The sequence below is a fragment of the Geospiza fortis genome, unplaced genomic scaffold (assembly GCF_000277835.1).
Source record: "Geospiza fortis unplaced genomic scaffold, GeoFor_1.0 scaffold20, whole genome shotgun sequence".
NCBI lineage: Eukaryota > Metazoa > Chordata > Aves > Passeriformes > Thraupidae > Geospiza > Geospiza fortis.
Genome location: NW_005054374.1, coordinates 1,837,037 through 1,909,125, shown reverse-complemented (window position 1 = coordinate 1,909,125; position 72,089 = coordinate 1,837,037). Strand labels below are relative to the sequence as shown.

The following is a 72,089-nucleotide window of genomic DNA, read 5'->3' as shown; positions in this document are numbered from 1 at the left end:
TGTAAGACCTTATTATAAGAGTTACTAGGAAAAAATCAAATGCAGCATTGATTCTCCACAAAATGGTAATTGTGCCACTCTTCTGTTGTTTCTTATTTTGCCATTACTGCAGGAAAAATAACCAGCATGTTAAGAGTAACATGCACAGCTACCATGCAGAGATATATTGATGTTCAGTGTGCTTTAAAAATGCTCTTAGTCACATCAACTACTGCATGTCGGGGTCTCTTGCTGGTCAGAGTGACCCCGAGAAGAGTTGGAAAGTCTCTTTTCCCTGCCCGGTGCTTGAAGAAGGAGTCAGAGCTCTTCATTTCTTGGTCTCAAGGTTGTTTGTTGTTTCTTATCTATAAAATTCTTTCTCCTGTCCAGCTGAGGACCGCTCAGCAAGACAGACAAAGGCACTCTGCCTGCCCCCAGGGCAGTGTTATGTCTTTATACTAAAAACTACGTGTACAATGTTTACAATTACTTTCCAATACCTATCACCTGTGTTAGACAGTGAGCTTCTACTCTAAACTAATCTGTAAGTGACAACATCACAGCAGGAGATGGAGGCCAAGAAGAAGAAGGAGAAAGGCAGGACATGCCCAGATCCCTCCATCTTGGCCCCTGAACTTCCATTCTAAAAAACCCCAAAAATCTACTTTTTCACCTTGTGATAAATTCACTATCATTCTACTTAATTTGTCATGGCTTGCAGATCTTCATCTAAGGTTGGTAACTTGCTCCAGGGGTCATAATCAAACCCACAGGCATTTTGGGCTCTGTGCTAGGGTTTCTGAGACCCCTGGCAGGGGTCTTGGCTGCTCAGGACAGCCAGAGGATGTCCTGGGTCCTGACAACTGCACAGATGGACAAAGAAAAGGATGCAGATAAACAGAACATCCAGACTCCCTGGATGTGATCTTGGACATCCCTCCTTGGAGTTCAAAGCCATCTAAAATGACTTTTTAACTGAACTCTGTACAGAAATTTACAGTAATTACTTCTAGTTGGGTTGTCTGCATTGCAAAGGTCTGATCACTGTCAGCTCTTCTTACAAAAAGGTGAGAAGTAAAGGCTCCATGCACCTTGGCTGGGATGAATCCAGGGCTGAGGAGGCCAGCTGGAGGTGGTCCTGGACTGACAGCAGGGAAGGAGCTGTGGAGAAAACGCACAGCTCTGACAGATGCTCCAGTGCCCTTTTTTGTCACATTCATTTCAACAGATACTGAACCCCCGAGGATCCAGTGCCCGAGCGTGAAGGAGAAATCGGCGGAGCCCAACAAGCTGACGGTGCGCGTGTTCTGGGACACGCCCGAGGGGCGGGACACCGCCGACGGCATCCTCACCGAGTAGGTGAAAGGCTCTGCCCTGTGCTTTTCCTCCTCCTTACTCTTCTGTTAGCAGTTCAGCGGGCCAGGTACCCTTTTCCCTTCATTTTTCCAAGGTGCTTTTTTATGGCTGTCACATATCACTGTTCTATAAAGAATTGCATGTTTGGAGGTGTTTTGCAGAGCTTCTTTGTGGGTCTCATGATTAGCAAGTTTTCTTACACCAAGTAACATTTTGTATATAACAATGAAAACAGTAGGTAACAGAAGAGGTAAGCTTGACTGTCTTACAAAAAACAAGGTGTGTCACAAAATGATATCTGCAATCATTGTGTTTCTGTCTTAAGGTAGTGCTGGCTACTGATGTCCCAGGATCCAGCAGTTACCTTTAAAATAACATTTCTTGTTTGTAACCTTGATGGATTTAAACATTGGATTTAGACATTACAGTTCAAAAATTTTGTTGCTTTCTACGATTTCACAGCCCCATTTTCCAGAAGAACAGGGTGTACTTCTCATGGTACTACTGTCTCTGATTTTTCCATTTTTATCATGCAGGATTTAGGTCAATCTATCTGGATTACTATAATGGTGGGAGCATGGAAAATCTGTTTCTTTCAGTAAGCAAGTTACATAATTACATCAATGGACTGGTTAAGCTTAAAAGCTCAGAGTTGTTAAGCTTGAAGGTGTTTACAGTTTCATGTGAATACCAAAAAAACTAATAAAAGACAATGATATTGCCCTTCCATTGCTATAACTTAATAATTTCATAAAGAAGAATCCATTACATAGTTAAAAACCTGATTGTCATTAAGGTCTGATGTAACAATTTGGTGACAATTAACAACATCAAAAACTACACCTGGTAAAGTAAAAACTTGTAAAATGTCAGAATGAAGAAATTCCTAAGTCTTTTTGACAAAGGAATGTCGGATAGGCAAAAAAATGGGGAGTATCCCATGTAGACTTTGTCATACAAGTAACTGTTGTCAGCTCAAAAGAGCCAAGCTCTTGGTTCAGTGGAAGCTTTTCCATAAATCACATCTCTATTTTATAAAATATTGCTAAACTCTGCTGTTTTATAGAGTATGCAGTGCTTTTCTTAAATGCACAGTTTCAGGAGTACAAAAGCTTTTCTGTTACATGGAAACCTCTTGGGTTACATGCTCTCTGCTTCAATACTGAGATTATATTTTACACTTCTGAATTCTCCCACCTTGTTTGCAGGACAGGGGCAAATTCCAGGTGAAAATGCTGCTGTGGATGACCACACCCTTTTGCTGTGACACTGAATCTCACTTTCTGTACATATTAACAGTCACAAGTGACAATCACAGGAGCAGTTCAGAGCAGCTGGTTGGGAATACATCCCCACTGTAAGAGGCTGGATGCTTTCTTTTTTAATGTTGACTTTTTCTTATGTAAGGAGAAGGAAGCTTGAGCTCCTCTGGGCATTATGGGCTTGGCTACACTGGATTGTTTTATAGGAAGGGATCAGACCCTGCCCACTCCAACTCCCTTGTCTCACCAGCAGGGTGGGCTGCAGGTAGCAAATTTAAATACTCTGGTTGCTGCTGCCCAGCTTCTTCCTTTGCTGACTTTCAAATCTTCTGTCCTGCAGGCAGCCAGACAATCCTATCATGCCACAAACATCCCTCTTTCAGGCTTTTACAGCATTGTGAGCAAATAAATACTGGTGAATTTATGAACATCTGTCCTGTTTTATCTCTTGGTTTAGTGTTATTTTGAAAGGCCTGCCACCAGGGTCACATTTTCCAGAAGGCGACCACAAAATCCAATATACTGTGTATGACAGAGCTGAAAACAAAGGCACTTGCAAATTTCTTGTTAAAGTCAGAGGTAAGGATTTTTTACCTGTAAATACAGATACTGATTTGCACCTGGCTTAACAGGCAATTTGAAAATGTCCTCATTTATCTGCATATGTCTGTGTATATAAACTCTGTGATGATGCTGAAAGAGAACAGAGTCTTGCTGAAGACCCTGGGGGCCAGGTCTGCAGCGTTGCTGCACCTCCAGGAAGAGCTGCTTTGCTCAGTCCTGCCTCCAGCTCCACACCCCTTCCTTCCTGCCAGCTTCTCCTGCTACACAGCCTGTGAGCTGCTGAAATGAGGAGGTGAAGGCATTTTTTTCACATCTCTCAAGCAGGGCTGCCCTTTCACAGGTCCAGATGTTAACCTCTGGAGTTGAATATACAGAGGTGACCTATGGTTTTCGGTTTCAGCCCTTTGTGCTCCATGACATTTTGTCCCATGCGTACGCCTACACATCTGTTTCATTTCACATAAGAGTTGAGGGATGGGGGAGTTCAGGTTGATTGTTTGGGGTTTTTAAGTGCATGACTAATAACACAGAAAGCAAACAGAAAAATGTCTTTGGTACTGGTATTCCACTGACCTGTGGTGCCTCAGTAACAAATGGTGATTCGTGCTGTGTCCTTCATTTTGTTTTGTTTTTTCTCTTGCTCAAAGTCAGGCGCTGTGTGAAGTTAAATGCCCCAGATAATGGCTACATCAAGTGCTCAGGTGATGGAAATAACTATGGTGCTACCTGTGAGTTCTCCTGCATTGGTGGCTATGAGCTGCAAGGAAGCCCAGCTCGAGTCTGCCAGTACAATTTGGGGTGGTCAGGAGTGGAGCCAACCTGTGCACGTAAGTGAGTATTTCACCATTCTGCCAGAAGGAATCCAGCACAGGGATGCTTAGGGCAGTGAGAATTTGGGAAAGGGGTGTGGGGTAGAATACAGCTGCAGTGTCCCAGAGGTAGGAAGCTTAGGGCAATGAGAATTTGGGAAGGGGGTGTGGGGTGGAATACAGCTGCAGTGTCCCAGAGGTAGGAAACATAGCGTCATTTTTGTGTCCTCTGTCAGTTTGCACTTAACAGCTGAAGCTTTTGCCACCTTTGACTGCTCTTTCCTAGAGTTTGTTTTAGCTCAAAGCTTTCTACAAAATGTCACATTCTGGAGTCAATCCATTGTGCAAGCTAGAACAGTCTGCAGTAAAATTGTTAGCTTCAATGAGGCCAGCATTTCACTCATGTCTTCTTTATTATTGATTCTTGTTCTTGTGTTTCTGCTGTTGAACTCTGCCTCTAAGAAATTGACCTGTTTTCAGTGTGCTCCATAACTTTTGTTTTAATTTTATTCCAGCCATGAATATTAATGTGAATGTGAGGACTGCAGCTGCACTTCTGGATCAGTTTTATGAGAAGCGGAGACTGCTGATTATTTCAACTCCTACTGCTGCTAACTTCTTCTACAGGATGCAGCTGGGGATGCTGCAGGTAAAACACATTTAAGAGGAATGTGCAACTATTTTTTTCTTTAAAGAAAGACACAAGGACAAGCTTCACTGTTTTACATAAATCCAAAAACTTCAGCTTTTATATTGTAGCCATTGAAAGATCTGGGTCAAGCAGTCATGGTTCCAGATTAATCCTTTTCACAGGGGTTTGAGTTGAAATATCCCCCCAGTCTCTAACTCAGCTCCATTCTGGATTGTGCTGCCTCTGACCAGTCACTGAATCCCAGGCAGTTCTGGCCCTTCCATTCTCCCCAAATTAATTTAACTCATGCTCAATAAAAATTCCCTATCTCAGCTGCTAAAGAAGTTTAAAAAAACTCACAAACCCAACTCTCCAGCTCTTAAGCAGCTCATGCAGACCAGGCTTACAGAATTTGCAAGGAAGTCTGATTAGCTTCAGAAATAAAAAGTGCACCAGCAAACAAAGGACCAGAGATGCAGCACAGAAATCATCCAGAGTGCTGGAGGTAACACTGGGGTGCTTTGTTCCAAAAAACCCAAAACACCAGGTAATTTTCCTTCTTATGTGTTGTGTGATGCCTTTGTTCGCTTTTTGCTAGTCTTAGGGATAGATCTCCAAAATATATCTGTGTCCTCAGGGAACAGAAGGAAAGGAAGCAGTTCTGTATTCTTTCACAGCTACAAATGCTCCTATCTTGTTTTTTCTTCTCACAGACTGTAACAAAATGCAGTATAAATAATCATTGAGATGTGAATGTGATGATATTTTTTACTGCTGGCTTAAATTACACTTGTATTTAAGAAAGAAAAAGCCAACCCAAAAGAGCTCCTTTTCCCTATTAGATAAACTTGGCAAGAAAATTCAATATATTGATCAAACTGAATTTAATGGCTATAGTACATTTTCCACTTCTTGGCAGCAGGCAGATGAGTTGGCATGGAAGAAAACTTTCTACAGTCAACTTCTGTTTCACATAATTTGCTTTGATTGCCAAATTAGGTTATTGGTACAATGCTTAGTATCCTGGCATCTTCTCATATAACTACAGAGACAAGTTGATATTTCTCCTAGGTGATCTCTGTGTGTTGGTTTCCTTAGAATATCTGAGAATCTGTTACTTAACCTCCCATGGAGTCACAAAGCTCCAGTTCTTTGCTGTGAGAATTCGAGTATTTGCAAAACATGCTCTCAAATCAGTTTAAGACATTTAACTAATTTAAGAAGAGGGGACTTTGTGAACCCTTGCTGCACACTCAAAACATCCCCCTGTTCTCTCAGGGATAACCCTCTCTCTCCTCTGAACCCTTGCAGCCAGCACAGTGTGGGTTAGACCTGCGACACGTCACAGTGGTGGAGCTGGTGGGTGTCTTCCCAACACTGATAGGAAGAATAGGAGTGAAGCTGCTGCCCCCATCACTTGCCCTGCAGCTCAGGTAAAGGAAGCTCTCTCTGCTGTTGTATTTGCACCTTATCCTACAAGTTGTGTTGCCTTTGATCCCTGCATCTTACTCTCCAAATACCACGTGTTCTACTCTAATGTACACAGCTAGACACTGCAGAGTAGATATTGGAGCACACCGGGGGATTAATTTGCTGGCTGTATAATAGCTACAGCAATTTAAAACACAATAACAAACTTATTTATATTTTTAGTATGACTATGTTCATAGGCATGTAAGTTTGTATTTTTGGGTCTGCCACTGAAAACACTTCAGAGTCTGTGTGTATTTGTGTTGGAGTTGCTCCTTTGCAAGGACAGCCCCAAATGGCAGAGACAGCTCATCCTCTGCACCAGGGCTGGTGGTGGTTGTGGCCAGGCTAAAGGGGAAACTCTTTGAAGTCCCATATGTAGGAATGAGATGGACATTATTTCAAAGAGGAAATTATCTCAGCCTCCCCAGCCTGACTGCAGCATCAGCAGTTCTACTGAGGTGCCTAAACTGTTTTGACTTGGGTTTAGACTGGCAGAGGATTGGTTTTCACTTGAAAGGAAGACTTCAAATGCCAGCATTTCCTAAGGACTGGAAGAGGAAAAAAAGCCAAAAGTGAAGGCCTCATTGGCAGGAAAAGAAGGAGTTGTTTAGAAAAAAGTCAAGGAGCATTTTAAGCAACATGATCTAGATATGCCTGAGGAAAGGGACTAAGTTTTAATTGGAGACAATGAAAATTGCTAACACAGCAGAGAGGGGATTTTTAAAAAATATTTTAAAAAACTGTCCTCAATAAAACAAAAAGGAGAGCACAAAAGCACTCTTAAAAAAAAAAAATAAAGATACTTCTACTAAAGTTGAAGTGGTTTTCTTGTGGCTCTGTAGAAAATAATGAGCTCTCTTAACATCTCATTCCCTGATCTCTTGCAACCTTTAATGAAGCTATGCTTCAGAAATTGGTGTAGTATGACCTGCCCTGCACTCAGTGCAAGTTTTTTTCTTTGTTGTTGCTTAGTGTGTCAATCACACCTTTCTAGTTCTGCAAGGTGCTCCAATCAATATGAAATGTACTCTTAAGAATAAAAAAGAATAAAAGTGTTGTCCAGAATTGGCATTTCAGTAAGCTAATGAGCACCGGTGCCCCAGTTAAAACTTTGGAAAGCACAGAAATTTAGCATTTGGATTTTTAGAAGCATTTTTTCTTAGGTAATATATGGCACAAGATGAATGTAGTTTTCTTTCACTGTTGCTTCACTTTAATATTTATTTTAGTTTGAATTTAATGGCCAAGCTCCCTAATTGCAACAAGACTATGCCTAGAGCCCTCAAACCTTTTAGGAGGCTAGGGAATGCCAATTTTGGTGCTTCACAACTTTCCAAAAATCCCTCCAGATTCTTCTTCATGGCAGCTTTCTCTCATTCTCTCATGGCTGCCTGAATTTATTTACCCCACACTAATGATGTTGACTGACTGCATATCCAAGCACCTTCTAGTACATTGCTCCTTCAAGCAAAAGATGAAAAGAGCACCACAGATAAACTTCTGTTACTTATGTAGCTTTTGCTACTAGAGGAGCTTAAATGACCACTTCCACCACTTTGGAAGAAGGACTCCTCCATGATTAGCAGTGGCTTTTGTTCCTCTAAAATTAGAGTCACAGATGCTTGTTATTATTAGGTAGCAGTGAAAGCAGACTCCAATAATTTTGTCCTTCTTTTTCTTACTGTAATTTTTATACCAAGGAAAACCAAGAAGTGGAAGCCAATAAAGGGAATAGTCGTACTTGTAACTCAAGCTTCATCACAAGGGTTTCTTTAGGCAGTGTTCATACTTTTTTTGGCTAACCTTGTTTCACTCCTGTGACAGCAGTGGGTACTGGCAGAGAACAGAGCTGGGTGCAGTCACTTTGACACGTGCAGGATCCTGCTCTTTATCTGGCTCCTTATTAATGCTGAAACCAAACCTACACTCTGTGTAGCCCCTGTGACCATGCCCACCTTCCTCTGCTCAGACTGAAGAGCCTGGTGCTGCCCTTTAACAAAACCAGTTCCTTGCTTTGCAGGCTGCTGCTGAGGATCCCCCATTACAGTTTCAACATTGTGGTGATGGACAAGCATGGCATGGACAAGGAGCGCTACCCCTTCCCAGCAACACCAGCTGAGCTGTTTGCCCTTATTGACAAATTCCCCTTGAGAAAAGATGAGATGAAACTGCAAGCAGAAATTGGTCAGTCATGTCCCTAATTCAGCATTTCAGGGCCTGCCCCTGTTGGTGAATTTTTTTTTGGTCCACAGAATTCTCCCCTTGGTGCTACACAAAGCATGGCTTTTCTAATCACTGATGTGGTTTTCTGTGTGTATTGGTAAATCTGTCCAGCCATGCAGCTGCTCTGCATAGAAGGGTGCTCTTTTGTACTTTCAGTCATCTTTAGATCATAGAATGGCCTGGGTTGGAAGTGACTTTAAATATCATTGAGTTCCAGCCCTGCTGCCATGGACAGGGACATCTTGCACTAGATCAGGTTGCTCAGAGCCCCATCCAACCTGGCCTTGAACACTTCCAGGGATGGGGCAGCCACAGCTTCTCTGGGCAGCCTGTGCCAGTGCCTCACCACCTGCACAGTGAAGAATTTTCCCCTAATGTCTAATATGAACCTGTTCTCTTACAAGTTCAAGCCATTCCCCCTTGTCTGTCACTCAAGATTCTTGTAAAAAGTCCCTCTCCATCTTTCCTGTTGGCTCTGTTCAGGGACTGGAAGGCTACAATTAAATCACCCCTGAGCCTTCTCTTTTCCAGGCTGAACAATCCCATTTTCTCAGCCTTTCCTCACAGGAGAGGTGCTCTGTCCCTCTGATCACCTTGGTGGCCTTCTCTGGACTTGCTCTGACTGGTTGATGTCCTTCCTCCTGCTGGGGACCCCACAACTGGATGAATGTGGATGTAGAATTTACTACCTAATGGAATTTCTTGTACAGAGAGTAAAGAACTGAGGCACGTTTCTGGGAGTTTATTTTAGATTTTTCATTCAGTGTAAAATTGGGGTTTCTTTCTTACTGTTTATAATTCTTTTTATTAATAAAATATTGTTTTGCAAACAGATAGTTGTCTAAAATTCCTCTTGGGGGTTAAAGTTGGTCGATTGATACAGAATTTGGTTCAAAACATCTTTCTGCAAACCATTATAAAAGACATTAGCCTCACATTGAAAGTGTATGAGGAACCCACTGGTGCCTTTTAGTTCCACTAAAAAAAGTGTCAATCACAGACAAAAAGCATGAGCCAGAGGGAACACAAGCATTGATTTTCAGCAGCAGCAAGGAGAAAATTGGTGATGGCAGGAGCATGGAAGTCATTGCCACAGGGAATATGATGAAGGAGCGGCGATCGGTGTAGAGGATGGGCAGTAATTACTAAGGCCCATGTACTGCAATTCTTAATGGGAACATATGTTCTTACCTGCTGCTCTTCTGCTTCTGGCTTTTAATGTCCAACAGTCTGGGAGTAGCAGACTTTTTTCTCCCCCCTTCACCTTGGAGACAGACCAGGCTGTTGATTTGATGGCAGGGAAATATTACTCCAGGGAAACATCATCAAGGATTTGTCACTTCCAGAGCTGTGAAAATACTTGTTTGCAAGTCATCACTTTGAAATGAACAAAAAAATTTCCCTGTTTAATAAAAAAATATCAGGAGGCAATCAGAACAGGAAAAAAAATAATTTGTTTTATTACACCCCAGAGTCTCAACAATCCACTCAAAGAATAAACATCATGCATGAAGAGTACAAGTGTCAGAGGAGTGAAAACTGTGAGTTACAGTTTGGATGCCTGTTCACAGGGTATGATGCACAATTTGACTGTCTGAGCTAGCACCCAGCATCTGTGCTGTTCGTTCTTGCCCCTCAAGAGCAGTCTTTTCTCAGCCAAATGCTTGTTTGACTTTGACCATAAGGTAGAGTTTTAAATTTTACTGTGGTGTCAGCAGAAGAACAGTTTTAGCAGCATCTTTAAAGCAATCCTTACCAGAATTTGGTCTCTTGCATCCTCTGAAATGACAAAAAAACCCCAAAAACAAAAACAAAAAACTCTTTTAAAAAAGATTGGTCCTGCAACTGAACTAATGAGGAAGTGGATGTGAAGAGAGGTAAGTCAGCCTTGACACCAGCAAGCAAAAGCTAATTTGTGGGCTGAAGCATGACAGCACCAAGGAGGAGCTGTGTGGGGGTGTGCCATGGACAGGATGATCTGCTTCCCAGTGTTAGCAGAGTGTTGCTGAACACCCAAGAGCAGCTGTGAAAACATGGCTTGGCCCTGCAGTGCTGGTGCCAAAGGCCAAGGAGATCAGGATACACCCTGAACTCTGCAGGTGGGGGTGCCAGGATGAGCGACTGAGGGGCAGGGATTTGCCAGGATGAGCAGCTGAGGGGTAAAGAAGCCCTGTGCTTTCCAAGTGTTGCTGTTAGGAACAAGGGCCAGGGTCAGGACTGGTGACAGAAATCACAGAAATGCCATTTCTCTTCCAGACCTGACCAAACAAACAATAAAGTTAATGTTGAACCCACTGTAAAGGAGCAAGGAGGGTGAGAGGCTGTGGGGTGCTGGACACAGCTGCACCCCAAGCTGCCTTCCCTCTGTCAGTGGTTAAGGGAATCAGGGCTGGGCACACCAAGGACATGGATCTGTGGGAGGAGACCAGAGAGGAGCCTCAGGTGGCCCAAGGGCTGGAGCCCCTCTGCTGTGGAGCCAGGCTGAGAGCACTGGGGCTGGGCAGGCTGGGAAGAGAAGGCTCCAGGGAGACCTTGGAGCAGCCTGAAGGAGCTGCAAGAGAGATGGAGAGGGATTTTCAGAAGGGCATGCAGTGATAGGAAAGGCCTTAAGCTGAAGGAGGACAGATTTAGATTACATGGTAGGAAGAAATTCTGCGGGTGATGAGGGCCAGGAATCTGGAGGTTTTCGGGGCCAGGTTGGATGGGGCTCTCTGGAGCATGGAAGATTCCTTGCCCACAGCAGGGAGATTGGAACAAGATGATCTCAACCCAAATTCTGTGATTCTGTGCCTATGGAACAGAGGCAGCCCAAGGACACATTCATACACAGGCTGCTGTGGCCCCAGTTCTGGCTCAGGTTCTTTTGCAAGCACATGCTTAAGAGCATGAATCACAAGTGGACAGGTTTAGGGTTTTTTTTCCCCTCACTTTTCTCACTGAAAAAGGAGAGCAACTGATTTCCAATGCTTTAAAATCTATTACAAAAATAAAAATCTCAGATGGGTCTGATTTTTCTCCTGTATTGCTGCAATTCCAATCTGCTGCTGCTCCATGTTGATTTAGGTACAGAGTCAGTGCATCCAGTCATCTTTCCTGACTGCATGAACAGGAGCAGAGCTTTACAATTGCTACAATCAGGGAAGTGATTGCAATCACTAGGCTGTTAAGGAAATTGAATTAAGTGGAGGAGAGTGCATGAGTGATTGGATTACTAGTTACATTCTGCACAGAACATCTCTTAAAATCCTGTGATTAAGAAAAGCTGTTCTTGATTAGTAATACAAGGATTCTGGCATTTTCTGTTGTACATTTTTGTGGGGAACAGTGAAAAATACCATGTGCCATCTCTGTTTTGGGAGTCAAATCAGCCTGCATGTATGGTATGGAGGGAATTGGTAGAATGGCCTCTTGGGAGTGTTTGAACAAGGGATTTAGTAGTTCTGGCTTTAGTCAAGCATTTATATATGCAAATATATTCCAGTAACTCATCCTGTACACTTCTGGTCCCAGAAAAATAACACTGCATAAGCAAGGTTCAGTATCTACACCAGTGCACTTTTTTTTTAAAGGTTTCACAAAAAATTCTCCTCCCTCAAAGTTACAATGGCTGGAGTCTATTTCATATTCCCAACTCTTCTTGCCATAGCTCTAATCCTACCACTGCTGTCAAAATGCAAATCTGATTGAAAACAGGAATATTAGACCTGCCATAAACCTTACCCTTTCCATCCCACCTCCAGGCTGTTCATTGCAGGAGATGTGACATATCACAGTGTGTGGATACAGTCATGGGCTGGAGGTTCCTACCGCAATCTGGAAGTTCTGAGTATGAACCAGAAGACTTCAGTTATTTCAGATGAGAAAAGAATTACTGTTCCTGATGTGCAGCATCTTTTACAAACAAAACTATTGAGATAAATTGTGGGAGGCAGCAGTTTCTCAGCAAAAAAGCAATTTTGTAAATGGCCTGATTTTCCCCAGATTCTACCCAATAATCCACCTAATTAGATGAGAACAACCCCTGCTGTCACACACCTCCTCTACAGCTGCAGAAGAGAGGCAAATTTGAAGCTGCACATCCCCATTCTTGAAGTTCAAAGCCCTCTGGGACAGAAAGTGTTGTGTTCTAATGAAAACACCAATGATCCTTCACAGCTCTGCACTAAACGACCACAACATGGGACTTCATTACAGCTCAGTGCTTACATAAGAGCATGAGTCAGACTGCATCACATAATTAATGAAAATGCAGAGCCTAAAGAGTAACCTGGAGTGTATTTAAATACTCTAATGATCACGGCCCACTTTTTAAGTTGAGGTGGGGGAATAATAGAGCTCAGGCTGTGCAATCTCAGTGCTCAATCACTTCCAGCCACACACCACAGTCTCTGCTCCTGCTGTACATCCACATGAAGCAAAAAGTGCTTCACACCATCGGGAGGTGGCACAGCTCCTCTTGGCCATGCAGCTGCTGCCCATTTCTCTCTCCCCATTTGTGGCTGGAGGACATTTTTTATGGCAGCTTGGTGAAGGGAAGAGTGGCAAACCACCTGCAGGTGCTGGAAGGCAGAGAGCAGCAAGGCTGCCTGGTCTAGAGGAGCCAGTGAGGACATGGGCAGCTGAGGAGAGCACATATGTTTTTTTTTCTGGCCTCTTCCAAGCAGTGACCCAGCTGCTGCATGCTCTGTGAAACACAGAGGGAACAAATAGGAATGCCAGTGTCCATGCAGAATGTGCTAGTGCATATCTAGCTACCAACATGTCTCCCATTGCCACCCACACAGCCAGAAAGTAACCAAAACCTGAATTTCAATAAATAGCATGGCCCTGACTTCAGATTTACAAGGATAATTAGTCATCTATCACCTCCAAGAGAAAGGGAGGAAAAACTAATATTCAGTTGTACAGGAGTGACAGAGATGTCTTCCAGACCCTCAAGCAAGTCCTTGAGTACTGTCCTGAGCCAAGGTACAGAGAGCAAAGAAATGGCAGGAGGGCTTTTCCCTACCTGCAGCTGCCTTCCAGTTTTTGGGTGTCTGACCTGCCCATAAAGGCCAGAACCAGCACAGATGAGCTAGACAAGAGTGGTGTGAGGGCAAAAGACCCTGAACTCAAACCAAGAGACCACTGAGCCCTGCTGAGCTGGTCTCCCCTCAACCTGGGCACAGGAACTGAGCCAAGCTTTCAGACTGAGCAGAGGCAGCACAAGCCTGAGCCCAGGGTTTGCCTCCTTTCTCACTGGGAAGGCACAGCAAGACACAAAAGCCGAGGGGAATCACAAGAAGATGTAAGAGAGCCCTCAGCTCTGAGGTAAGTTGAAGGGAACACGACTCTGCTGAAAGCGTAAATTAAGGGGTCGATGCTTGTTGCTTGTTTTCTTATAATAATGATTAAAAATAAATCAGGAGCAGAAATTAGAGAAAAGAAGCATTTTGAACATACCTGAATTTTCAGGTGGGCAGGACCTTGAACTACGGAAGAGGCAGGAGATTCAGAGATGGAGGTGAGGACCTGTTGAACAGGTGGAGTTAATATACGTAGAAAATAATTTTATAGCAAGGAGGAAGAGAATGCTATATTTTCCTTTTCCTTAGAATTGCGTATTTTAAAGAAATCAGATTTAATGCTTATGAAATCAAAAATAGCTTAATTTCTACACTTGAGGTGCTTTTAAGACAAGAAAAGGAGAGACAGAGACACCATCAATGGAGTCTCACCTCCGAAAACATGCAAGGCCCCTTGCATTAGGCATCACAGATAAGAGATGTCTTTACCTCAGTGAGATACATAGAGGATACATAGTTTCCTGTTACTCATTTTAGGAGAGACAAAGACACAGCAGCATTTCAGCACTTTAATTTAGAAGACATAACAGAATTCTTGACAACAGCTGCAAATGTCTTACCAGCCATCTTTGTCCACAAAACAATGTACAATGCACAGTACAAAAATGTCCTCAGCAGAAAACATTGCTTTGTCTCAATTTGGGCAAAGCTTAACATACTGCAATACCATTTACTGCTACTACTGTTCATGTCCACCAGAATAATTAAACAAATTGCTAGCAACAGATTTTTAGCAGAACAAAGGCAGCACGAGGGATATGTGACATTCTCTAACTGCTGCAACAAATGACTATGCTTGGCTTTAGGCAAACCTCAACAATTAGAACTATTCTCAAAAATATACAGAGAGCTGTCAGGAGCAGTAGCACACAGCCATGTAAATGTTACTGCCACAAAGTAGGATTGTTGAAATAAATAATCTAAATAAAAGGTCAAGATGCAGCCAGGGTGAGTTTCAAAAACAACCTAAAAAGTCACCTCAAATGCAAGCTGAGATTCAGTTTCCAGTGTTAATATACACAGTATAATTAACACTGTAATATCACTTATTAAACAGGATTTGAAAACATGAAATCATCAGGGAGGAGATTCATGGGCACAGTGGTAAGGTTCTGTTAGCATGCTTCTCCTCAGCATCTCCTGCTGAGCAGTGGTAAAGGGCATCACTGCAAATAAACATCTGCATCCTGTTCTGGAATTCACCATCATTTCTCTAGGGTTCTCAAATGTTAACATTTCTGGGGTAGAAAAAAAAATAACTAATTAGTTGAAACACAAAAAGTTTACAAAGTGCATGGGTCAGCTCACAGAAGATACTTTTTTCTGTCATGGTGGCAAAGTGCTGAAAATCAGTACTGTGTGTTAGCAAAGAAAAATTTCAGTCTTAACTTCATATAGAAGAAAATAAGTGGGGCTCTCCCATCACTTGTGCACGCTGCCTCCTCCCAGATACTGGGGATCAGAGTCCAGGGAGAACCTTCTGGTCAGGCTGCTGAACTGAAGGGAGGGGTAAAGGGAAAATAAACCCTTGCAAAGATTCAGGTACAACTCTTATTATCTTGTGTGAGCCCACAAACCAGACAGCTGTGGAAACAGGGCTCTGATCTCTTCTCCAAAGGTGTAAGAAATCCATGCAGCTTTTCTCTTCATGGATGCTACAAAACAAACTGCAAACTTTACATTCCTGAAGCTGGGCAATGTGCAGAGCCATCAAGAAATCAAAATTACGCCAGACTAAAATGCAACCCTGCTGCTACTTCTCCTTATCAGTTAGGACCAGTGGATGCTCAAAGGCTGCTCTGCTGTTGTAGTTGAGTTGGTATTTTGCAGAATACAGCTTAGAATAATTGCATTTAGCAGAGTTTAACCAGTCAGGAAAAGAAAAATCAAAAATTAATATATAAAAATGCTTCATTCATGCTGCCTCAGCATAATCTGCACTGAAAGAGGCACAGAAGAAAAAGCTTCCAGTCTAATGTACCATGATCAAAACATGCTCACTATCCCAATGCTTTCTCTCTTAAACCATTACAGCTGGAAAAGGATGGAAATGTGACATCTGAAAGGCATCCAAGGGAAGCAGTGGCACTTGGATTAGCGCAGGAAAACGGCAGCAACAGCAGCCCCTGGTCTTTGCAGCTTTCCTCTTATCTCACTCAAGTGTAACATGGTGGAGGTAGAGGAGATAGGAAGGACATTTCAAACCTATTTCATCTGGTTTTGGAATCTCAACATGCAAGCAGGTTTAGAAGCCTGAAGTCCCCATTCAGCTGATGGAAAAAATCACCAGAGAGCAGGGCTGGATACCAAAATCTGCTGGCGGGGCTTGGAAAGCCCTCAGCATCAGCTCTTTTTGATAGTTATTGGCACTGTGTGTAGATGTGTTTACTGGCCCAACTTGACCTTTTACAGCTAAAGTTGCACTTTTATTCTTCTTAATGGGTTGAACTCTCAAAATGTAATCACAAACCTTGCTAGAAGAATATGTAGCAGAGTAAAATGTGTTTTGTAACACATTTTCTGCACCCACCACAGAGCAGATTTCTTCTCCACTGATGCAGCTTCAGTTGCTCAGGTCTGTGTAGAAAAAGACTTCAGAAACATCAGCTCTGCTGTATCTGTTTACTCAGGGCACGAGTTTATGAATCAGTGTTAAAATTGTGGCCATTTCCTCCCAAAAATTAGCTTTGAATAAACCATTCATGCACCTTCAATATTACAAATACAGATAGAAAAGGAAGGCTTTGGTCTAATTCCTGGCTTTCTGTCTTTTTTGTTCAGCCTGGTAACACACAGTGCATGATGACGCACAATTATGGGCAATTAATTCAAATATCCGGGAAACAAGAAATCACATCTGCAGTTAATCATCTTGTGCTTTTTCCAAACCATAAACCATCTTTACAGAAGGAGAGAACAAAGAGATGAGAGACATAATTAAATGTGACATTTTCCATAAATCAGATGATTCCTACAAATGGGCTGATAACATCAGAGAACAGCAAAACTTTCCAAATCGCTCTGGTGTTTATCTGATGCTCATCATCTCTCCGAGGCTCTGGTGAGTATGACAGGTTTTATAGTGACACCATGCTGCAGAACTGTCCCTGCTAACCCAGGAGGTCGTCCCACTCTTCTACCCCAAGCCCCAGCAATGGCAATCACCACCACCTTGGCTGGAATTCCTTCCCAGGTGAAACTGTTCCCTGCATAGGCTGAGCTGCAGCCTGCTCAGAGCCCAGCCTGTGACTTCAGGTGTGGGCTCAGAGTGACTTTTTGGCCCCTTGGAAGGAAAGGGCAGAGCTTAAAGCCCATGTGTGAGATGGGTGACACTTCCCAGATTCACAGCCATTCATCACAAACTCTATCTTATGATCAAAATGGGCAGAAGTTGAAGCAGTGAAATACAAATTTTTTTGTTTCAAAGCAAGATGTGATTTAGCCAAAACATTCATGCTTAGGAGATTAGGAAGTACCATTCAAAAATTAGGCAAAAGCTTGTGCTCCATGCAAAAGTAAATTAAATTTAAAATTATTTTATGTTTTTTTCAGTTTGGCAAATGAAAAAATGCCCATTCCGAGGTCCAACTTGGAGGAATTTTTTTGTTATTATTTTTGCCATCAAAATTAATCAAGGCAAACCATTCAACAGACCAGTGTTCCTCTACAACTTGAGCTGGAATTTTACCTTGAAGAACCATTTTCTTTACATTCAACAAGTTTATCTGTTTGAAAAAAACTTCTAGCAAAAAAAAAAACCAAAAACACAAGTTTGTGCCTACATGTCAATGTAATTATTATTCCCAAAATAAATTCAGGTTTGTAGTACAGAAAACAACTCAAAACAATTGTATTAAAGAGAGGTAGTTAATGTGTCAAAAGTTAGGTTTGGTCACTTTGGAAGATACTGATAAAAAATAATCTAATATTAAAGACAGACTATGGTGATAAGAACAAAGTCATAAAATGTTGTGTGCTTGATATTTGTGCTCTAATTTATGGGCTCACAGCACCTGCGGCATAGATTTGTAGAATGACAGAATCATTTAGGTTAGAAAAATTAAAAGTCAGCTAAAACCAAACTAGACTTCCCTCACTGCCCAATTTCAGCTGAACTTCAGACAAAAATAAAGAAAAGATAGAGAAGGAAAATGAAGTCAGTTTTCTTGAGTAACCACTGATGTTTGGTTCCCAATCTAAGATTCTGTAGGAGAATTTTCAGTTTCAAAGATGACTTCGTAATTTCTGAAAATGCTGAGTCTCCAACTGGGCAAGCAATACCTCCAGTGACTTTTAAAAGTCATATCAGAATTTTGAAATAACTTCTGCACAAAGAAACAAATAATTTTATTAAAACTACTGTTTTCAACATGAATAAATACTTTTTAAAAATCCAATAATATTATGATTTTAAAAGACTGACTGTAAACTTTCCTGCAGTTTCCAGCCACTCCAACAAGAAACAGCATAAAATATCTTAAAATGAGAAGAATTAATGTTACATTTTAAGGTTTTGAGTTCAGCTCTAAATACATGTACTTAATTGCACACTAGGACAACTACAGATGTCAAGATCTCCAGCTGTAGTTGCTTAGCTATCAGATTATATTCTGTTGTGCAATACAGATTTCTTGCAATAAACTTTTACGGGAAAAAAATTTAGGAATAGCTATAGGTGAATTTACTAGTGCAAATAGAAAGCTGTGTTCTAATTGTGGAAAGTTCAGAAGAAATGCTGTTCACCCAGTTTCCTGATCTTCCTTTGTCTTGCACCTTGAGGACCACAAAATTACGGTTGAACAATTGTCATGGTTAATAAGATTAATGACTGTATTGGCCAAGACTCACTCATCATCAAATCCACTGGGGGATGTTCAGGGGAAAAAATGTCCTACTTGGATTATAAATAATGTGCATGGGCCTGGGTGGGACCCCAGCCCATTCAGAGGAGATTTTACAATTATGCAAATCATTTTGGCATGTGCTTTAATCCCATTCTGTTCTATACAATCTGTTGAATCAAGTTTTAGCTAACTCTGTCCAAACCTGGCATGTGTCTCATCTCAGCAACACATCAGATGGGGACTGGCATGTGGACATATTCCCTCCATTCAATGACATCAGAAGGTCTTGGCTAGAGCTGTCAACTGAATGAAAACCAGCAGCATCATGCAGTTCTGGAAACTGAAGATTTGTTAAGATTTATTTTCATTAGAGGCTCTTTGAAGCAAGTCTGCCTTTTATACATGTGCATTAAAATACCCAGAGGATGCCAGGACACCAGCACTGCCCACCAGCCCACTGCTGCCTGGTTCTAGGGCAGTGCAACACTGCATTGGCCCTGCTTGGCTGGGTTTTGGTCCCAAGCCTGTCATGCTGCACCCCTGCACAGCCCAACGAGCAAACACCATGAACAAACACTGTTTGTTGTCCTTCATAACATTATGGCTTCTTAATTTACAAACACCAAAGCACAGACTCACTCTGAATCTGCTCGTTCTGTACCACTGCTGCCTATTGGGCCATCCCTGAGCCAGAAGGAGATTCATAAACCTGGCATCACTCACTAAATGACCAGTGAGGGGGTTTGCTCACTCTGAGCAGCCTCAGGCAGAATGCTCAGCAGCTGCACACCAGCCACCAGAGGGGACAGACAAAGCCAGAATGATCTCTGTGCAAGGTCCTGTTCTCACTGGCTTCAGGAGAAACAATTCACACAAGAAGCCTGGGTAAGGAATGTGTGCATGAAAGTGCAGAATGCATTAAAGTCTCACTCAGAGCCTTAATATCCAAGGCAAAGGGTGCAACCCTTCTCAGGTTCAACGGGCCAAGTGACAGGAGCCCGGACACCCCTGTAGCCAGGAGTAGCTGTGGCACCTCCCAGCAGTCAAAGCCCTTCAGAGTCTGCGTTTCCCCATGCTGGATCTCAGCATCAACACCCCTTCCACTGCAGCTCCTGGGCTGTCAATCATCTTCTGCCAGAGGTGCTGCTCTTCCCCTTGGGAGTCCATCCAGTCAACCTCCTTGCCATTGCTCACACCTGGCAATTGTAAAAACATGGGAATTTGCCATTTTAGGAAGCAGATGGATAACATCACTCCTCATTTACAACAGTGTGCAAGAGAAATGACAAGCACCTTACACTTCCACCTGCACAGGGAGTTGTACTGAAAACACACAGCTCCTGGAGAGCCCCAGTTTGTCATTGAACACCTTCAGGCACATGGGCAGAGGGTCATAAACCTCCCCACACTGCACCACAAACAACTTTTCCCAGCACAGGGGGAATGGATTCACACCTCTTCCAGCTCACACCATGGCCAGCAGAAAGGCTGCACAGAAGTAGCTGACTCCTTCTCACTGGGATGCTGAGGAATGCTTCCCAAAGTATTCACAGTTCTTTTAGATTGTGCAGAAATACAAATGGGCACATAATTTTTCTGTCTCATTCTGTGGAGGAAAGAACTAAATAATCTACAGATTACCTACATGTTGCCTTTTCTCCATTTTCAAATTGCAAAACTTCCTGTGTATTTTCAAAACACTCAGTGACATTTCTGTCCTTCATACACATGAACCAGGAAAGAGGAGAGCAGAATAACAAAAGCAACATGAGTCAGATGGGACCTTACCATTTCCAGTGCTCAAACGGACACCTCCCAAAAAAATATTACTGGAAAGTGACTCCTTGTCCCACACAGTCAGCTCCAGGCAGACATTCCTTATGTCCCCTGAATTCAAACCACTGAAGGCAAAGGTGTGATTCCACTGGGGGTTCACACTCCTTTTTACTATGGGAGTTTTGTGTTTTGTAGCTTTGCTGTCATCTGGGAGCAGGTACCTGGGAGTTAAAGGAAAATGAATATGGAAGTGGATTTTCACATTGTATTCATAATGTATAACAATCATGTAGAGGCTCAAATGGGATCAGGACCCCATCTTCCCACTGGTATTATGTTAAGCATCTACCTCAAGTACTTATTTTGCATCTTTGACTCAAGAAGGAAATAAGGTAGAGTATTTTACATTTCTTAAAACAGTAGTAAGTCCTCTTCAAGATGATCTTTGTCTTTATAAGTAGACTGCATCAGCAGTAGTTTGCAGAGGTGTCATATTTAACAATACAAATAAAGAAAAAGTGATTTGTACAGTTTCCTTCATAGTTCCTCCAGCCTGTCAGGTAACTTGGTGTTTTTAAGGTATATATAGTGTTGGAAGGGGGAGATGGTATTTCTTTCTATAGCAATTTGTGTGCATCAATTTCTTTTTGTAATGGTGTTTTGGAGGAGATGGAAACAGAATAATTGTGTCTCTTCTGTTCCATTTCCTACAGGAAATACTTTGCAGCTAATGCTCTCTTAAACTGTGGGCACAAATGGTGTTTTTGTTACTGTGATTTTATTCTTCTTACTGTGTTATTGGATACCAGCACCCATCATTTATGAGAAATCCATTATAATGAGAGATGCAGGATTTGGTTAATTTTTTTCAAACACAAGCATTCTGTGTAGTTTGGATTTTGAGTGTCCAACACAAAATGCTGCATATCTAAAAAAACACACATATGTTGTCATACTATGCAAAATTTTTTGTGTACCCATGTGCTTACAGGCATGTGACACAAATCTTAAATTAGTTCCAGTGCAGTCATTAAAAAAGGAGATAAAAACATTGGCTAGAAGGGACCTCTCTGGAGTCATCATGTCCGGTGTCCATCTCAAAGTGCAAGAAGAGATTGTCCAGAAAGGAATTTAAATTACTTTCTCTACTTGAAATGTATGCACTGAGTGATAATTTTAAGCACAGTAGAAGATCAAGATAAATTCTAAGCTGCTCCAGGGAATTAAAGACAGGATGTTTCCTATGGACCCCGTTCAGTAACAACACTCCACCCATTAGCATGAATTGGAACATATCTAGAAATCAGCAAGCCTGAAAACTAACATTCAGAGCAAAAAATGGCAAAGAAAAATGTTTTATGATATCTATTAATTCCTAAATGCAACATTTATAATGCATATCCTACATTTATGAGAAATCCATTATAATGAGAGATGCAGGATTTGGTTAATTTTTTTCAAACACAAGCATTCTGTGTAGTTTGGATTTTGAGTGTCCAACACAAAATGCTGCATATCTAAAAAACCACACATATGTTGTCATCCTATGCAAAATTTTTGTGTACTCATGTGCTTACAGGCATGTGATACAAATCTTAAATTAGTTCCACTGCAGTCATTAAAAAAGGAGAGGAAAAAACCCCACAAACCCTTTAACAAAAGTATCAGATGTGCCTCCTGATTTTACTGCTGTTAAATTCTTTGCTTCTTTGATGAGGACTTCTAATATGCCTCCAGATGGCAGATGAGAATCTCCTTTCTTTCCTTTTTTGAAGCCTCTCTTTCCTAAGGATAGAACAAAGTGGCAAAATTACAATCAGAAATTATATTGTAGTATATATTATATACTCACAGAGTCCAGGCTGAGTCCCTGACTCTGTTCTAACAGATATAATATAATATCTAATAGATATAATATAATATCTAGTAGATATAATATATCAGTATATATTGTAAGACTGATTTAAAAATGTAAATTGTCTTGGCTACATTTTTAAAATAATCATCAGGAGTGATGTTAAAATGTACTAATTTTAAAAAATGCAGGCTGTATCTGAACTGAGCTGATAACAATGAGCTTTTAAGGGAGCAAACCTTGAGTAAACCCTACTACTAGTAGAGGGAATATCATCTGTCAAAAAAAAAAAAAGAAGAAAGAAGAAGGAAGGACTCTAATCCATCAAATGGAAATGTTAACAAGCAATACTGTCACTGAGACAGTGATATTCCTGCATCTGGTATATCCATGTGCACTCAGGTGCTACCCAGTGATTGCTCTCACTTCGAAGGATTGCTGTTCCTCATGCTAACACAATGCAAAGAGTAACTCTCCTCCCTTGTTCATTGCTGATGAAAATAATGGCTCACCCTCAAGAACTCAAATAAGATTTTACAGGACTAAATTGCAGCAGTAATACAGTAAGACTGAGCAGAGGAAAAGCAGTGAGAAAAAAGGGTGAAAATGAGGAGGCAGATTCAGGTGAATTAAGCATGAAGTTCTAAGTGAGGTGTCTTACTTGATCAGCTAAGCACTGTATATAACTCACTGAAAAAAACCTCTCAGACTACAATGCAGACAATTTATTTCTCTGTGGCTGCCCTTGATCGTGTTACCTAATGTCTGGATTTTGGTTTTAATTAGGTCAGAGCCATGCATCAACCATTGACTGCATATTCCTCTTCCATTCTCTCTTCTTAAGTTCAGTGTAAGAGAAAAGGATGAAGCAAAAGAAACATACACATGGTTCAGAATTTCCATTTTACACATAACTATTGAAGCCAGGTTGGATAAGGCCTTGAGCAACCTGGTCTAGTGGAAGCTCCCTGCTCATGGCAGGGGGCTTGGGTCTAGGTGGTCTTTTGGGTCCATTCCACCCCTTAACATTCTGTGATTCTATGAATGAGCATATTAAAGTATAATTTCAATCTTCACCATTACCATTGCTTCACCCTAAGTGAGGATTTTTAATACATCATCATCACATGATTTTTAAAATCCTCATTATTAATGTTTGTTTTTACCTTGAAACTGTCCCAGAGGAAGCATTAGGTTTCTGTCTGGGGGAATGTAACGTAAAACCACTGTCAGTTCTCCTTTGTATTGAAGCCCAAAATCTGTCACAGCCTCCACCTGAAGAGAAAAAAACCAAACCAACCAGAAATCCAGCCAAGGTTAATCATACAACTTTTTCTTTTGATTTTAATTCTGTTGAAATGTAGCAATAAATCTAGAGTACTTTAAACACTTCTTAAACACATCAAGATGTACCAGCCCACTTTCAGATAATAAGACATTCAAATTGGAGGCAATCACATTTTAGAAAACTTTCTGAGCTAGGGAATGCAAGCTCTCAGAAAAATAAACCCATGTGGCATTAGACACTGTTCAGTGAACACACAGAGGAGAGAGTTATCTAGCATGAGTAAAAAAACCATGAAAAAAACCAACAGCAAAAAAAAACCCTCAAACTTATTTCTGAGTATATAAACTGATTTAAGCTGATAGTCAGCCTTTATTTGCACCAGTCAGGATTTAAAATGCAATTAGTTTCATGGATTATAGAGAAGTCACTCCTGAGTCACTCTTTGACTGGATGTGTAGGGAACAAAGGTGAGGGAGAGTAGAGTGCAGCTTTGAAACACAAAAACTTCTTAAAAACTGTTATTCCCAGTTTCTTCTTTCTTTTTCACACAGCTACTATTTCTGCATTTCTACATCCTTTTTAATAAATGTTTAAATCTTACCCAGAAGAATGCAACCAATGCTCCTCAGTCCATCTTTCTTAAAATAATATCACTGGCAGGGTACTGAACTTTCATTCACTTTGCAAGAAGTGGGAAACTACATTTTAAAAACATTGGATGCAGCACAGAGAGCTCTGACTTCACTGGTGGAGCTGGGGCCACTCTGATGCTCTCAGCAGCCTGGTCCAGGGGGAGCTGTCCCTGCCCATGGAAGGGGATTGGAACAAGGTGATCTTTGAGGCCCCTTCAAACCCAAACCATTCTGTGATTCTCTCATGTGATTTCTGTACATGCTTCAGTCCTTAGGTTTGGGTAAAATTAACAAATCTTCCTGATTTCTGCAGAGGGATGAAGGACATGGATAAAGGGAGAGGATCCTCCAGCACTGCTGGAGGCACACGAGGCACCACAGAAGCCTTAAAAGAATTGTTTGTACAGGAATGTCTGACCTGTGAATGTGTGAACTGCTATGAGATGTATTCAGCTTGTTTCCTGACACCCCAAAGGTCAAAATTCTACTGCCCAGAGAAAACAAGTGAAAAATCCCCACCAGGAATTCCTAAGGTGTGTGCAGAGCCATCATTGCCTTCACCTCACAGACTCCAGGCTGAGGCACTGACCACTCACTGGGCTCAGTCTGCACCCAAGGATGGGACAGAGAACAAAGCAATTTTAGTCACAGCAACAGGGCCCTTTTGTGACTTTGAAGCATTTTTACAGCAGCACAGGCACTGCTGTGTTGCTCTACACACTGAGAAAAACAGTCCTGTCTGACCCCAGTGTCCAATGCCAGCTGCTACAACAAAGGACTAAAGAAAACCTGCAGTAAATGGCTGTGGAATAATTTACACATCTAAATTGTGCCAGTCAGGCAGCTCACTGTTGGCCTAAACTAAGCAAGTTTAGGATCAAGTTTCCCATGAAAGCATCAAAGGTTATTTTTTATTTAGTTCTGCTAGTGGACAAGCAATGGTGTAAGTCCTAATGTCAGAAAAAAAAATTGTCAGCCTCTCCTCCAAACCCACATGTCTCTGTCCTCTCTTTAGCCACAGAAATATTTTCTCTACTTTTTCTGACTTAATCACACTCCTCTGGAAAAGAGATCTCTCAATGCTCATAGAAGAAACACATCTTCAAGTCTCCAACCTTTTCACTGAAGCAGCTAAATGATTCATCATAAAACAAACAAAGCACTGTAATAAATCCCAGAAAATGTTTGATTGCCATTCCTCCATTCCTGTCCCTATCAGGAGTCCATATAGGAGAATTGTGTGCATTTTTTGCATGGGTATTAGCCAGTGCTTCTTTTAGTAGTAATAATTTATTTTTTTTAATATCATCCTTGCTGATCAAAAACTTTAGCAGTGTTCTAAGTTTAGAAACATTATTGGTAACAACTTAGGAGGCAGACACCAATTCTGTGTTTGCTTACTTTGACATTAAAATAAGTAATTTAAAAATCCTTTTAATGGTATTGGAAAGAATCAGATACCGCCTTCCAATTGGACTGGCTGAAATGCTTAGTTACTCATTACTTATTTTCCTGAGCAGGAGAGCTTTATGACTATTTTTGTTATTTTCCCATTAGGATTAAAAGAAATTACCTAGAAATTAATTACAGAGCAACAGATCCATCTCCCACCTGATAGAAAGGCAAAAATTAAACATTCTCTCCTGAAACCCAAAAGATAATATGATTTCCTTAAATGTAATGAACATAGAAAAACCAAATCACCTGGTCAACCTTGACAATATTAGCTGCACGCCTTATATTTTTTTGAAATTAGAAAGATACACTTTCTTAAATGTCAATCTAAACCCCTGGAATTCCTGGGGATTATGGCTCCTGCAGGAGCAAGCAACAGAGAAGCCTTTAATCCTCTAGTTGACAGCAGCTCTTTGAATCTCTTCCAAACCTGAACACCTTTGCCAAAGCAGGGGAGGCACAGAAGTTACCCTGCCCTCCCCTGAGTACAGGGCATGCTCTGTTTCACAGACCTCTCAATCTGCTGGCTCAGAAGCTTTTTCTTGTGCCTCTCTGTTTAAGGTGAATTAGAGAGATTAAGAAGTTGTTTTGTCACATCTGAAAGGTGTAAAGCACTTTGAACCGAAAAAAATAAATCTTGTTTCTTTAGTAACCTCTTAAGGGTTGGGTTAGGGGAATGGTGGGAAAGTTATTTGTTTTATGTGTTTTTTAAAAGATTAATGTATTTACTAAGTCATTTTTTATTGGAGTTTATTACAGGATGAACTTATGGTTTCTCTAAACCATAAGCTTTTTTTGGTTATTGTTATTAATTAGCCAATCATATGCAAAAACTTTATGAAGACTTTAAAACCAGCAAGCTTTTATTGAATTAAGAATAAGTAATTTTTTTTATTGTCATATTAGACACTTATAAAGTCCTGCTTTATAAAAAAGTTCCAAAGGAAAAAAATAACTAACTCTTGCTAAATTTGCTTCACAGCACTTTCACCAGTCCTGGAAACCCTTACCTTGGGCTGGAGCACAAACCACTCATCACCCTGATTTTCAAAGTTCCAGGAATCGAATGGAATTTCCACTTCCCCAAGGAAGCTGTTCCGTCCAAATCTGTCATAGTGCCAGACAGAAACCTGCAGGGTCCTGGTTTCCAGCTGTGAGTGACTGATGACATACTACCAACAGAAAAAGAGAAAAGGAAACTCTCAGAATAAGCAGAAATAATATTTTCCACAAAGTCTTTTATGGCTCTAGCTCAGTTTCACCAAGCCCAGAGCAGCTAACAAATGGAGCATGAAAGAGAGATTTGTTTTCCTTGCAAGCAAGATGGATCTAGCCAGCAAATTCATAATATTAATATGAAATCTTTGCTGTATACATCCAGAGATAATTTATGTTACTATCACTATGGTGGCTTTGGTTTTGGTATTATTTACTGAGTATTTATGACTATAAAGTAAATTATGATGCTTAAAAATATGATCCTACAAGTTAATTCCTTACAAGTTTATATAAAAGAAGCAGATCAATATCTAGGTTGATAAAAAGAAGAAACCCTGCTGGTTCTTTCATCCCTAAAGAGAGTCTGCTTAACACTGCTTTCCAGAAAGCAGCCTCTAATTTCCAATTTTTTTCTTTGTAGCTTACAAAAACTTGTTCTGAAAGCACATACAGCAGCATCTGCAAGGCATGCACTGAGCCTGTCAGTAACCATTGTTGGGTTTGAAAGCTATTAAAAAACTCATGTCTAGCTATTGATATACCAAAGCCATTAAAAAACTCACATCTAGATATTAATATATCAAAGCTATTAAAAGACTAGCATTGTAGTCTAACAAAACACAGAAAATTATAAGCATCTGGAATTCTGGCTCTGCACACTCTACTTTTAGCAAAAAGCCCATTATTTCCTTGACATTCATGCTTCTCCTAGTGTTAGCTGAAGAAACCCAGATGTCTTATTTTTGCATCAGGAACAATATCTGGACATGGACAAATACTGTACAAAGGCTGAACCAGTCAGGTCAGCTGGCAAATTATGTACAGAAATATCTACAGTGCCTAACCCTAGATGCCAACTGTTCCACTGTGAGAAACCTCATATTCTGCAACAAGGGAGTAAAAGTCAAAGAGGGAAGATACAAGACAGATTTAATTATTTTTATTTTCTTTTTTTTTTTTAAACAGGCTTTTCAGTTGGGATGAACAACTCTTCCTTACCTACACACATTTTGTTATAATCTGGATTTCTGAGAAACTTTTATGTCCTATCTTCACCCAGAGATATTATAGCAATTATGTTTAGTGCTATATTACTTGATAAATAAAGTGTAATTCTTTATTTTTCCCAGTTCAAGCAAGCCTTAATTTTACTCTATACAATTTAAAAATGAGGCTATAAAAGTCTCTCCCTTGGCAAGCAGCATGGCCAGAGTGTGTGCACCTGCAAAATGATTTTGTAGCCAGGCCAAGCCAAGTACACCAGCCAGGGAAAATCTATTTGCTTCTATTATAGGAAACTTATTTAAAATGTACTGAAATTAAAAAAAAAAAAAATCAGGAGAAACTAAAAGGAGTTTCTGGTTTCATGGCAGCCTGCTGGAAAACTCCTTTCAGTGGTACGAAAGGGAATTATTAGGAATTTTGAGGTCAAGATGCCAGGGAGGCAGTGAAGGGGCAGCAACCCCCCCATTCCCACCTGCACAGAGCCAGGGAGGTGAATGAGCAGCTGGTGAGGAGCTCAGAAAAGTTCAGCCTCTCCGGATGGGTGAAGGGCAAGGAAGGAGAGAGCTGTGGGCACTGTGTCCTCAAGCACATCAAGCCCATTGCAATAGAAAATTAACTTCATCACAGGTTTTTAAGAAGACAAATAGTGAAGCAGATGCTAACATTTTCTTATGAAAGTTAGTTCTGCTTTAGAAATAAGTTAAACCTCCCAGAAGAATTCAGATCTTACTGCAAAATGTTATTTTCTCTTCTAAATCAGTTAGACAGGAAGTTCTAATCCAGCTTTGTATCAGCATCAGGCATATAAAATCTTTAAGGTGCTTTTAACAGCTCTAAGCTCAGGCTAGATGAGAACATCAACAGTTTTGAAAGAGATCTGTGGAAACTGATGGAATTTTTAACCATAAAGGAGAGAACCAAACAAAACTTCCTTAATGCTGAAAGGCAGAAATTGCAACTCATAGGTTTGCTTTTGCTTAAACACCTTCCCTTTTGAGGCATTTCTTCCAAGTTCTAATCCCTGTACTGGAACACAAATAGAAAATACCTGTGAGCACAAGTGAAACAATCATCAGAGCCTGAGAGAGAGAGAGAGACTCTTCTCACCTTCAGTGTCTCATTAAATTCCGGGTTGGTGCTGTTACTTTTAATTTTGGTCTTGCGCTTACTCTGGCGGGACTTGTCAGGCAGAAGGTAGGCTTTGACATAGCTGCAGGGCAAGGGGCAGAGGGTTAGCAAGGAATGTAAAATGACCACTTTGAGCAAAGATCTGGCATTGCTGCATCAGCAACACATATGAGGAAATTAATTTTTGCAGTGTGAAGAGTGTAATCACATCACAGAGAATATGCAAAACATGGAGAGGTATGGCCCTTACCTCCAAACATTAAGTTAGATAAGATCAGAATTACAGAAGGCAGAGCTAAATTAATTTGTTTATCCTCAGAAATGCAACAGACTTTCCTAACAATTTCCCTTTTGCCATATATGATTACCAACTGGTCATATATGATTACCAACATATGACAAAAATACAAGCAAATTAAAAACTTTTTAATTTCTATACCACAGATCAATCATGATTAGAGACACTAATTGTTACTTTCTGATGAGAGAGTTTACATATTATACTGAAAATTATGATGAGAAACTTAGAAAACAGCTGGGGGTGTTTAGCCTGGAGAAAAGGAGACCTTATCACTCTCTAAACTCCCTGAAAGGTGGCTGTGCTCAGGGGGGTTGGTGTCCTTCTCCAGGCAGCACTGACAGAACCAGAGGACACAGTCTCAAGCTGTGCCAAGGGAAATATAGGTTGCATATTAGGAAAAAGTTTTTTACAGAAAGAATGATAAAGTTCTGGAATGGTCTGCCTGGGGAGGTGATGGAGTCACCATCCCTGGGTGTGTTTAACAAAACCTGGATGTGGCACTGGGTGCCAGGGTTTAGTTGAGCTGTTGGGGCTGGGTTGGGCTCGATAATCTTGAAGGTCTCTTCCAACCCAGTGATTCTGTGAATTCTGTGAAAACATGGTACTTCCAAAGTGAGTATATGGCCCATAAAAAAAAGTTATTTCCATTAATCCTTGCCTCCACAATATCACTCCTCTCATATACTACAGTTTTATGGAAGTAAAAGAAACTTGATGCTGCCTGCCTATTCCTTCATAGTTTTTTCCCTTTTAGTATCAAATAGATTGGCAATTTAAATAATCTTACTGTTTCCCCAGAACAGGTACATGTTGCCTTAAGAAGCACACAGGAAATGCCCTTCCCACAGAGAACCCAAACCCAACCAACACCAAAATGCTGCTTGTGTCAGCTGGATCCTGTGAATTCCCAGGCTTGAGTCCCAAGACCTGGGAGGGGACACCCAGGGGACACCCCAGCAGAGCTGAAGGAAACTCTCAGTGCTTACGGGTCTGTCCTTTGCTTCCTCTCATCTGCAATGGCCAGGTTCCTGCAGCTCCTCACCAGGATGTTGAGGGCTCCAGTTTTGTAGATGTAGCTGATATTGAGGAGGATTTCCCCGCTGACCTTCACGTTTCCATAGTCACCAGTCTCACTGTAAACACTCACCATGCTGTTAATGCTGGTCTGGAGGGGAACAGAAGCAGGGCTCAGAGGCTGAAACAGTCTGCTCTTCCCCAAAATCTGCTATTTTTATTTTTATTTTTATCTTTATCTTTATCTTTATTTTTATTTTTTCCCATAAAGCTAAAGCCTTGCAATATTGTCATGCTTTTTAGGACTTGCTATAGAAACAGATATATATCATAGAACAGAATTGCCATGATTTGATGTGAAGGGAATAAGAACTGTACTTTATAGTAGTTTAAATATCTAGGCAGGTGTTTTTCCTTGCAAGACTCAAACCTATTTATAAACATGACTGAATTTAAATTACCACATCTTAATTAATATATGGACTGAAGAGCAGATAGGCTACATAAATTGTAAGCTCATGTAAGTTCCAAGCAGAAAAAAAAAAAAATTAAAAAGTCACTTCTCTGGCTCAGCTGGTCACCTCATTTTTACAGAGTCTCATAAGAGAGCTGCTGACGGAGCCCTTAGGAAAACTTACAAGGTTGCTTCCTATAATGGAAATAGTATAAAACCACATTTATTTAAAGTGGCACCCGTCTCTCATCAACAGTTCTAAAAGAAGGAGTAAAATTCAACCCCTACCCCATTTCTGAATATTTTGTAAAGTCAAAAAAATTTATCAATAACGCCACAATTTTTTTCTGCTACAGCATAATGTATCATCCCTAATTCCCTCTTCCTTCACACTCAAAATGCAGTGTACTGCTATGAGGATTCCCTCTTCCAAAAGTTTACATTTATGAAAGAAGTTAATATTTTTTAAAGAAAACTGGAGAAATATGCACACTGCCAGAACCAAAAGCATCTGAGAAATCTGGAGTGCATTTCCTTTTGAGTCATTGAATAAAATTGCTCCAAAACATATATAACCACCTAAATTCTGACACACAGAACCTTGCAAGACACCCAGGTACAGTCTTCAACAACATAGGAGAAAAGAGAGAGAAACCTTAAAAGTAAGCTAGAGCAGAGGATTCAGGAGAACTCACAGTGTCACCATCTGCTTCAGGAACATTTAAATATGTCCATTTTCTGTCAGAACCTTCTGGGGAGTTCTTTAAGGAAGGCAGTGCAAAAGATCAAGAGAAAAGAGCATTAGACTGATATAATAAGAAAGAGTAAGTGCACTGAGAAATCTTTATTTATATAGAAAGGTAAAGGAAGTTCATACTGCAAAGCCATAGTGAGAAAGCAAGAAAAAGGTATCACCAAATCAGAGAAATGCTGTGCTCTCCACACACTTCAGTATTGAAGGATGGATGCATGGCTCAAAGTAATTACATAGAAATGAGGTCATCTCTGCATCAAAATAAAAAAGTTATGTTTTAGGACAGTAGCTCAGCAGGTTTGGATTCATACTGGATTACACTGGATTTGTTCTCATTTACATGTGCATGTGCATGTCACTCCTCCTTGAAACCAGTCAAAATCTAAGAATTCCTCTATTTGCAGCATCAGTGCCTTTGCAAGAAAGGGCAGTTTCTCTGTGGAGTTTGTAAGAAAAGATGACAATTGCACTAAAATACTGAAACGTGTCACTCTCTGGAAAAAAAAAAAAAAGGTAATTCAATATTGGGGGAGACACTTTCCCTCCTCTGCTTGCCAGAGCAGGATCTCACCAACTGTGTCTTGATCCATCTCCTCCCTGCCAGCTGCAGGGAAGGGCACAGTCCAGGGAAAGGAAAGTCCAGCCACACAGAAAGAATTGGTTTGTGACAAAAGCCAGCTCTCCAAGCACCCTGCCCAAGGCTCCTGCAGCACAGGAGGCTCAAGGGATAAACAGTTCTGTGTCAGTGCGGTAAACAACAACAGACAGGAAAAAGTGTTATTTACATAAGCAATTATTACCCATAAATTTAATTTTATTCCTTATATAGAAAAAAAAACAGAAAAAAAAAAGGATGGTTTAGATGTATTCATGCTGGCTGGCTTTATCCTTAATTAAGGAAAAAAAAAAAGAAAGAAAAATGCTCGTCCTTTTAATACTTTTTATAATTGTCTGAAATTCCATTAACTGGGCTGGTTAAAATTACTGGGGAATAATCAACACATACCAACCAATGTGACATATTTCCTCGAATTTCTAACATGCCTTGAGCTAAATTCCAGCCTTTACCATTTATACATTTCCACCTCTATATATGAAAATATTCTTTTACACTGTTAGGGGTTTAACCACTCCAGTATGTGCTGAAAATGCCTAAATTATCCCTGCAACAATTTGTATGCCCACTTCAGAAAAAAAAAAAACCAGCCCAAGGTTATACCAATGCAAGGAGGTGGATGAGTTGTTTTCTACTCCAAACATTTCTCTCTCTAATCTAAATACTTTTTTCCTCAATCTTTATGTAAGCAGGCAGCAAGAGATAAATGGCTGGGGTAAAAAAAAAAAAGCCATGATAAAAGGTCTGAAACAAATAGATGGCACCTGACCCTTGAATTTATGCAAACACAATTCCCGAATTGCTTGCCAAACATGAAGAAAATTATACAAATTTAGTAAAACTTGATAAACTTCACTTTTTGCCCCCACTCCCAGACTCTGTTCTGTAGAATTTACACTGGACATTTCATACACTAAATGTAAAATCCCAAAGAAAAATACTCATATTCCTGTTTAGTAAGTAGCAAACAACATATGAAAGACACAGAGTCTCATTTTGATACCTCACTAAGAATTACATTTGTTTTGCATCATATCTTATTCCTGCAGTGAAGCACTGGAACATTTCAGTCTCACTGATGTGGTGAGTCTTGACAGCAACACATAAATATGTGGAGGATGAAGGATGAAGAAAAAACTAAATTTTTAAATTTTTAAAACAGTTCATGCAATAGCATTGGGAAAGCACAAAATAAAAGACTAAAACTGAGATACAGTTTCTCTTCAATGTCACTTTCCACTTCCATTTTTACTCCTTCATGTTGCAAGTAGATTTCCAGTGTCTTTTATCCTTTGTGATATTTCTTTTATTTCCTCAAATATTCATTGTAAGACTTGCCGTACTTATTTCAAATTCAAGAAAGAAAATAAACAAAAAGAGAGGAGAGGAGAGGAGAGGAGAGGAGAGGAGAGGAGAGGAGAGGAGAGGAGAGGAGAGGAGAGGAGAGGAGAGGAGAGGAGAGGAGAGGAGAGGAGAGGAGAGGAGAGGAGAGGAGAGGAGAGGAGAGGAGAGGAGAGGAGAGGAGAGGAGAGGAGAGGAGAGGAGAGGAGAGGAGAGGAGAGGGAAAGGGAAAGAAGAAAAGAAAAACCACACAGTTATGAGTCCACTGTTCATTAATAACATTATTTCAATGTGACTTAAAAGTAAATGGTCATTTGACAGATAGCACAGGATAAAAAATATACTGTGCAAGAAGGCTCAAAGGCTTAAAACAATCAAAGTGAAGGTAAAAATATGATGGGAAAATGTTAGTAACTCACTTAAGGGGAATAAAGAAATGAACCTGTAAAATTGCCCTTCTCTTGCAGGGAGAAGCAGCTGGCCATTCACAACTTTGCCATTAACATTGTATGCAGTGACATTAAAAAACATGTCATGGTGAATAAGGAGAAACAGGAGCATTGAGATGTGAGATTATCTCAAACCAACAGCCCTGGAAAAGCTGCACTTTGCTTAAGAGAAAGGTCAGAGGGAAATCTACAGCAAAGGACAAAACCCAGCACATGGACAGAATGCTGCCTGAAGCGCAGAGGGAAGGATCTCTAAATGCAGTTCCTTAATTAGAGAAAACACTTAAGCCCCTGCAACCCTCCTACCAATATTCAGAGGAAATGAAAATCATTCTGTCTATAAAATCCCTGGGACCAGCAAGCACAGGAGGCTGTGAGTCACTGCCAGCCTGGGCTAAGTGGGTGCAATTAGCCCAGAGTGCACAGGCTACAGGTGCTCAGATGTGCTGTGTCTACTTCTGTGAACAGCAAAAATCAGAGGGAAAAATGGTCTGACACAGTCAGATCTAAGACATCAAAATGCTCTGTGAGCTTAGGTTCAACCAACTCCATTTCTTTGGGATCAAGAGCTTCACTGGGGATTCCCTTGGCCTTCCTTGCACAGAGACTGATGGGGTGCAATACAGAAAGGACAGTTCTTTGGTTATTGTCAAAGACAATAATTTTCTCCTCTCTTTTAGTATTCAGACTTCTCTTTCTTCATCCTCTTCAGCACTCCACACCCTACATAGAGTTTGTGGCAGCTTTGTGCAGTTCAGAGCTGTTCTTAGACACATAAAGCCATAAAGAGGAGTGGCCAGAGAGGACTCTCTGAAGATATTATCAGTTGCCCACAGATCCTAAAAATGAGGTACACAGCAGATAGTAATAAACTAGACATGTTAAAGGTTGCTTTTATTATCTATTTTCTTTCCCAGTGATTAACAGACTGCATAATCAACAGCAGAACCTTATACCAATTTTATTGCCCCCACCAGGTGCAGCCACCCCTTTATTGTCACAAACCTAATCCCCAAGCACCTCTCCCCTGCAGTAAAGGGAAATACTCTCCAGATGTGGGTGCCATAGGAATCATGCCATGAAGAATGAGAGAAACTGAGCTGGGGGATGGACAATGATTCCATGGAAGTGGGATGTGTGCAAACACACAGACAAATGTTTGTGTCCCAAGAACCTAAAAGATCAGAGAGCAGTTTGAGAAGGACCCCCCCCACCCCCCCACAGCCTTGTCTTTGTTTCAATTTATTTCAGATCAAGTGCTCCTCTGCAAAGCTGAGCAGTCACACACTGCAAACACCTTTGGTTTGCCTTCTCCACATGTAAGCTTGACAATAGCCCCAGCATATGAGGAAGTCTGCTAATGAGTATGCAAAATAGTTTTCTCTTTCCATGCCCTGCAGAGAACAGCATTTTAGCTTTGAGCAGCATCAATAATATAATAGAAAGTCTATCTGAATGTTAAAAGATGTTTCTCAAGTGTAGAATGAAAGATGAATGTGATAAGTGATATGAAATAAATTCCTTTCTGGAGGAAATATGGTCTTTTGTGGAAGGACAATGCATGTTTTCTACCCAAGATCTTACTGTTGATAATCCACTTGTCATATGTTCATGCTTTCTTGGATAACAAGAGGCCACTATGTCATCAATATCTTCTTCAGTTTCATCCAGATAGCCCTAAATGACAAACAGGCATTTCAGTTGTTGTGTTCTGCACTGTGTTTGGTCAGCCTCTGTCACTTAATTTTGGTTCAGAGGTTTTCCACTTTAGGAAGATGGAGCTGGATGCATTCAAATTCTGTTCTGTAAGGGAATTTTGGTTTACATTTTCCACGTCTTTGCACAGACACAGAGCATAAGGGGAAGAGACAGCTGTGGCTTCAGAATTCAGTCGTTAAAGAACTGAAAATCTTCGCACATACACTTCATGTCTTATATAAAGCCAGTTGATAAGTATTTTAAAAAGTAATTAAATTTCTGTATTGTATTAATAATTAAAAGATGGGAAATCAGTAATTGCAGAGCTTCATATAGGTGCATTTCTGTATTGTATTAATAATTAAAAGGTGGAAAATCAGTAATTGCACAGCTTCATATAGGTAATTGAGTTTTAATAAGCAAGACTGAAGTTTAGCATCTTTAACCTAAATATAGAAAAAAAATCATCATTTAAACACAGCAATGAAGTAAAATCTAAACCAAATCTTTAGATGTGATTGATGGTCCTAATGGGACTCTTAACTTTTACCTAAAATAACAGGAAAAAATGCCAGCAGACAATTATAATCCTATTTGGCATAGCTTGGAAATCTCAGTGTTTCCCTAAGCCTTATGGCAAGCATATTTTGAAAGACTTTGTTTTTAATTTTAATAAAGTCAGATTTTCATGTTCCTTATATCTCCTCTGCAGCTATAAAAACCTCACCTTTTGACCCACCTCATTCTCTGTTGCTTAGTTGCTCTCACTCTTTGAAGCTAACCAGAGAAATACTGGATTCAAATTCAGGAGTCTCAAAGACTTTTGTGCTAATCAGCAAACACAGAACAGGCAGAAATGCTGCTGGAGAGTTGAATTCACAGTTTACATAACAAGCTTGCAGCATATTTGCCATACTTTACAGAAACCTGGCTGTTACATATCTTCTCCTTTGCTCCAGTGACTGAACTGGATATGAAAGCACCTGAAAGTGATTTTCTATTACTGCTTTCCCATTGTTACTGCACGTGTAATATTGAGCAGAGGGAAATCAGAACAAGCTATCACCAAAATTTACATACTGAAGAAAACACTTGGTTTCATGTTCTTACCATGAGCTTGCTCGGCTGGTCTCTTATCTTTCTAATCTCTTAAAGGCACTGTTAGTACCCCACAGAAAAAAAAATGAAGAGGTAGATACCTTATACTAAATCAAAGGAAAAACCCTTGGAGACCTAGGCACAACAGAGCAAACTATTTCAGGGAGACAGACAGCTGAATCATTCAAAAGTAAAACCTCCCAGAAACATGAAATAAATAAAAAAACCCAACAAACCACTCTACCTGTAATTTCTATTCCCCTCGTTGAAATCAGATGTCAGGTGATGTAGTCTAGTTTTAAATTTGGAACAAGAATACAATTTTCTTACTTGCCTATGGAGCAGGAAGAAGAAATTCTATACATGAAAAACTTTTTCCTTTACACTGTTGTATGCATACCAGTGAACTTGAAAATAAACAATGTTACATTTTAACTGCAAAATAATTAAACAGAGGCGGGGAAAAAAATAAGGCAACATTTTCAGATTGGGGTGTTTCAGGTCTAGACACTCATATTCTAACATTGCTTCATGGAGTCCTAACAAGTGCTGAACACCAATTTCTGCCTGCAAGCAGAAATCTGAAATTTAAAAAGAAAGGTTAATATTTAACTTACTGTCTGAATTTATTTTGCACCAAAACAATTTCATTTCTCAGGAGTTGTTACAGAATAGCAACCATGTAATTGGTTGCTGTTATTAGCTTATTAAAGTTGGAGCTCGTAGGATATTAATCTCATGGTCTCCAGTGGGGGCTGTAAAATACACATCATCCAATTACTCCTAAAAAAGCAGCTGAGCATGCAATGAAAAATTCCTTAGTCAGGAATTCAACACACCTCTCTAGAAATGTGCTCACATTTGAACACAACACTGGATTTAGCTGGTACCCCATGCTCCTTGATAAATCTGTACCACATCATGTGGGTTTTGGGGCTTGTCCCTTTTCATTATAAAAAGCAATACTAAGTTAGAGAAGCAAAATATCCATTCAATTTTCCAGCTGATTTCTCTGTATGGCTAATAGGTTTTCCTGACAAAGGTGGGAGCAAAGTAGCTAAAAGCTTTTCCCATCCTTTCTGCTGATAAAATTCCAGCAGTCTGCATGTCCTATTGACATGTGGCATCTCCCATAGCACTGCTGTCAGCTCCCTTCACCCAGGAGCAGGAGACTGAAGGACCTCAGCTGGAAGAAAAGGAGGTGTAACTCCAGCTTTTCTCAGGCTGCAGGAGCTGTTGTTACCATCATCAGATAACTTTCTTCTTGTCTATTACATCAAATAAACTGAATTCCAGCAGTAATACAGCTTTTATCTTAAACCACTGCTTCCATAATGAATATGGGACAAGACTCTGAAGGACTCCTGTGAGACAAACTACCCTAAATGAATATGGTAACACAAAAGCTGATGAATGCAATCAATTCATTTCATAAAGCAGAGAAAGTGAGGATAAGGATAAAATCAGAGATCTGTGACTCCTCTTATGAATGAATTTTAAAGGGGAATTAACACCAGACTCCAGAGCAGCTAAATCGAGGTTATGCCACAAGAGAGGTGTCCTGTGCTAGCCAAGAAGCTACAGAGTTTCAGAGATGCAATCTGAAATTTCATTGAGTCATCAAGAAAGAAATACAAAACAAAATCTCTGATTAAGAAGAGAAAATTCAAACAGGGAACGGAAAACCTCTCTGGATTTGTCATCTCTGGCAGCTGCCTCAGAGAAATATCTAAATTGCCACAGTCAATTAGAGCACAGAACAGATATAAAGAAATATAAAGTCTGCATTTTTTTATTTTGTGCCTTTCTTCTGCATTATTTTCCAGCTTCTTAATAAAGAACACATCCTTTTTCTCCATTACAATTTTAAAATAAACCACTTATTTTTGAAGTTTTTCTTCCACTAACACCTGACACACAGGAAGGTCTTTTGTTAATTCCTCAAAGATTAACCCAAAGCAATGCTGCAGGCACATTCTCTGACTGCTACTAATCCAAGAAAAGATGGAAATCCCAACACATGGTTTTCCACCAAGACTCTGATTTCAACACCACAGGAAGGGGAGACATCTGCCATGGCCAATGCTCTTCTGGAAAGAGCAGATGGAAGGGTGAGGCTATGACAACAGGCAAAATGCATCAGCTACCAACACACGTTTGGGAAGTTTAGAATAAACTGTGATTAGATGAAGAATTATTTAAAAAACTCTCCCCCTCCATGCATAATTAATAAGCTTGGATGTTCTTTTATAGCGTTGATGCACATCTGCAGATTGCCTGTCTTGGATATGTGCATAAGAGGAGATGGAAGTTGTGAATCACTTCAGGAAAAAAAGTCCTCAGAATACAAAAAAAAAGGCATGGAGATGTATGGAAGAGTCAACAGGAAGATGAGGCAAGCAACATTGCCAGAAGAGAAAGTTGGGTCTTCCTGCTAAAAATACAGATAAATGGAAAACCAAACCAGACTGGGATTAAAGCCTTTAAACTATGAACTTTCTCAGCATCAAAATTAAAACTTATGCAAATATGAATTAACAGAATTTTGGAGCATGTACAATTTAGTGCCTGGAATTTATTTTCAGGCTAGGTTTCTTTCATCTATGAACTCAAACACCCAGCAAATTAACAACAAATTGGAACCATGACTATTCATTGAAATCACTCTACAGCAAATATACTCAGAGGATAACACTATTAAAAAACTCATTAAATATCCCTGAAAGAATGTCCTGCCTTACCCGCATTTTATATAGATACACACACTGTCCTGATTTCATTGGTCCAAACAAACAGAATTTCCACCAGATGAACATTTCCATATTTATAACTCACCAGTTCCTGATCTAAGGCACTAGGTACAGATTTGCTTCTTATGCTCAGGGTATCCTCATTTCCTTCAGAGAAAGATTCACTCAAATCTATCTCAGATCTGCTACGGTCTGGGAAACAAAAACAATTTAAATGTTGGCTATGGTTTGTACAGAAATATTCCATTTCATCTTCCATACAAGTATTGTCCCAATCCCAATGTTTTTTTAACAAAAAAAAATTAAAACAATATTTTAATTATCTGTCAAATCTATAGTAACTGAACATCACTATGATAAATGGAGAAAGAAATATGCATTCTGATGCTGCTCAGCCTTCTGGGCAATAGTTTTACCCTTGTACTATTTATTTATCTACTCTACTCTGATTGTCTTCTGTGGATGATACCATGGATCATCAAGATTTTGACTTTCTCTGGCAGGCCTGCTAGCCTGGAATGTTGCAAGTCCAAGTCCAACACTGTCTGAGTGTTCACAGTGATTGTCAAATCTACCACCGCCACTAAAATCTCCCCAGCATCTGCATCAGAATCAAGCACCTGGGGATACAAAGGGATGTAGAAAGTATTTCTGTCATTAGCAGTGTTCCTGGTGCAGAAATTAGGAGGAAATAAATAGTCTCAAAAGCTCCAGCAGTTTCTCACAGTCCTACAGGTCTCTCATCCACCCTATAGCATAAGACATAGAAAATCTTTCTCCAAGGCCTCTTAGTCCTCCCCATAGAAGTCTTTTGTGTGACTGTTTCAATATATTTAGAAAGTGAAGAGGGGGAAGAGAGTGCTTTTAGATCCTGAAGGTGGGAATCTGAAAGGTTTTTAACTGTTCATCTTCTACCAGCTCTACAGGTGGTGTGGCAGAAAAGGCCACTCTCCTGAGCTTTGAGTTTTGCCAAAGAGACAAATGCAGAGTCTGAGTCCTGTTCCCAAGTTTCCTGTAGGTTTGCTCAGCACCCATCTGCTTTGGTAACACGAGGTCAGTTCTTATCTACCAGGAAAGCTTCTATTTTGTAAGGTAGCAGGAGCAGCAGAACTTTTACTTCCTAAATAAGGAGCTGTCTGTAACATCTCTGCCTGGAGTTGCACTGAACAATATTCTCAGGGAAACTCTGACACTTTCAAGCTGAAATGTCTGAGGTAAAGAGCATTGCCTCCTTGGACCTGCTCTGTGGGATGCACCTCTGGGTTTCTGCTTTGGGCTGAATCCAGCTACAACAGAGTGAGTCCTGCTGCGTTTCAGAGAGAAGCCGGTACACCCAAACCCACCCCATCAGCCCTGCAGGAAGCTGACTGAGTGCCTGGGGGAAGCAGAAGAGTGCAGGATGCTCCTGCCTCCCATTTCAGAGAGGAAAAAGAGGATTTCCATCTACTACTGCAAAGTGGCTGTGACAGCACCTTCCTGTGTGAGCCCTTTCTACCAACCAGCCTCCAATGAAATTAGGTAAATTAGAGATGGATTGACTTGTTCAAAGCATCACATATAAAAATGAACAGACAAGAAGTCTGTGAGGGGCTGGTTCTCTGGCCACACATTGTTTCCCAAATTTGCTTCTGGGCAAAGTGGCTCTGAAATGTAATGGCAGCAGCAGAGTAATATTATATATAGGCAGTATTTCGCACAGGGGGACACACAGAAAATGATTGAACAACATGCAGTTGTGAATGACATCTTGTAACAACTCTGGGAGAATGTGATTTACCTAGAAATGATGTTGTATCAATGTTTCTGGGGTAAGGATTCCCATTTTTAGTGTAAAACTTGTGAAGGGGTATGAACTTGATTAGTAAAAGGGAAACACTTGATTAGTGCTTTCAGAATGAGCAAGTTTATGAAACTAACATTTGGGTTTTCAACATGTTTCAAGAACAAAAGGAGAGACATAATCCTCTCCTTTCACAAGAATGGGCATAATCCTGTGATAATATAGGCTGCCAGAATGAAGAAAAAGACTTAATACTTGCCTGATGACAAAGATATCCTAGAAACTGCAATGGAAGGTGTTCCAGATGGTTTCCTGCAGTGCTTCTTTACTAAATCTTCAGGTACACTTTCACTTGCTGGAATAATCGTGTCATTTTCCAAGCCTGTGTCCTACCCAAGAGGAAAAATGCACAAGCCATAAATACAATATCTAAGTTTATTCACTACTAGTTTATAAAAAGCATAATTTCTATTAGATTCCAGAACTCCAAAGGTCCTTTAACATCCAGTCTATTACTGAATATATTTAGATTTCAGTCTAATCTGCTTTGCTTAGCACTGATGATGCATAAAATTAGCACAAAGATGCAATTCTAGCTTACATTCTGAGTTTGCAGCTGAAGAATCAGAGTAAAATATCAGGGAAAAGAAACATTCAAATCTATTAGAAGCTTGCGCAGCTCAGAAATTAGAAACAAAACAAAAAAAAAAAAAGAAAGAAAGAAAAGACAAAACCTATGGCTTTTGTAGTAGCACAATGATTTTAGCCAGGGCAAAACCAAATGCACTTGAACTAATTAAATTATGCCAGTATAACCCCTTAAATAAACTCAATATCCTTGATATCATTATGACCTCTTGCCTCCCTGTAAAAGAAAAGCTAATAAGATAACTCTATTTAAATTAAATGGATTTTTCAAACAAATCTAATGCACATGAAAGCAAGTCAGTCTATGTGCCAACAAGAACATAAATAAAACAACTATTCATTTATTTACAGCTCCCAAAACTGCTCTTCATATACACTAACTTATTTTTTTATTAGGAAAGACAACATATTAGACCAAGTATCTGGAAGTTACAAAGAAAGTTGATGTGTTCAATAGGGCTCTGATCTAAGCACTCTTCTACCATTTTTCCAAATTTTAATGGCAAATTTCCCCCAAGAGGTCTAACAGCATGTGAGAGGTGTTCGGATGTTCTGATAATGCGTTTATAACACATTTTGTGTTATGGAATAATTTTTGCAGAGCCCAGTGTCCAAATCCATGAAAAAACTAAAATCTGTTTGGCCTGATTTTCTGCAAGTGCTGGACTTGCAAAATTCCCTTTAGCAGTCAGTGGATTGTGCATGCTTGAAAGTCACATCCTTATTTTACAGCACTTACTCAAGGCTCCGAAGTGCCAAAAATGCTTATTCCTATCCCTTGTGCCTCCCAGTTCAGAATCTGTAACTCATTATCTAATGTTGGACACCCACAGCAATTTTTAGGCAAAAGAGAAACGCCTGCCAACCCAAAAACCTCATCACTGATGAGAGCACAAGGAGCTCTGCTCTGGCAGGGATCTCCACAGCAGAACTGAGGCAGAAATCAGACTTTCCCTGTCAGGCTCATCCTTATCTGGTGGCCCCCAGCCAGAGGAATAAGATGCAATGACTCCGTGATTTCAGAAAGCTGAACAATTGCTTGATTAAACTATACTACATTATTCTACATGCTATACTATACTAAAACTATACTACTAACATACTAAAGAAAAACCCGTGACCCTTTCAGACAGTCACAAAACAGCTTTGACCTAATTGGTCAATCAGTCCAAATAACCATCAGCAGAGTTCAATTAACAAATCCCTTTTGGTAAACAATCTCCATAACACATTCCACATGTGCCAAACAACAGGCGCAGCAAATAGAGATGAGAATTGTTTTCTCTCTCTGAGCTTTCTCACTGCCTTCCCCAGGAAAAATCCTGGGAGGGAGAATTATGTCTCTCTCTGTTCAAAGAGTATGTGAATAGCACATATCCTTACTCTCCTGCAAACCAACCTCCCAGGGCAGATCCAGCCCTGTGCCCCCTGTTCGGTGCCCCGAGCCCAGCGCCGCCCTTACCCTGCTGCAATCCGCGGTCATGCTACGCTTGGGAGAGCGTGCCAGGAAAGCCTTGGCAGCACTGCCTCTGCCCCTTGCATGTCCTGCAGCAGCCCCTGCACTGCTGCTGCCCAGGGAGAGCGTGCTGCCTCTGCAGGGGAGACAGAGGAGGGAAGGGTTATTTCTCTGGGCAAAGCCAGGCAGCTCATTTAGCAAACTGCTGCAAGGAAAGTGCTGTGCTAACTTTGTGAGAGTAACAGAGCCCTGATGGGCTGGGGGATCACCTGGAAAGGAAAAACACACAGGCAAAGATGAATTATAATTGTTTTACACACACAGGTCATACAAGTACTGTCAGTGCTTCTAGCAGAACTGCAGACGCCTTAATGGGCAGCTCCTGTCCAGGCTGCAGGAGCTGTTTGTCCCTGTTCAATCCATACTGCATTCACATCCAGCAGAGGAGAGACAACTCCTGCAGCCATTCCTACCAGGCTGTTCCACTGGTGTCAAGGGAAACTGCAGTAACACGACATCTCTGGACGCTTCTACAGCCAATTTAATGCCAACACTATCTCCAGAAACTCTAAAATCCTTGCGTATCTGTCTCCATCCATCCATCCTTGCGTATCTGTCTCCATCCATCTACCTATCTATATCTATCTATCTATCTATCTATCTATCTATCTATCTATCTACCTATCTACCTATCTACCTATCTACCTTTATCTATCTATCTATCTAGCTATCTATCTAGCTAGCTAGCTAGCTAGTTACCTTTCCATCCATCTATCTAGCTATCTAGCTATCCAGCTATCTATCCACCTACCTTCCCATCCATCCATCCATCCATCCATCCATCCATCCATCCATCCATCCATCCATCCATCCATCCATCCATCCATCCATCTCCAGAAAAACACCCACTTATTCACTGTCTTGTTTCTACACAGTTTTTTTTGGTGATGTGGTTTTTTGGTGTCCAGTTATGACTCTAGACTCAAACCAGCTGACTCTTTCAACCAATGTAGAAATTTAGGAAGGTTGGACAGGTCTTCTTGGAGGTTTCACATTAGTAAAATGTGAAAGAGTTAGTATTAGTAAAAGTAATTAGTAAATTAGTATTTTAGCATAAAATTATTAGTAAATTAGTAAAAGAGAAAAAAAATCATCTGTGACCAGCACACCAGACTCCAGTTTCCATCTAACATCACAACAGGTGGAAATTTTTCCATTGAACTATTTTCTATTAGAAAATACCGGCAAACCCATGTGAACACTGAGGGTAAGAAAGGGTAATCTGTTGCACTTTTTAAACCTTTTTAAAAAACAAAAATTATTTAAAAATTATTTTGAAATAGCAGACTGATATTAAGGATTTAAAAATGTGTCCTTAAGATCAGTCTGCTATTAGAGAGAGATTTGACACATTTTATACATGTTAAGTAGAAAACAGAAAAATAGTGTTGTGACTATGCCAGGCTTGGTAGACAAGACCTGAGTGCAGTGGGGTGGAGTGCCTGTGTAAATGAGTCTTAAATTCCCACACTATTTCTCCTAGAAGTATCCTGACCTGATGCAGCCTCCCAGTTCATTCAGCAGCAAAATTATTTACAGCATTCAGCAATGAACATTTTTGCTGGAGAAAAAATAAACCAGGAGAAGAGGTGAATTCATAGCCTGGGTTTCCCTGTTCCCAGCTCAATACATCTTCTCTTAAACAGAAACATTAAAAAAGAAGCAGATTTCTCTCTTGGTTTCCCTGCTGGTAGGTGAAATATGACCAATTTTGATGATGTTGCTCTGAGCGTTGGCACAGGACACCAATTTCACTAGGTGAGAATGAGATGGCAAGTAGAGAAGAAGTTGTGATAATAACTCAATACCCCTTAATTTAACAAGTCTTGCACTCTGGCTCCGAGAAACAGCTAGAAAATGATTATTTATGTGAAAGTGAAGCAAGGCAATCAAACATAAAAGCTGTCTTTATAGACTATTTCACTCCTAAATCTGTACAGAGAGTTTATCAGGCGCTGAATTCCACCACCGAAACAAAATTATTTTGCTTCATTTATGGTTAACTGCATGATAACTTTCTTGTAGTTTGGCACTCAAAAAGAGCTGCACAGATCTCTCACAAGCATCCCTTTGTCCTTATCCTGGTAAACTCTCAAGAAAGCTACTAATATTGCATAACCTCAGTATTAAGCAGCACAGACACCAGATTCCTGAGGTTTTGTCTCTTAGATCCTTCACTCATCTCTACTCTATTCAATGAAAATGCAGAAAATGAGCAAAAATTCTACTTCTGGTCTCATTGAAGTCATGTATGAGTCTGCTGGGATATAAAAGGCCTAATAAGCTTAATGAAAAAAGAAAAAAAGTGAACTGGAAGGATTCATGAAAACTAGCTGAAAGCTAGATTGGCTGGAAGGTGCTGCAGCATCCAATGGGAAAGAAAATCAAATTATCAGCTGTCAAGAAGATTGTCACCATCAGCTTCAGACATATTGCAGAACATCTAGAAATTGGGATTTGAATTGTAGATAGCAGAGAAGCAAGTTCTTCCTTGTACAAGAAAGTTTATCTAGGTGCATACTAAACTCCATGATGTTCCTTTTACCTGTTATCCTTTGTTCCGCCATATCTCTTTGGAAACACTAGTTTAGAGACAGGAAATTGCTGTTAGAACTCACAGCAAATTGTTAATATTTTTTCAATTCAAATTGTAAAATTTATAGGTGTGTGCACCTGAGAAAAGACTGTGGGTCTATATCCAGTGTAGGGTATCCAACTGAACAAGGGAACAGTGAGCTATTTTTCTGGCTTCATTTTGAAGGTAGGACATGACAGGAATGTTGCTCTTGGAATTTTATAATGCCATCAGAGGCACTAGCAGAGATCTCTTAAGCCCAGAAGAATGATCAAATAACTGGGACAATAGTCATGGAAAGAGAAGGGCAAACAGCCTTTGAAGAAGAAAACATAAATTACAATCAACTCACATTTCATTAGTAAAGAAAACCAAGGAGCCTCAGTTCTGAAGAACAAAATATAAATTACAATCAATTGACATTTCATTAGTGAAGAACACCAAAGAGCCTCAGTTCTGTAACATGAACACAACTCATCCATTAAAATCCAGAAAACAAAACCAACGTGCTGACATCGGTCACCAGCTGAACATGAGGAGAGTAAGATAAAATAAGTGGAGATAATTTTTTGGTTTGTTGGGTGTTTTTTGTTTGTTGTATGAACATAAGCTCTGTTCCTCAGACAGCATCCAAGGAGACAGAGCAGCCCAGGGCCCTGGCACACATCCCAGGTTGGTCCCAGCAGGAGATGTCCCAGACTCTGCTCACCTCTCGGAGCTCAGAGCTGATTTGCCTCCACGCAGACCTGGGCTTTCAGCCTCTGAGCCTGTGCTCCTTTCACCTTCATCCTTTCCATATGTGATTTCTCCTTTGGTAACGGCCCTGATAACCCTCCTGTTGAGAACAGGGAATAAAAGATTTTCAAAGTTGTGATGCGCGCAGTCCAGTAATTTCATCTAACCTATGGACAACTCTGGATATAGAGGTCAACAGAGCAGCAAGTCTGGCTACGAAACTGGTTCCTGGGGGAAAAACTTTGTATTTACTACAAACTGCATTTTAAGACATCAAAATACTAAAACATTCCTTCTATTTGAGCTCAGGACCAGAACTGCCTTTTCTGAAAGTCCATCTCTTTTTTGGGGGGGGAGTTCATAATTAGCAAAGTATTTTTTACTAAGTGTGTGTATTTTCCTCTAGAAAATTATGAATTATGCTACACGTATCTTCTCTTTAGACATTTCTAGAATTATATGCATCAAAAGCCCTAAACACGCCATTCCTAAAAAAACATAACATCACTCCCTTGTCCTGCAAAACATGACCTAATGGGACAGAAATGAATGAAATTAAATTTTGCAAAATAATGGTATTTCTCATGACCTTACAAACCACAATAGACTGATAAGTTATCCCATTACACTGTCAGTAGCAGCTGGCCCCAAAAGAGCCTTGCTACAACAAACCACTCATGAGGTACACGAATATGGAACCTGAGGGAGGAAGAAGCAAGCAAGGAAGAGGAACAATAATGAAATATTTCTAAAAGAGGCCACCAAATATACCAGGAAAAGCAAGCCAAATTTTTGGAGGATTAAGTTTCTGTTGTGGGGAATGTCACCACCGAAAACATTTCTGTCCACAAACAGAAATAGAAACACTAAATTAAATAAAAATTATAAAAATAATTGTTTCTTGTAAGGGAATATGACTAATTGGTTTGCTTAAAGGATTGAAATGGAAGGAGAATTAGAAAAGTAAACTTTATTGCCCTATTAATATAGCTACCACTTAGCATGACTCAGAGCAAAATCTAGGTCTATTATAGAGGATTCCTTGGGCTGGTTCGTTTTTCACTGTAGTTTAAGAGGCTAGAGGCATTCTGATGCTCTTTTTCTCTATATTAAAGAGAAATAAGTCACTGTTGTTAATTTCTGGAGTCACAGAAATTCTGGAGTCACAGCAGGTTATTCCATACTCATCTCTCCTTAGAAGTAAAAAACCCATGGAAAGCATCCACCCGCCCTATCTTTAGAATCTCTTATAAAAATGTGTTCTTCCTTTCAACAGAAACAAAGTTTTCCAAATACCACTGAGGCTCCAGCCATGATATGAAATTCCACTCAGGTTTTCTTCCCACTCACCCAATAGCCCCCAGCTAAGTCCAGACACCACCTGTGCAACCACATAGTCAATGCATTGCCTGTGTCCCCTGAGAGTGAATGCCCCTCAAAGGGCACAGCCAAACTGGGGTGAAACCCTGCAGGATGAGCAGCAGCAGCTCTGTTTATTCACTGTCACACACTCTTAGGCTGTACTTGCACAGCTAGAGGCTCCAAGGAAAATTTGTCTTAGGAGCCAAACTGAGCAGTACACATAAAAAAAACAGGTCCTACAAATGGTAGTTTTTGCATTTGCTTCTCTGGCAAGCTTGCCTTTAAGGACACTCTGTTACTTCTGGGTGGAAACAAGAAAAATCCAAAAGTAAAATTGACTTTTTTTCTGCTGCCTTTATAGCTGAAGGATAATTGCTGCTGCATTTCCCAGGAAACAGCAATTTAATTACAGTAAACATGCCTTTAAATGAAGGCAATTTCTAATCCTGGGAAGTTTGAGGCTGATGTGGAAGACTGGAAAAACCCAAAAGAAAATGTATCCAACCATATACAGCTGATTTTAGATTTATCAGTTTTCAAAAAAACACCCAGAAACCAAAACAAAAACCAACAACAACAACAAAACAAAAGGATTTACCCAATCTTTCTAGGTCTGCTAAAGACAGATTTGTGCCCATTTGTGGAGCAGACTGGTACATCTGGCTTTTCTTCATTCTCTTGGGGTTGATTTTTGAATGTTCTTTCATCATCTGTATTGGAAACTGTGTCTGCAGTGGAGGGAGAAGGAAAATAAAAGGTGAACTGCACAAATAACACAGCACGTCAAACAACCTACAGAAAGAGATAATGAAAAAGCCTTGGGGGATCTTTGCAATAAAATAAAACTTTGGCTTGAGATGTTCCTCATTATCAGCTCTTGCCTTGAACTACACTTCCAGATTTATCAGTGACAATATTTAATAACCAAAGGACCTGAAATTTAATTTTGAAATGTACAGTATCTTCTGTGGGGAATGAAAGAATGTTTTCATAATTAAAATGTTTGTTCACCTAGGAGCAAGGTATGGGGAAAATGGCTTCAGTAGATTTTTCAATATATCTATCAAGACATAAATCATGAAATACCCAATCTGACCACTGACATAATATAAAGGATTTACACACTTGCCAGCTTTACAGTTTCTGAAGCACAGTGATATTGGCAAGGTCTGTGTTTTCCAAGGAGCAAGTCTGCACCATGAATTTTTTCCAGTGGCAGTAAACCAGTCCCTCTCCTTATAAGCTAGGGGATAAAACTGGGCATAAATGCTGCATCTGAAACAACCCAACAGCTTCTGTGTTCAGAGTGAAGGAGTTAAGTGAGTACAAAGCATCAGCATTCAGGAAAAACTCCAATTTCTTACACCAGAGGTCCTGTGGTACCCTGCAAGGTACCAGAGCAGCTCACACACACTGGCCTGTGCTTGGCCAAGACAGACAGACAGACAATTTACTGTACCTAAAAGTGCAGGTGCAGCTTGTGTGAGAAACCTGGGCAAAAGGAAAGTCTGAATACCAGGTGGCCTGGATATAGCCCATGATCCAACAGAGCACAGGAGCTCAAATTTATCTTTCTTCTTCAGAGTTGAAAAAGAAAATTTGAGTGATTTTTACACACCACTGTCACAAATAAGAGAGCCAAAGGCAAAAAATGACCAGGCTGAAATCTCTCCATACAGCCAAACTTCTGGGCAGGAACTGAGAATGAACTTTCTCAGTTTGGACAGGAGTTTTTCAGCAGCTCCCTATCTCCAGAGATACTTTTTCCACGTAGGCCTTACCTTTCCTGAATATTAGTCATTCAAAATCACTGTATAGGCACAAATAAAAAATTAAGATTAAAATACTGATTATACTTCAATCAGGAATAAAATACAAGTCAAACACTCAAGAAATAAGGTTTTGAACTTATGAAGCACAAGCAAATTCCACTCTTGAGGTCCCTACCTGGGAATTTGTGAAGGATTGACTGTCTGACAACATCAGTTCCAAGATTTGATTGTTTGAAGCGCTTTGCTCTCTCTTCAAAAAACCATTCCCCTGTCACTATCCGTAGCTCTCTGTTAGAGGAAAATGAGGAAAGCCAGAGACACATACACATTAACAAACTTGGCCAACCAAAGCTACTGCAGTTCATCAATCAGCTGCCACACTCAATAATTCTGGGCAACATTTGCACAGTTCAAAATAAAGTGTAGAGACATTGATTGTAGAGCTTGGAATAATAGGACACTTAGCAGGAAAATATCACCTACTTTGTGAATGGAAAGGAATTTTTAGTAGATGGAAATTTACTTGGCAAAAAAGTGTTCCAACCACGTGTACAAGATTTCTTTAAAATACACAGAACATTCTGTCATCCTGGTCTTTTGTGAACTACTCAGTGTCACAGTTTCCAATACCTCCAAAATGACAAAAGACATAGAAACAGCAACACTGTTTGCAACACATTGAGGGAGAAAATCCCCCACCAAAGCTCCTGCCAGATGAGTCAGCAGTTCATGGACCCTACGTGGTTATAGAGAGGTTGCTGCAAGTCCATATATATTTTTAATTTCTAGTTTTATATGCTGACACTATCTGCAGTTTCTACACATGGCAGTGCTGCTATGAATTAGCTGTGTGCCAGAAATTTAGAGCAATGGAAGTTTGTCTTTGCTGTTCTGAATAATGCTGCTTTTTCTGGTTTCAAATTCTTTTACCTATACTAGCAATTAAGAAAACCTGTACTGGCATTGCTGTGTTTTTTGCTGGGTATGTTTTCATGCTGGTTGTTAGCCTTTTCCTGAATTACTTTCATTATGGCACAGCATCACCATTTCTACTGCCTCACTACACACACTTAATGGTAAAAAGCTACTAATCATGAATACTCTAATAAAAAACAAATAAACAGACTAATAACTCCCAAACATTAAAAACTGATTTAGCTCCAGACTAAATCAGTTCCTGCTTACTGTTCATGTTCCTGCTTACTGTTCAATAAGAAAACTTTCAAACCTCTACTGGAAAAGATATCATCCAGTCCCTTGGGCATGAAAATTACCACAGATGGATTTAAAGCACTGATCAATATCTTCACTATTAAGTTATTTCTGAGTCATGCCTGAATGCAGTCTCACTTGAGAAAATACTAAAAATTACAGAATAACATCCTGACACTGGTGAAAATACAAATATTATCAGTTTGTCCTAGTCTGTTAATGAATCATGCATCTTTCATGAGTCACTAAAAAAAAGAAAAATTAGAAAAATCAAAATCCCAAACACATGTCCACAAGCATAGAAATGGATTGTTGCCGTATCTTGTTGTTTCAGACTCCTACTGAAAAAGCCCTCCATAATTCATCATCACGATCACTCAGTCATTGTGAAAGGTATTAAATAAAATCTTTATGCTTCAACTGGGAATTTTAAAATTACTTCTGTTGGTTCCAAACACTGAAATGGATTCACTTCATTAGAAACTATGCCTGGCCTCCTGGTGTAAAAAATGTTCTTTTCTCAGAATGTGTATTTTCACAATTCTCTAACAGCACTTACTTCTCTGTGCAGTTATTTTATTGCAAGACTTATGGCATGTTTAATGTTTTGCATCAAACCATAAACCTTCCAGACCTTTCACTACACCATCAAATTCCATTGCAATGTGAATGACATATCACATTGCAGTATCATCTATCCAGTAAATTCATTTTTTTCCTCAGTTACTACCAAGTTTGACTATCAAATTCCACAAGTGCTGCTTTCCCCTTGGATGGAGATTTCACCCATCCCTGATATCTTACCAGAAATACTCAACTTGATCAAGGTCATACAGAACACTGCCCACATCCTTATCCAGAGGAGCATCTTCACCCTCCTCCAAGCCCTGATACCCTGAAGGAGCTGTGACCTTCCCCCAGGATTCCAGCAGAGTGGGACAATGCTCCACACAGAGCTCCAGGCTTTACAGCCAAACCTTGCAAGTGTTTCCACACACAGCCCTGACAGTGACACCCACCTGGGCTGCTGTGATTCATGGAGGGGCAGCTCTTTGCCACAGAGCCCCTGGAGAGCCATCCCCTATATTTGCTGGCCAGATGTGAACAGTGATGAGGGAGAGGAAACCTCTGGTGCCTCCTGCATCGCAGGTGCCCAGGGGCTTTCAGCCTGGGTGGAAGGGCGGCTGAGACCAGAGTGTGCTCGTTTTACTGTCCACTACTTTTGTGATCTGATGTGAGATTTGAGCCTGTAATAGCAGGAACAAGAGTTCAGGGAGAGTCCTGGGGGCTGGAGAGACCAAAGGAGCTGCAGACAAGGGAAGGATGGTTGTGGCAGCTGTGGAAGGAGACCAGGATGGAAGTGGATGGAGGACTTCGGGCTGTGCAAGGAAGGACCAGCAGTGCTGTTGCTGGTGGAGGCAGGTTGTCCCTCAGCATCCATCCCTGGGAGAATGCTCTCCTCTCCTCCATTCCACTGTGGCATGGGACCTCAGAGCTCACCCTCAGACTCTCTCTCTGTGTCCCAATCCCATCCCACACCTGAACAACCTCTGCTGCTCCTCTGTGGTAGGAAAGCAGCCTCCAAGATGGGAAAGGCTGGCACCAGGCTGGCAGTGAGGAAGGAGAACTGTACAGAAGGACTTTCCCTTCCTTTGCCATCCCTGTGTAACTACTGACCCAACACTCATCTTCCTCAAAACATTAGCTTTGCAGGGAAGGGACAGTGTGAGTGTGTTCACAGGGGTCCGAGGATGAGGGAAGAGATGAGAATCTGACTCCATGTTTCAGAAGGCTTGATTTATTATTTTACGATATATATTATATTAAAACTATACTAAAAGAATAGAAGAAAGGATTTCATCAGAAGGCTAGCTAAGAATAGAATAAGAAAGAATGATAACAAAAGCTTGTGTCTCAGACAGACAGTCCGAGCCAGCTGACTGTGATTGGCCATTAATTAGAAACAATTGCTTGAGACCAATCACAGATCTACTTGTTGCATTCCACAGTAGCAGATAATCATTGTTTACATCTTGTTCCTGAGGCCTCTCAACTTCTCAGGAGAAAAAATCCTAAGGAAAGGATTTTTCATAAAAGATGTCTGTGACAGGACAGATCCCTTTATCTTCTAGGAAAGGATAACTAAGCAATCTACTTCTCTTAATAATCTCTGTCTGTTATCTGCAACCTGCCACTATCAAACAGCCCCGAATTACACAGCTTGTGCTCTCTTGCTTAGCCAAGGATGTTCCTGGACATTGCTGGCAAACACAAATTGGCCCCAAGGAAAGAGGAAGCTGCAAATCCCTTTTTCAGGGCTGAGCAGGCAAAGCAGTGTGACAGTCACTACACTGACAGAGCTGAACCTTGTGCCCATTCAGGTAATGACAGCAAAGTGAACTGCCCACCTGCTTCATTAGACTGATGTTATTAAAATCCACCTTTCCAATATGCCAACTCCTTGCCAGGGATGCTCTGAAGAGGCTCACACCCATTCTGCTCTGGCTTCACCAGAAGAATGAGGTCTGAGGTAAAACACAGACAAGAGTCTCAGCTGAGGCACAAAACATGGCAAAGGGAAGGAGAATTGCCTTGCTTCAGTCAGGTACTTCATCCCTCTGGTGAGCCTTGTTTATCCATGTGAAAGGGGAAAAGCAGCAAGCACTGACATCCAGCCGCTGTGAGTGCTGCATGAAACAAGAGTTATCAGCCCTCACTTCAGACCTTCATCCTTATTTCCATCAGTGTTACTGTCTGTCTTCAGATCCTGAATTCAGCTGGCAGACCTTTTTTTGCAAAAATGTCCTTACTCAACAGATCATTTCTACAAAAATATCACATTCTAATGAAATAAAGGGAAAATTCTCAAGCTTTGCAGATTTTAATTTATAGTGCATTAGTATTGGATGTATTTTCCATGAATGCTGAACAATTCACACAAAGACTTCATGTTCATGTTATCTTTATCACTCATACATGTCAGGAGTACCTATTAAAAGAGTTTTTGCTCTACACATAAATAGAAATTACTTCAGATCAAATGATTTCCTAAGTCTCTGACTTGAATTTTGAATTTAATAATTGCAGTTGACATTCTGAATCAAAAAATTGAAGAGCAAGAGCTCAACAGTCTTATAATAATAATAATGTTATTTTAAGGCAATTATGACAAGGAGAGTCTCTCTCCTACTGAGATAGAAGAAAGATGCACTATTTCAGATACAGGATTAAAATGAACCCTTTCTGTCTAAAGAACTTTTCAGGTGAAAAGAAACCAGGGCTTTGCTCAATAGCACATTGTATCAGTGCTTGCAGGTTTGGCTCTGGTGTTTGCAAAATGGGCCCAAGGTCCATGCAGACTGCAGATCATGCTATGTGCATGCATTTCTTTACTGTCTCAGTTAGAGGTGGCTCATGATGTAAACAACATGTGTAATTTCTGCCAAAACAGGATTTAAGATTGTCAACAGATGCTGAAGCTAGTAGCTTTAGAAAAAAAGGAAAACACTGTTATAAATTGTAATAACAGCAATTTTTGCGTGATTGCTCTTTCCTACGCTCAGAACAGCTAGGAAGATTAACATTCAGGCAGTTCAGTTGAGTACCAGATACTTTAGGTATCTGCTAAAGTCCTTCTACATTAATTACTGATCCACCTACTCCCATCATCATGGGAGAGGAAGCAGGGATGGTTCCCTGCTTCTTCCCCCTCTGTGGTCTCCCACTAAACAAATTAATGACACTGGATAACCTATGGCCTGCCCCTCAAAAATTCAGATTTTCCACTCTCATTTCTGTGAGGCACTTCATGGTTAAATGCCCCAGTTAATAATAAAAAAATCCATTTCAGATGGAAAGTCCCAATTGTTACTCTCAATTATTTCTTTAAGGAAAAGCTCCACACTGGTAAAACAGTTTCCTCTCCTCTCCATTTGATCATTTTTTCTAACTCACATCCACAGCAGATGCCAGAGATTCAGCCTACCTTCCTTTCCATCCCCTGTTTTTTTTCAAGTTATTTTACTTCCTCCTCAGGAAGAAAATGTGGGAAAAAAGGCAAAACCAAAGGCTGGATAAAATCCAGCCCATGTTTGAACATAGCAAAGCCCTTATCACATAACCTCACATACCCTCATCTTTGTATTAAGTTCCACACAGTATTTTCTGCAACACAAATTAATTCCATTGTAAGTTTTATTATGCTGTGAGGCTATTAGACAGAATTTTTGACCCTGTGAAAAGAAGGCAAACTTGCCTAGAAGTTACTAAAATAAAATTATAAGAAATTTGAAAAGCATTTGCATACTAAAACATTGGAAATGCCTCTATTTTTAGGCTCCTAATGGGAATAAATGTTACTAAGAGATTCTGATGAATTTTCATGACATGTTAAGACAGCATAATTATTTCAGAGATTAAGATAAATTTTCCATTACTGCTTTGTTCTGCTGTAATAACTTGGGCTAACTAGACATTTGACATATAAAGGCAGTGCTCTCAGATGCCTAGACACCCTTGCAATGGGAAGTACAGACAGCATCAAGGTGTGAAATAAGCCTTTCAGAAGACAGCTGGAAGAACTTTATTTCCCTCAATTTATTGATCATTTTGTCTGCCAAATTTAAAACACAAAGTGCTCATAATTTAAGAAAATGCAGGGGAAAAAAGATACTTTAATGGAAAGTTTCTCTTGTAACACCCATGTTTGAAAGCTTCTGATGACCTCAGTTCCTTGTATGGAGGGAATGGGGCAGAAATCTTCCTCTTTCAGGTGCATCACTACATACAGGCTGGATTTACCTCATTAAATAGTGCAACAGCACAACTATCAAACAAAATCACATGGATAAGGACTGTCTTGTTCTCTGACCTCAACTGGAGAAATAGGAGTTTGGCTGAGGACTTAGCTCTAATCCTTCTTGACCTGTAAATGCTTTGTCTTGAGACTTTATATTTTCCCTGGTAATAACACCCATGAGGGGCAAAATCCAGCTAAATAATTTTCTCTTTATGGACATTCAAGGGAGATATCAATTGATAGTAACTCTAAACTGTAAGACAACTTACACATATACCTGTTTGTTTTACTTAAAAATACTGATGAACCTCTGTCATTATTCACATTCAAATGTCTTTCCTCAAATTCACTAAATCTCTTTTTTTTGAAAGCTTTTCAGAATGTAATTAATATATTGTAACAAGCTTCCCCATCACCAGAAGCTGTTTTTCAGGCAAGTCTGTCTCTGGAGAAATGGTAGATTAAATGCTCTGAGTATTCCTTTATAGAAGTCAGATTCTCTTGTTGCCAGATGATGTTCTGATTGACAGATGAACAAGAGATTGTACTATTAAAGGAACTAGTGTCTCACCTCTACAGCCACCATCATGTTATTATGTTGTGCTTGGGTTTTTTTAATTTGTTCAGATAATAATATTATGTTTTACCACATACTCATAAAATTGGCATGTTGAAATTACTGTTCTCCAAATCAAAGTGAGCAAGCTTGCAGTTTGCCACCATTTTTTCCCCCTTTTTTTTTGGTAGCTGTACATAAATCCATCATAACTCTCAAAGCAATAACAACTTTTGATCCCAAGCCACATGACAAAAATGCCCTTTCACTGTACTGAAAGCATCCCAAACTCCAGGTTAGGACTGGACAGGCAGGACTCAAAATGCTCATAAGGAAAGAAGTGTCAAAATGTATTAAAAACAAAGCAACAGGCAGAAGTTGGCTGATATTACCTACATTCTTTTTATTGACACAAGTTATTTGTTTCTTCAACCACTTTGGAGTATCTGTAATTCAAGTTATTTCTGCAGTAATTTTTGCAGTAGCTGTCTCTTTGAACGTCCACACTCCCCACCCAGTACCAGACTTTCTGCTCTGACACCAAATGTACTAATTGGGTTTTCCAACAGTTCTGAAAAACTTTTGGACATATTCCTGCAGGTGTAATTCATGCCTGAAGAGTGCTTGTACAAGCTACTGCTATAATCATCACCTTTAATAGCATTTAAAGGACACTCTTGAGTACAATTTGGGGAGCACAGGGATGAACTAGTGCAGCACCAAAATTGTAAAGGGTTCACAAACACTTCTCCCTGACTTTTAAGGGTCTCACAGTCTGTATGACAGCAGACATCATCACATCACATCACAACAGTTTAACCTGGCTCTGCTAATGGAACAGCTCAGCAGGGGCTGGAGTCAATACAGACATCAACATAATCAAGGCTGCTAAAAAAGGGACAAAGGAGAGGGACAAATATAAAAGTCCTCCAACACTCTTTGGAAAGCATGGTAAAGCAGTCCAATTTGACAGACTCAAACACCACATGTAGGTCAATGCTACAGAGCTAAAAGATTTTTCTCCTCTTCCTACCTTTTGTTTGCTACCTATAAAGCATAAATGTCTCTTAACACTGTATTATTTTCTCTTCCTTGCCTTCTGCCTTTTCATCTTGTCAAAAGCCCTATTAACTTAATCAACTCCTCCATCAAATGTAATTAAAAGAGCCTAAAAATCCTGATTTCCCCTGCATTTCTCACTTGGTAGAAAAGCAGAACTGAAATAATTTAAGTGAGAACTATGCACAATGATGTAACCGAAATGCCTTTCCCAAACTTCCATCTTCACACTGCCCACACAGAAGATTATCTCTCTGTGTACTCCCAGCAATGTAAAAGACATTTTGCATATCATTAACTGTCATGAAGTCTTGCAGAAACCCTGCATATGAACAAAAATAAAGGGGAGAGAGAGCTTTCAATTTAATAAAACACTCAACATGGACAGAACGTTAGCACTTGAAAAGTTCAGCACTTTGCAAGCAAATTACACCGTGGTGTGTAATAACCTAAAGGCAGACTTCATCCAGAATGAATTGTCAGGGTGGTTGCTGGGACCCTGCTTGGCACACAGAACTGCAGCACAATCAGGAGAAGCAGAGGTCACACAGGTTCTGAGAAATTTCCTCACTCATCTCTCAGCCCCAGAGCAGGACCATCCTTACTGAAGTCGTCACCCCAAGAGAGGTTTATCCAACCTGTTGTAAAATAACATTCTGCAACCCTTCCAAGTTATGTCAGTGTTCACACCATCTAAATTACATCCTTTCACTGCAATTTAAGTATCACTCTTCCTACCTAAAGAGGGGTCTTAGAACAGCCTGTAAGCCACATTCTGTAGATTTAAAACTCAGGTATTTTCTCTGGCCTAGGCTGAACACTTGTGACTCCTTCTATTGCTCTGGACATCCTGTGTGCCAAGTTTCATTATTTTCTGCTGAACTTTCTCCAGGTGGCCTGTCTGAATTCTGATACACAGAAATGGGCATGATTTTATCATGTATTTTGTAGGCCATAATTTGGCTTGTACATCAATGTGTGATGCTCAATTTTTCTGCAGTGGAAAATTCTGTTGATTCATGTTCAGCTTTTATCCAGTACAATACCCAGATCCTTTCCTAAGGAATAGCTGCAGAAGCTGTTTTTAATCTCATTTTATGTTTCTGCAGCTGCATTTTTTTCCCAAATGTAGCACTTCCACATGCCCATAGGGAGCCATCACTTGCTTTACCTTCAAACCACTTCTCTAAATTCTAAGCATCACTTTGAAACCAAATCTTGTCCTTGAGCATGCCTGGAGCACCTCTCAGTTTTATGTCTCCTGCAGGTGTAACTGGCAAATCCATCTGCTGCATCAAGGTCCTTAACTAAAATATTTAACAGTAATAAGCCAGGAAATATTCTGCTCTGTATCACCGGGGTTTTTTAAAAAGGTTTTTTTTGTTTGTTTGGGGTTTTTTGGGCTTTGTTTTCTTGAGGTTTTTTTGACAGTGAAATGTCCATGCTGAGAACAGAGCTTTACAATTTTCCAGTCAGGTCTGCAATCACACTGACAGAATTTATTCCAAGGCACAGCTACCCTAATTTGTCAGCCTATTAGAAAGGAACAAGAGAGAATATCAAAAGGTTAACTTCAGCCAAGTTATAAGACAGCAACCAATCCTCCTCTGTCACCTGTCAAAAGTGGAAATTAAATTGATTTTGACATCACTTGTTCTTGAGCCAGCTCTTTACTCCTCATCCTGTCACCTTGTCTCGGCTTTCAAACAACACAGCTACCGTTTGTTTCAGTGTTTTTAGAGAAATTAGAGGTAGTGTGGCAGGGTCAACAAATCCCTTTTTCTTTTCTCCATTTTTAAAGAGCAGCATTGTGTTTGCTGTTCTCCAAGCTGTCACATCACTCGCACCCCGTCACTTCTGAAAGGCGCAGCACTGACATTATCCCAGGAACTGCCTGAGGCAAAGTACAGGGAGCTCAGCCAGCCCCTACTGATTTAAAATCATTTCACAAATCAAACAAGTAAACATTTTTTGTCTTATAAGGTAAGACACTGTCCTTTGGATGTGCCCCACTGGATGCAGAGGAGGTTAAGGCATCTACTTAAAAATGGATACAACCTTCTAAAGCTCAAGTTTGAAGACACAAACCCTAAACTCCATGCCCTGCTGTGTTAATTTTTCACTAACTGCCTAGGTAATCAAAGTCTTGACAGAATTAGTGATTTGGGTTCACTTCCTGAAACAATTTACCCTTTCTGATCCTGTTAGTTTGAAGGTCTGTTAAAAAAATTCCATTATTTTTTTTATTCCATCTCTTTCTTACATCATCCAGTCCTTACACCAGGATACGTAACTGAGTTTTGTTGCCCGACACATTTTTCCTTTCCTTCATGGTTATCTTACCAAATCAAGCAAAAAAAATGCCTTATTACCAAACTAATCAGGTGAATTATTCTTCCAAGTCTTTGGAAAACAAGCTCATTGAAACTGGCTTGGAATTGGGAAAAGAGATAGTGCAGCAAATAAAAGCCCAGCTAAGCCTCTCCCCTTGTGTATTCTCTGTAAGGGGGTGGACAATGGTAGCACAAAATCACTGCCAGGGCTGTAAGCTCCACACGTGGTGTCCTGGTTTAGGGCAAATTTAGGAGAAAACCTCCAAAGGGGGCCCCTCCAGAAAGCAAACCCACACAGGCCCTCCCCAGCCAGTTCAGGAAGGATTCCTCAGAGAGAAGTGGAAAGAACCTGTTTATTTAACAGGCACAGCGCCCCCCAGCACACAGAATGAACAGTACAGGATGACACCACTCTTTCACCACTCTGAAAAAGATGAAAAATTCAGAAAGTCTGGGGGTGGTTGCTCTGTTATCAGTCCCTCGGGCTCTGGGGCAGCTGCTGCCCAGAGTAGGCCCCGCTAGGCCGCAAGGTGCAAACTCTCCGTGTTCCCAGATCCCAGCCCAGAGCAGGTTTGAGTGTTTCCAAAAAAGGGAAAGGAAAAACAGTCCAGGGAAAAATTTCAACTGCTTAGCTAAACTAACTAATGAGCAGAAGCAAAAAGCAAGAGCAAAGCAGGAGCAAAGCAGAAGCAAGAGCGAGAGCAAAGCAAAAAGCAAAGCAAAAAGCAAAAGCAGCACCATGTACTGCCCCGCTAGCCATGGGGAGCAGGCTCATAACAAAACCCAAACAAAACATTCACTCTTCAGAGCCAGTCTTGAAGGCACAGAACATAATATCCAGCATAAGCAGAACACACGAATGGGGATGCAAGCATCATAATGTCACCCTGGGACACTTAGGTTGTAACACCCTGGTCATAGAACTGCCCAACTTACGCAATCTTGGCACACACCGAGCACTTCCAGTGCCCCTCAGCCCCCAGCACACGGCAGGAGCTGCAGACTCTCAGCTGGCAGGTCTGGCACAGCTCTCCCCTGTCAAAAATGAAGCCCAGGCTCTTCTGGCAGCGAACACAGACCCTGCTGCTGTCCTGCTGAGAGTGGCGGTTTCCGCCTTTCCTTCTCACCTCCAGAAGCTCATTTTTCAGCTTCCTAGAAGTGAAAAAATAAAATCGTTTAATTTGGACATTCAACTCAATGATCTGTAAGAACTTATTAACAGATTAAGATTTTATGCTAAAAATACAAGACATGAGTAAGTGCCATTTTTTTTTTTTATTTCTTGACACACACATGACACAGAATAAATCTATTCCCCAGCTGTCAGACATGCAGTCAAGAGGAAAATCTGGTAGATCACTATGAGTAAATGCAGATAGCTGAGCAGTTCTGGACAACTGATAAACCATCTTTTCTTGTCCTTCATCAATAATTCAAGTCATGCTGAGCCCAGGTTGACAGCAGCTCAGAACTGAGACTCTCCAGTGCATGCACAGAAGGAAAAGACGAAAATATTTTTTACAATTAGTGTGCATTTAATAATATGCCACTGCAGAGTTAGGTAGGAGTATATATGCAATTCTGTACCAGGTATTTAAAGCCTTAAAAGAGCCCAAACCAAAAATCTAAATAGGTAGTGGTGTTATGCTGTGATGCCACAATCAAAGTAAAAAAGGAGAATTTCACTTTAAATAGTGTGACTCAAAGATCTTACCTGTTCTACAACTGACTCTACAGAATAAAAATATTTGTGTTTAAGACTAAATTTTGAAGTCTGCAGTTTCAATGGCCAATGAGTTGGGTCCTTAACAAGAAAACAACTGTGGGATGTAACTAAGCTCAGTGGCTGCTAAATTCTTGCAATTTTACATGCCTGGGTGTTGCTGTGTCCCCATTACCCTGGCCTTCCCTATGCTGTCTTTCATGCCCATCAGCAGCCAGGAGCCCCCAAAGTCCCTCAGTCACGAAGCACTCCAGCTCACTGAAATCACTGTGTCTCTATGCACATAGATGCTTAAGGGAGGATTTAAAAACCTGCTGCCACCTTCACCTAAAGATCAGAAAAGATGTCAGAAGAAAATCATGTGGAAGATATAACCAATGAAAGGCTGCAGCCCAGTAAAGGAGGCCAGGAACATTGCTTGGGCCACCAGGGAGTCAGCTCTGACAGAATTAGGTTATTTGTGGATGCACTGCCTTGCTAAAAGATTGGCCAGCATTTGGCTTCCCACTGGGATCCCATGAGCAGCAGCTGCTCTGCAGCCACCTGACCTGTGGATGCTCAGCCTCTGACAGCTCTAGAAAAGGGCATCTCCAATCCCTCCAGGCAGCAACTGCAAATCCCAGTCAAGGGTTTTCCTCTGCTGGCCTCTATCCAGAAGTGAGCGCTTCATCCAGCTTCACACCCTTCTCCCATATCCAATCCAAACAGCCTTTCTCTCATGCCTGAGCCTTCAAAACTCTGTCCAGGCTTCATGTCTTTTCTTGGTGCTTTGCTAACTGTTCTTGCAGTTTATTGATTGCATCTTATATCTCCCCACTTCCTGCAGAGATGCTTTTTGTTCCAGCGAGTGTCCATTTCCTTCTGTGAGTCAGCTCCAAATGCAGAGAGTGTTGTGCTGTGCTGTGCAAACTGCCAGTGGTGCTGGGTGTTGCCACTGTGCACAGAGAAGGGAGATGATCCCTGTTTTTGCCAGCCCCATCCTTGGATCTACCTTCCAAACATCAAAAGAGAACTCATCTACTTCTTCTGGACTGAGAACTAAAGGCAACCTGTGATGGTGTTCGCAGGGGTCTTAGGATGAGGGAAGAGACAAGGATCTGACTTTATGTTTCAGAAGGCTTGATTTATTATTTTATGATATATATTATATTAAAACTATACTAAAAGAATAGAAGAAAGGATTTCATCAGAAGGCTAGCTAAGAATAGAAAAAGAAGAAAATGATAACAAAAGCTTGTGTCTCGGACAGAGAGTCCGAGCCAGCTGACTGTGATTGGCCATTAATTAGAAATAAGTGCATGAGACCAATCACAGATCTACCTGTTGCATTCCACAGTAGCAGATAACTGTTTACATTTTGTTCTTGAAGCTTCTCAGCTTCTTAGGAGAAAAAATCTTAAGATTTTTCATAAAATGTGTCTGTGACAGCAACCCACCCCCAGAATACTCTAGACGACACCACGTCTATCTGCTTGAATAACAAATACACCTTTAGGTACTTGAGAAGACCTCTAATTACCCCTGAGTTTATGGTCACTCACATCTCACTAACCATCAAACAGCATTCACAAATGTTTAATGATTTTCTGTCACCCTCCAGCAATGTGGAGTTGTCAGAGATAAAGTGCTCTGGCCACTCCGAGCACCAGCTGACTTTATGGAAATTTGTTAAGATTGATTGTGCTATCACATAGTCTGAGGTATTGCAGCACTTTCCAGGTTCAAATTCATCTTGCCCTGGACTTTTGCCATGACCTCAGGAGTGGGAATTCCAGAGGATCTGTCTGACCTGTAAGGACTGAGGCCAAGAAGATATTGTGCACATTGGCCTTTTCCACATGCTTTGTCACTGGGTCCTCTATTGCACCCAGCAGCAGGCCCACACCTTTCCTTGCTTTCCTTTAGCCTCCATTTTCACAATTACAATGTTCTCCTGTTCATCTCATCTAATTTGACTGCCAAAGTGGACCACCATTTCTTTACCTGATCATTGGTCATTCTCTCTCTACCTCATCTTTTCTGTGGTCTCCTGTCAAAACTGTGACTTTTTATACAGCAGAGCCACTGAGGAATGTTCAGCAGAGAGTCTTTGAGAGAGAACTGCATCTTTACTTTTTATTCAGGTTTGCAAAGATTTGGTCAATCACATACCAAAGAACTAAAGAGGCACAAATAATTCCGTTTCAGTTTCATTTACCACTTCAGTATCTGTGTGCAAACCAAGAACCCGATCCTTACCCAAGTGTCAGAGTAACTCAGGAGATGAAAAATTGTTAATCCTCAAATCTCAAAAGGGTTAGAATACTGTGCACAAGCAAAGACTTATTTTTTCATAACAGATTTCTTTCCAGTGGCTTAATTTTACTGAAAAAAAATAAATTAATCATGACCCATTGCATTTCAGGAATTTGACACACAGTTGTTGGCAGCTGCCATCTTTTTGGCAATAATCACTGTGTCCTGTTCATTGCATCCAGGTATCTAATGATGAAACAGAGCCTCCACTGAACTCCTTCCACTCCAGCCTTCTCCCTCCCCACTGCAACTTTTGTGCTTAGTTACATGTATTATTAGGCACAAAATCCATTTTAAATAGTTCCAATTTAATTGGGAAATGTCTATAGGCCCAAAACAATAAACAACACTTTTTAAAATAGCTTGCTTAGAGATCAACATGTTGGAAAACATAACAGTGTTTTTGTGACATTACAAAGACGTTATTCCTACTCTTCAGTGGTGGTGATTGCAACAATATTTCCCAGTGCTTATGTGAAACACAATCTAAAATTCTTATCAGGTGATAGCTGATCTGCTATCAGTGGAAATTCTGAGAAGTGTTTGTTTTCCTATTTTTGAATATAAATTGCTTTTGATGACTTCCAGGGAACTGAGAGAAAGTAAATCAACCCACAGTTTCTCCACTCAATTAAACAAATAAGAAAGAAAAATTAAAAAAAAAAAAAAAGCAAAGAGTGCATGGACAGATACACTGGATATAAACATTCATTTGAGATTCCCTATATTATTTGCTGAGCTGAACTTCTGATTGACTGCAACAAATATATTCATATCTTAAGAAAATAAAAAATGAACTGTCTCAAGGGCCAGGAAGAGCAGGAGGAGGTGGGTGATTAATTTGACAAAATCCATCATCATAACAGTCCCTAAACAAGCCCAGCTGAGCTGCACTGATTCACTGTACTGAAAAGGGATAATAAGAGCAGCCTGTAGCTGCACTGATTTACCACTACATTTATTTCCCAGGGCAGGAAGCAGCTGGATTATAAACACCCAATTTCCTTGTGCCTGTCTAACATTTGCACTCTCCATAATTTTAAAGGAATACATTTAAAGACAGAGTTAGATATTTCAAATCTCAAATATTAAACAAGAATTAATCTTTATCCATCTTCTCCTAGTAATATGAAAGGGAAAATAAAACTCAGCAGAAGCCAATTTAATAGGCTTCTGAGAAAAAGAATCTTATCATTCATTGAGGTTTCTAAACCTTTCATTACAATGGCTGTTTGATGAAAGATAGCTATTAAAAATAAATTTGATTCTGCCAAGTTTAAAAGAATATGTAGCCATTTTTCTAAACTATTAATTTATATTAAGATCCCTCTACTGTCTGAGAAAATACATTAAGCATGTTGGAGAAGAGTTCTGTTGTTGCCAGGATCCCAGGTAACACCGAATGTCTAAAACCTGAGCCTTTCCAAAGGTGGCCTAAAAGGCCAATGCAAAATACAGCAGGAAACAGAATAAACAAAACAAAAACAACCACAGAAACTGACTCCAGAATTCACAGCTCTTGGCACAGTTGCCAGAGGCACAGGAATCCCTGAAGAAGTCGGGTCCTTCCCTACAGATGCTGAAAGCAATGAGGCAAAGGTCCTTGTTCCTACACAAATGCAGCCTCAAGGGATGAAATATTCTCAAACCCCTATAACACTGCAAAGAGGAAGCAATGAGAGCCTTAGGAGATCCATTTCTTATTAAATTAAGCTTTACCCTAGAGAATATTTATCCCTCAAAAGTAAAATAGCTATACTGCTGCAAGAGGCAAGACATTCTTGTCACAAGGCATTCACTTAAATTAACACCATAATTTCCTTTTAACTTTGTAAGCATTATCCACTTGCTTTATGTTAGGTAACTTTTCCTGTAATATAAAATTTACTGGTCTGGATGGTTTTTTTTTTTTTTTTTTTATTTCAGTAGGATTTTAGAGAACTTTATTTTGAATTTTTTTCTACCTCATCTCCTCTCCATTAAAAAAAACAAAACAACAAAACCAAACAAGCTGTTAAATGTAATATCATACATAATTCCTGAATTTGATTTTCAAATTTCTCCTGGATCTTCTTTCTCCCCATTTCAAAACCCTTTTTCCTCTGAAGATGTAGAGCAGCATAATCCAAGTCTACCTAATTTTATTTTGCCATACTAAATTTCCAGAGTTCAACGGGTCATAAAAAATTGAATTAAAAATAAAGAAGGGCAACCCTCTCCCTCCCTCAGTCAATTATTATTAAAGAGTTTGGCTGGAAAAGAGATTGAATTACTTTAATACAGACAAATAGAAACATCCTTGTTCTGAACCTGTGCAGCTGCTAACTTGGATACTAAAGAATTTTTCTGTGCAGGAACTGGCATCAACATGCTTGAGTATGAGGAAGAAAGGCAATTTTCTTTCCAGAATGATTCTCAGTACTTTCTCCAAATTCAGCCAGATTCCCTTCACTGTCTGGCACAGTATGCACAAAATAACAGTAAATATTATTGAGAGTTCACAAAAAGAACTGGGCTATTACCAACTTCCATTGAGGTCTCCTTGGATTGTAAAATATGAGTACCTAAAGTATTTTTTGCACTTACTTAATAAGCACAGGTTTTCACATTTTGTTAATGTAGCAGCTCAACGTGATAAAAATTGTGTTAAGAACACCCAAGTATGGAGGCACATTGATGACAACACATGGAAACAAAGAATGAATTTGCAAAGAAAAAGAGATCTGGCATAAGCAATGACAGAACAGAGCCCAGTGAAAAGAAGGAGAGGAGGCATTGGAACTGAAATTATACTGGTTATCATAATGATGGTAAACTTCCATAGATGGAACTTTTTCTGGGTAACTCACTCACTCATCCTCTCAAATAAAAAATGGCTACTAAGAATGAAAAAAAAAAAGACAAAACAGATCCTTCTTCCTAGTCCTTAATAAAACAGATTCTCCCAACATATGAAAATTAATCACCACGAGAAATTCTTTCACCCGTGCAGGATTGTGGTTCTCAAAGAACACAGGACAGCAAAACAGGCACCTCTGTCCTTGTAGTACTGGCAATAGTAACTATCCTTGAAATGTCTCTGATTCAGAAAATAACAAACTGTTAGACTGTTTTAAATACACCTCACAAAAGACTGGGCTGCCAGACAGGAATTTTGCAACTTCCAGGTACAGATTGCCATTGTGCTTTAACACAAAGGTTCCCTCCTTCAAATATTTATAAGCAGTTTTACAGAAACATAGACCATGCCCCATATTACATATGTTATCCTGCAACCATTTTGTGCTTATAACAAATCCAAATGTATACTCAGCGGATCAATCACTTCCCATTCCAGTCCTCCAACTTCTGCTTTTCTGAAGTACTGCCTGGAGCTACCACATGGTGATATCCATGCTAACACTTTCTCCTATATTATAATGAAGTTAATACCATAAATTGTTTCCATGGATCTCTTTGGACTGATAAGAAGAAGTCATTTTAGTCAGATGAAAAGACAGGAATGCTAACTTTCCTTGTCAGTACAGATCTGGGGCTGGTGCAATTCTTACACAACTTCTGGTAACCTAAATGCTGACAGAGAGGTTCAAGCAACAACCCATTAAAGTTTTTTCTTGGACAAAACTGCAATTTTCTCAGCACAGCAATTATTACTTTATCTCCTCTAAATTCGTAACTCTGCTCCATAAACAATGGAAAGGAACTTTGTATTTTAAACCCTAAGAAAATAGTTAAGGAAAGAATTAATGATTTTATTCAAATAATCTTAGCAATTGAAAAAAAACATGATGGTAATTCAACTGACATCAAAAGCATCATAAAACAATGTTTAGAACACTGCAGGTTATTTGCACAACTAATCTATTAACAGCTTCAAATCAATATTCAAAGAAAACATCCAGTCATGCAAGATGCAACTTGGAGTTAACATGAATCATAGTCTCTATTAAAGAGGTTGATTATTTGTACTATCAAAACTAGACCTCAGAAAAAGAACTTGATGACTTCTATGTTTCTCTCTCATGTGGGTGAAATAATTGTGCATCAAACAAAAATACAAGAAGAGTCACCTGCACTCCATAAAACAAGTATGAGCAGCCATAGTAAAAACAACCCTCAACAATTTCATTATTAGAACATCCTCTTGCATTTATCATTGCTTTCACAATGAATAGAAAGGTCTTTTTAAGTTATAAGGGCTTTATAAAACAAATAGGAAGAGAAAAAACCAAAAATTATCGTGATAGATTCAGAAAGAGTGGAACAGGATAATAAGAATTCCTCAGTACAATGTATGAGTAAGCTTCTTCCCAGAGTGGAAAATGACTTGAAAATAAATAAAAAGGGACTTGCTCTTCTGCAAAGTACTTCAATAAAGTATTTAACAGATTGTACCAAATGGAATTTTAAAGACAACAAATGTTCCCCTGAAGTATGCTTATAAGCCATGATTATAGATTCTTGCCAAGTTGTACTGAGAAAGAAAAATTAAAAAGCCTCATAGGAAGCAGTTAGCTATCAAATTCTTTATAGTTTTATACTGTGGAAATCTTTTATAGACCACATTCCACTGTTATCAGGCAAAGTATGGTCTAGTGACAATAAATAGGAAGCCCATTGGTTCAAACACAGGTGCTAGAAATGTGCATAAGCACCACATTTCATTATTAGTTATTCTAATTAGCATTTTATTTCAGATTATCTTGATTTGGAGTATTTTCTTAGGGTATTTTTTTACCAAAATACTGATAGGTAAATATCAGCTGTGACTTCACTGAACTGTGCTGAGCTGTCCCCCCCAGGGGTGCTGCAAGTTCAGCAGATTTGGCAGAGCAAATTCCAGTAATGCCATTAAAAGCAGAAAATTTGGGGAGTGAAGACATCATACTAAAAAAAAAAAAAAGAAAAAAAAAAGAAAGCAGCAACAATAGAAAATCCAAACTAACCAAATGAAACAAAACAAAAAACCTCACAAAACCACAAGAGTTTCAAATTTCCGTTTGAGATTGGGAAATGACAATAGTAGAAAAAAGCTTTCAGGGGCTTTATGAATCCAGTGATCTGATACACTCCATACTGATGCCTTTGACAGATGATTATTGGCACATCACACATTTCCAAGGCCACCACCTCAGGAAACCAAAATAATTTATTTTAATTTTTTTATTTTATTACTAAACAGAGCAGAATGCTCTGGAACAAACAGTGCTCCATCTGTTTTCTTTTTCATCTCACAAACCATTAAGGAGACAAAATGATTAATTTGCCCACACCACCTTAAAGAAACACCAGTTTCCAGCCCCTCCTTTCAGATGAACCACTGTGCTCCCCCAGGTAAATGGAGGAGCACAGCAGCAGGGGCATTGCACTCAGACTGGGTTCAGTTGAAGGAGAAAAGCTTTCAAAACCTGTGGCTAACTCTGCATAGATTTCCAAATAATAAAAATTAGTTAAATTTCCATTAATTTTCAAATTATTAAATTTCATTAATTTCCAAATAATGATTTTAAACAGTAGAAGCTTCAACAGGTGCTGACCATACACCCTTGCAATGTCTAAAATGTCTTTGAACAATGCCTAAAATGTTTTTAGAAAATCAAAGGGAAGAACAATGCAGCCTGGCCTTGGGATTCATGGACAGAAACCAGAAAAGGCTGGAAATTTTCCCTCTGCCATTTGTTATATTCAGCAGCCTCACCAACACCAAGTGCTGCATCTATCCACACTAAGCCTCTTTCTCAGAACCAACACTGAGAAACCCCAAAAGGGCAGTGGGGGGGGGAAGTGAAATGAAGAAGCCAAACCCTCCTTGAAAAGCACAGGGACCTTTCCAAACTGACACTTAGCTGAACTAACTCAAACTGAGCTTTCTAAAACTGCTGACTCAGCCTGCCTCCTCACATTGTTCTCTGAACTTGGCTTTTTACTTTTCTGAATAGAAAAAGAACACATGGACTCTATTAATACCCTGAGACTCTACTTCTCCCAACAGTGACTTTTGAGATAAATACCTGAGATTTTAAATTTTATTTATTAGTAAATCTAAGTAATTTGAAAAATGAAGTGTCCTTTGTCCCTATCCTGTAAGCATCACAACAGAGAGAAGGACACCATCATGCATTTGTTCCATGCTCTAGGAAGTCCTGAACAGAGGTAGATGCCAAATTCCCGTGCCTCTGACACCTTCCAAACTTCTGTCCCTCAGCCAGCTCTGAAGACAGGCTCTGTGTGCAGCTTCTCTCAGAGGAGGAGAGTTCAAGAGCCTTACTAAAACTTCCCATTTACAGGGGGAAATTCAGCCAAACCAGTCTAAATTTACACACCCTGAAATTTAAAAACCCTGCTGAGTATTTTTGCACTTGTTATCTTATACTCTTGTCTTGAAGAAATGGACATGATTTTTGTTTACTGAGAACCACACTAGAGAGCAATTTTCTTTTTAACACACTTTACTTGAAATGAAAATTACCTGTGTCACCTTGTAGTAGTCATCCTTGTATAAGGCACATAGAAAACCTTCACTGGGTACCACAAAAACATCTACCAACCATATATGCAAAAGCAACAACAAAAGGGGTTACCTGATTCTTTTATCTTCAACTTTTTTCAAGTACTCATCTCTCTTCAATACTCCCAAGATTGTTTCCTTTTCGTGTTCCAACAGAAATGACAAATTGATGATCTCTGAGTGCTTTGTCATGGTCCTTCCGCAGCCACTCTCAAAGCAATGACCACTTTTGCCAATCAATACTGCAAGGATTTATTTGCACAGGTCCAAAGGCACCTTTGTGGCAGAGTTACAAGATCCACACAGTCAAGAGGTATTTTGAAAAATGCTTCTTTAAATTAACTGGGTGTCAAGATTGTATTGCTTTTCCTTCCAGCTACAGAGGAAATAAAGGTTTCTCCTTTGTTTCTTCCTTGGGAAAGGCAGTCATGTTCCTGGTGGTTAAAAGGCCCTTGGGTCCTAGCTGATGCTCACTCCAAGCCTTCAGATTTCATCCGCTGCAGCTGCAGAATCAGCTTCCCGAAGAATTGTAGTTTGGAGCCACAAAATCACTGGGTATATTTATATCAAACTACCTGAAAGTCAAAACAAATTGTGTGGGTGATTTTGAAATTACCACCAGAGTCTGATTTGACAAAAGCTAAATCTAGCAATGGTTTGGAAGTCACTGAAGAACAGCCTACAGACTTATGAGGGGCCACTTATACACAACCAGCATAAAATTTTGGTGTTTTTTCCTAAGTAAAGAGTAAAAAAATCACTGTTTCTGCAATACACATCCAACTACCAGGTCACTTTCAACAGCAAGAACACAGGACAGGAAGGTGATACACAAACTGAAACACACAAGTCATTGCAAGGCAGAAATACAAGTCAGGAGTGCCAGTTTTGAGCTTCTTATCACTGAAAATTGGGAAACAAGCACACCATAGGCAAATACTTTTGGTTAGACTGCTGTCTTAGACATACAACAGCTAAGTAATAAAAACACATGTAAAAAAATACTTTTATTCTCTCCATTTATTTTAATAGGAAAAAACAACACACATACCCCTAGAAAACCCCAATGCTGGATCATTAAGTTTGTCCTTCAATTCTTGAAAAAGGTGTTTGTATTCATACCATAAGACCAAGTTACTTATAAGCAAAAGGAAGAAATCCAACATATGAACTCTGTTATTATCTAGAAGGTCAGGTTCTTCCTTGAACTGCTTAGAAAAATGCCTGGTGAAAGCACTTTTAACCCAAGCAGATCATAACATCAGCAGCCTGGGGAGCATGGGGCACCCACACAAATCTCACAGAGTCATTGTTTGTCTGGTCAAGGAGCTCTGAAATTCTGTTTGCTGATTTTCCTTGCAGGGGCAGCATGGGTGACATGAAGCATTATTTTCACAGGCATTTCTTATTTTTAACTGGGGAAAAAAGGACCAAGTTTTATTGGAAATGGAAAGCCAAGAGGTAAAGGGGAAAGTCTGAGTGAAACAATTAGAGATTTGGGACAACAATAGTGTTAAAAACTATCTCTGACCCATTATTAACCCATTATTGGGTTGATGATGTGCCACAGGTAAACAGAGTTCTTGCAGAACCCCAGTGCAGTGGGATGGCAGGCAGGCTACCAAGAGCACTCTACCTCGTGAGATATTCTGGCATGGGGAATTCAGAGAAGATAAAAATTGCCTGATGAAGTTAACTTGACATCTGGTAATTTCTTCTCAGCTTTTCTTTTAACTCTAAAGAGATTAGTATTCCTACCAGACCATACAAAAGCCTCAAATATTCCCTTTAGCTAAGTGTGTTGCTGATCCTTGAATTCCTGGGAGATTTTTCTCTCCGTACAGGGAGGCACACATGACATCCAAAATTTCTAAAGCCATAATTGGGAACCCAGTTATT

General features: G+C 40.0%; 2 protein-coding genes across 2 annotated transcripts in view; one reads left to right on the top strand and one right to left on the bottom strand.

Moving 5' to 3' along the window:
- The window catches only part of SRPX (sushi repeat containing protein X-linked), a 19,005-nt gene extending 9,872 nt beyond the window's left edge, over positions 1 to 9,133 (top strand). Inside the window, exons 4-9 of the mRNA XM_014308587.2 lie at positions 1,208 to 1,334; positions 3,055 to 3,176; positions 3,809 to 3,988; positions 4,486 to 4,619; positions 5,913 to 6,034; positions 8,095 to 9,133. Coding sequence (XP_014164062.2) covers positions 1,208 to 1,334; positions 3,055 to 3,176; positions 3,809 to 3,988; positions 4,486 to 4,619; positions 5,913 to 6,034; positions 8,095 to 8,275 — 866 coding nt within the window. The 3' untranslated portion in view covers positions 8,276 to 9,133. The remainder of the gene's footprint in view (positions 1 to 1,207; positions 1,335 to 3,054; positions 3,177 to 3,808; positions 3,989 to 4,485; positions 4,620 to 5,912; positions 6,035 to 8,094) is intronic.
- Positions 9,134 to 19,539: 10,406 nt separating this feature from the next.
- SYTL5 (synaptotagmin like 5) lies at positions 19,540 to 70,382 on the bottom strand. The gene is made up of 17 exons (XM_005424859.1): positions 70,264 to 70,382; positions 60,601 to 60,816; positions 49,882 to 49,994; positions 48,533 to 48,662; positions 46,547 to 46,672; positions 43,209 to 43,338; positions 41,358 to 41,487; positions 39,404 to 39,510; positions 35,357 to 35,449; positions 31,308 to 31,373; positions 30,131 to 30,309; positions 28,823 to 28,925; positions 26,503 to 26,664; positions 23,284 to 23,392; positions 21,912 to 22,047; positions 20,275 to 20,483; positions 19,540 to 19,682 (listed from the first exon to the last, which is right to left on the bottom strand). The coding sequence occupies exons 1-17, from the start codon at positions 70,380 to 70,382 to the stop codon at positions 19,540 to 19,542; spliced, it is 2,271 nt and encodes a 756-aa protein (XP_005424916.1).
- Between the last annotated feature and the right edge of the window lie 1,707 nt (positions 70,383 to 72,089).

Bases quoted from the DNA above. Each gene is read 5' to 3' on its own strand.
- SYTL5 (XM_005424859.1), bottom strand. From the start codon at position 70,382: ATGACAAAGCACTCAGAGATCATCAATTTGTCATTTCTGTTGGAACAC. The intron at 30,310-31,307 runs GTGAGTTCTCCT...GTTCCCCTCCAG, and splicing joins CTGAAGCAGATGGTGACACT to ACCAGCATTAACAGCATGGT. The intron at 23,393-26,502 runs GTAAGGGTTTCC...TTTTCTCTTCAG, and splicing joins GGTTTGTGCTCCAGCCCAAG to GTGGAGGCTGTGACAGATTT.